This window comes from Rana temporaria (genome assembly GCF_905171775.1).
Source record: "Rana temporaria chromosome 13 unlocalized genomic scaffold, aRanTem1.1 chr13a, whole genome shotgun sequence".
Classification (NCBI taxonomy): Eukaryota; Metazoa; Chordata; class Amphibia; order Anura; family Ranidae; genus Rana; species Rana temporaria.
The window spans coordinates 72664-144483 of record NW_024404494.1 but is presented as its reverse complement, the minus strand read 5'-3'; the positions used below and the strand labels follow the sequence as shown (position 1 = coordinate 144483).

The window sequence follows — 71820 nt, the reverse complement described above, 5'->3', positions numbered from 1 at the left end:
CGACGTGAAATTTAAAAATTTGACGCAGGAACGACGGCCATACTTAACATTGGTTAAACCACCTAGAGGGCATGCTTAGTTTTACGCGACGCATCTCTACGGAAACAACGTAAATTTAGATCGACGGGCAAAGCGGACGTTCGTGAATCGGCGTAACTAGTCATTTGCATATTCTACGCCGACCGCAATGGAATCGCCACCTAGCGGCCGGCCTAGAATTGCAGCCTAAGATCCGACGGTGTAACACAGTTACACCTGTCGGATCTTAGGGAGATCTATGCGTAACCTGATTCTATGAATCAGGCGCATAGATACGACAATCGTATCTCAGAGATACGACGGCGTATCAGGAGATACGGCGTCGTATCTCTTTTGTGAATCTGGCCCAAAATAAATAACATCCCTCCAAATTAGATTGTTTATAATATTTGTCCCTATGTTAGTTTTTATTTTGTGGATTTTTAAAGTGTCGAAAAACAACGTTTTTTCCAACTTCATCATTAAAACGATGTTGTCCACACACGGTCGTTTTAAAAAAATGCTCTAGCAAAGCGCGGTGACGTACAACACCTACAACGGCACTATAAAGGGGAAGTTCCATGCGGATGACGCCCCCCTTGGGGCTGCTTTTGCTGATTTTGTGTTAGTAAAAGACGATTCACGCTTTTCTGTCTGTTACAGCGTGACGAATGTGCTTACTCCATTACTCCATACGTGTTGTACGTCACCGCGCTTTGCTAGAGCATTTTTTAAAACGATCGTGTGTGGGCAAGGTCGTTTTAATGATGAAGTTGGAAAAAACAAATAGCCAGATTCAGGTACATGTGTGTATCTTTGCGGCGGCGTAGCTTATCATATTTACGCTACGCCGCCGCAAATCAGAGAGGCAAGTACTGTATTCACAAAGCACTTGCCTCCTAAATTACAGCGGCGTAGCGTAAATGGGGCCGGCGTAAGCGCGCCTAATTCAAATGAGGATGAGGGGGCGTGTTTTATGTAAATTGTGGTGACCCGACGTGATTGACATTTTTTACGAGCGGCGCATGCGCCCTCCGTGGACATATCCCAGTGTGCATTGCTCCAAAGTACGCCGCAAGGACGTATTGGTTTCGACGTGAACGTAAATGACGTCCAGCCCCGTTCACGGACGACTTACGCAAACAACGTAAATTTTTCACATTCCGACGCGGGAACGACGCCCATACTTAACACTGACTAGGCCAGCTAGGGGGCAGCTTTATCTTTACGCCGGCGTACCTCTTACGGAAACGGCGTATCTTTACTGCGCCGGGCGCACGTACGTTGGTGAATCGGCGTATCTTGTCATTTACATAGTCTACGCCGAAATCAACGGAAGTGCCACCTAGCGGAAAAATTGCACCCTAAGATACGACGGCGTAGGAGACTTACGCCGCTCGTATCTTAGCCTAATTTAAGCATATCTGGTTTCCAGAATACGCTTAAATTTAGGACGGCGTAGATTCAGAGTTACGTCAGCGTATCTACTGAAAAGCTACCTGAATCTGGCTAAAAGTTTTTTCTAGATGCTGAAAAACGTTGTTTTTTACATGCCGAAAAATGATCGTGTGTACGCGGCATATGTTTCTATGATGTGAAGCCGACACTGATGGGTAGATTCAGGTACGGGCACACTAATTTGTGGCGGCGTAGCCTAGCATGTTTACACTACGACGCCTTAAGTAAGAGAGGCAAGTACATTATTCACAAAGTACTTGCCTCCTTACTTAGGGCGGCGTAGTGTAAATGCGGCGGGCGTAAGGGCGCCTAATTCAAATGGGATGGGGGGGGCGTGTTTAATGGTAATGAGGCTTGACCTCACGTTTTTGATGTTTTTTTGCCACTGCGCATGCGCCGGGTGCCTACATTTCCCAGTGCGCATTGCGGCTAAGTACGCCGTACGGGCCTATTGATTTTGACGTGGACGTAAACGACATAACTCCCGATTCGCGGACGACTTACGCAAACAACGTAAAAAATTCGAACCTCGCGGCGGGAACGGCGGCCATACTTTAACATTGTTATTCCACCTAATAGGTGGAATAACTTTAGGCCTGTAAAGGCCTTACGGAAACGGCGTAAATCGAATGCGGCGGCCGGGCGTACGTTCGTGAATCGGCGTACAAACTCATTTACATAATCTACGCCGGCGGCAATGGAAGCGCCACCTAGCTGCCATCCGAAAAATTGCAATCTAAGATATGACGGCGCAAGCCGTCGTATCTTAGATATGTTTAAGCGTATCTCTGTTTGAGCATACGCTTAAACATAGGTCGGCGTAGATTCTGAGTTAGGTCGGCTTATCTACTGATAAGTCGGCCTAACTCTTTGTGAATCTACCTAAGAGACTTTTAGGTAGATTCAGGTAGATTGGAATAAATTTAGGGCGGCCTAGCCTAGCCTGTTTAGGCTACACCGCCGTAAATTAGTTAGGCTAGTAGTGATTTTCAATCTACTTATCTGCTAATCTACGGCGGCGTAGCCTAAAACAAGCGGGCGTAAGGGTGCCTAATTCAAATTACTTGGAGGGGGGCGTGTAGTATGGAAATGAGGCTTGACCTCACGTTTTTTGACGTTTTTCCTACTGCGCATGCGCCGGGCGCCTACATTTCCCAGGGCGCATTGCGGCTAAGTACGCCGTACGGGCCTATTGATTTTGATGCGGACGTAAACTACGTAAATCCCGATTCGCGGACGACTTACGCAAACGACGTAAAAATTTCGAATTTTGCGGCGGGAACGGCGGCCATACTTAACATTACTAGTCCACCAGAGCATAGCTCTAACTTTAGGCGGCCTATCCCTTACGGAAACGACGTAATTAGACTGCGTCGGCCTGGCGTACGTTCGTGAATCGGCGTATCCCCTCATTTACATAATCTACGCCGGCCGCAATGGAAGCGCCATCTAGCGGCCACCAGAAACATTGCAAGCTAAGATAGGACGGCGCAAGCCGTCCTATCTTAGCTTTGTTTAAGCGTATCTCTGTTTGAGCATACGCTTAAACATAGGGCGGCGTAGATTCAGAGTTAGGTCGGCTTATCTGTAGATAAGCCGGCCTAACTCTTCCTGAATCTACCTAATAGTATTCTTTGGAACATCAGCCAAAAACCTTCTTGGTAAAAGTCAGAAAGAGAAATCTACAATTAGTAGTAGTATGTACACTGCCAAAAAATGTGTTCGTTTTAATTTCATTCATTTTGTTTTTCAGGTCATTCATTATGATCAAAATTGGTTATTTCAAAAAAATCCATAAAATTCGAAAATTCAGAGATTTAAAAAAATTCGGAAAGATTCGAAAATCCCAAAATTCTAAAATAAAAGTAAAAATCCAAAATTTTGAAAGAAGGAAATTTGAAAAGCCAAAATTCTGAAAATTCGAAAGCCCTAAAATACGAAAATTTTAAAATACTAAATAATAACTAACTAACCGTTGTACGGTCTCAGCGGACAATCCTCGCTCTACCTCATTGATCTTGCTCGGCTCGGCCATGGCGATAATCATGGATTCGTCATCATTGTATGGAAGCTCCGCCACGGTACAAGGGAGATCCGTGGCATGGTAAGTGTTGAAGAGACCCGTGAGATTCATCATTGGAACATCCACCGTTGTCTTCTCATCATCAAAGAACTTACCAAATTTTGCATTATCTGTATGAAAAGTCACCCGCCATTTCCCTAATACAAAAACAAAACATGTATACATTAGTGATACAAAAAAAATGATTCTCTGGGTAATGAGGAAATAAACTCTGAATGCCCCGTACACACCATCGCATTTTTCGTCGGAAAAACCTTAGATGGTTTTTCCAACGGAATTCCTCTCAAGCTTGTGTTGCATACACACGGTCACACAAAAGTTCTCTGAACTTTCAACCGTCAAGAACGCAACACTACGACAAGGCGAGAAAATGAAGTTCAATGCTTCCAAACATGCGTCAAATTGTTTCTGAGCATACGTCAGAATTTTGGGCGTCGGAATTGCCACAGACGACCATTTTTTTTTTTCCGTTGGAAAATTTGAGAACCTGCTCTTTTGTGTTGGTCTCTCACATAAAATCCCAATAAAATACATTTGTAGTCAGAATCTTCACCCGTAATACGTAGTGACCCCAACCACCAAGGCCTGTGGCGTGCCTTGGCCTAGCTGGACGGTACGCCTAAAAGAGGGCATACCCTGAATATGAGAAATGAATAACTAAGCCTATACCTGAAAAAGGGGACCGGGAGGGTGGGTAACAGGAACGGAGGCCGACGCTGGACCCGGCAGAGAAGGGAGGATAAGTACTCCCCCAGACTCCGCCTACAAACACAGGCCGGCCTCCGTCCAGCCTTCCAACTTGTAGTCAGAATCTTCACCCGTAATACGTAGTGACCCCAACCACCAAGGCCTGTGGCGTGCCTTGGCCTAGCTGGACGGTACGCCTAAAAGAGGGCAAAAGACACAAGATAGGTAATGAAGCTTTTATTGAAAACAGAGTACATTAATCCAACAGGGTGGCAAACGCCCTACGCACCTCCAAGTGAGGTTCAGGGATATATCTACTATAGCAGGAGGAACTCCAGCGACCCATGTGCTTGATGATGTATGACGGGACCCCTTGCTTGGATGCTGCGGACGCTGCCCCAATTCTAAAGGAATGTCCGGAAAAGCGCCCTGGATTCAGATGCAGTTTGGCAAGAAGAATCCTGACGTGCCCAATGAATTGTTTGGCGGTGATAGGATGCGCAGGAAAGGGGAGCAACGGACTATCCCGGGGTGAGTTTGAGAATACCCTGCAGAGAGAGTCGAGCACCTCAACCGGGCACCAGCGATTGTGAGTCTGATAGTACTTTACCACAAACCCCTGACCAATCTGCCTGGTCTTGTTGTTTGGGAGCTGTAGCTCGTAATGCTCGGGAAACCTGGTCAGACTCCCTCTGAGCAAAACTGGAGCATGGCAGCTGGCTCTGGCCACCTCCCCGGGACGGAGGAACCCAAAGAAGCTGAGGTGGATGGCAGCTTTAAGGACCAAGCTGGGTCCCATACCAAAAGGGGAAGAGGACAGAATATCCGACAGGTCGCGGAAAATCTGCCCGGTAATGGGTTGCCGGGATAACCGTGAGGACCCCTGAGTTCTCTGGATACCCCTCAGCACGGCTTTTAGAGGGTGAGCAGCAAAAATGGACGGCCTGTCCGGCACTTGTAGGGACCTGAAATGCTGAACCCCTGCCAAATATGTCTTGATGGTTCTGGCCGATAAGGTTAGCTCACTATGGCAATAAGCAGAAAACGACATGAAGTATGAAGAATCTGTGGGACCCTCACACGGAAATAGAGACATGAATCTGAGAAAAACCCTCCAACCCGTGGTATATGCCTTCAGCGTGTTCCTGGACAACGACCTGTTGGCCAGCTCGACCGCCTGCGACCGGAAAAAACTTAATCCATGACCAACAGTGCAAAGGGGGGAATTGGCTGGCCCGTCCGATCTGCTGCCGGATGCTGAAAGAAAAATTGTGGCATGTTGAGCCGAGATAAGGCATCTGCTGCACCGTTCTGATCTCCCCTAATAAACTCCCCCTGGAAATGAAATTTATACGACAAGCCCAGCCAAGTCAGCTTGCGCATAAATGACATGATCAAAAGGGATCCTGACCTGCCTTTATTGATAATTCTGGCTGTAGCCAAATTATCCGTAAAGAATATGACTGACTTACCTGCCCAGCCAGGGCCCCAAGTGACTGCCGCCGCCAGGATTGGGTAAATCTCAAACAATGCAGAAGTGAGAGCAAATTTTGGCAGATGGGACACCTCTGGGGGCCAGCGACTAGCTAACCATTGCTGACCAAAGATGGCGGAAAACCCGACCGAAGCGGCAGCATCAGAAAAAACTCGAGGGGAATTCTCTGAAGGCTGCGGAATGAACATGGAGATACCATTCCAGCGACAGAGGAACTGATCCCACATGATCAAATCGGCTTGGGCATCCCTTGGCAACCTGACCGGGGAGTCCGAATCCTGACCCTGGGGAAGCACAGCCAGTAACCTGGACACAAACGCCCTACCCTGAGGAATGATCCTCATGGCATGGTTGAGCATCCCCAAAAGAGACTGCAAGTCCCTTTTTGAACATACCGGGGAACGGACAAACTGATGGATGACCTGACGAATCCTGGCCAGCTTCTCCAAGGGCAGGCTAGCGACCATAAGCTCAGAGTCCAGCGTGATCCCCAAGAAGGTGATGACCTTGGCTGGGCCCTCCATTTTATGAGCTGCTAGCGGGACGTCTAACCCTGAAAATAAACCCGTAAGCACCTGCAGATCCCTGGGTGGGCGCCCAGGGTCTTCCAACAACAGGAAGTCGTCAAGGTAGTGAATGACCCTTTGACAACTACCGTAGTCCTCCAGGATCCAATGCAATGCCCGGGCAAAGGTGTCAAACAAAAACGGACTGCTTTTTGAACCAAACGTTAATTTGGTAGCGAAAAAATACTGCCCTCGCCATTTGATACCATGCCACTGCCAGAGGGCCGGACTAATGGGAAGTAGTTTAAAGGCGTCAGTGATATCCGCTTTGGAAAGCCAAGCACCCCTACCCAACTGTAGGATGTGTTGGATAGCCAAGTCAACAGATGCATATTTTAGTGAAAATTCCTCGGAGGGGATGAGTGAGTTGAGGCTAGGAATATGAGAGGAATGAGGCGCAGACAAATCGTAAATTAAACGGAATTTATTAGAAAATTTGCCGGAGACCACCCCGATGGGGCTCACCCTCCACATGGAAAAGGGGGACGATGAAAAGGGGCCGATGAGGAACCCCTTGGCCAGCTCTGCTAGAAGCAACTCGTCGACCATCACTGGGTTGTTCTCTGCAGACCTTAAATTATTACACTCGAAAGTTTCTGTTGGCAGGGTGATGAGGCCAGTATGAAACCCTGCCGAAAACCCTTCCAGCAAAAACTGCCTGACTGCTGGTGCTGGGTGGTCCTCAAGGAGATCCCCAAGCAAAGAAACGTTGACTCGGCTTAGTCAGGCTGTGCTAATTGGCTTGATCAAGCAGGCGGACTTGGGGTGGGCCCTGAAGCAGTTAGCGCAGACATGCAACAATCTACACTGGTTGAAATTGCAACCTGCATAATTGTAGTTGTTACACAGCTGCGCTTTCCCAAGGTATCGTATGGGTCTACCCAATTTGTCCACCTGCCCCAGGGTTCCAGCAGACCCCCCTGCCACTTGCCTGGAGGGCCCTACCTGACTGGAGGCTTCCACATTGGAGCACCAGGCCGTGGTATGAGCCGAGGACTGGCAGCTGGTACATACCGGGGATTTTTGACCAGCAAAGTGTCTGCAAAATAGCTCCATGTCAACGGCCCCCCACCATGACACCACCTGGAACTGAGCCCAGGTAGCTGCCACCTTAGCCGCAAAGGATCGGTGGTAATCATAAAAAATTGTGCCACCGTATTTATGGGCCAGATCCACAACCTTGTGAAGATAAAGGTCCAACTCCTCCCTTCTACCTGGGCTAACAGCGCAGATGATATCCCTAAAAATACCAAAAGCCAGCACAAATTCCGGTACACTGAGTTTCCGACTCAGCCTGGGGTCTTTGGTCTTTAGAACTACAGATACCTCCCCACAAGAAAAAGATTTGTTCTCCGACACATCCTGAGCCGCTATGAGCAGGGAGGCCAAGTTAACATCTTTCCCCTCCAAGATGTCCTTTTTGATGTTGGCCGGGATGAAATGGGCTGGAGATACCACAGGTGGGGCAGCCGACGGAGATGGTACCGCTGAAGGGAAAGTAGCGACATTACCTGCGGCTGGGCTTGGGAGCGCTAACGCTGGGGATGCTGCATCCACCACGGTAGAGGCTGGTATTACTGTACTAGCCACGGCCCGGGCCTCCATCACCTCCATCCTTTCCTGCAACTGGACCATGGAGGTAGCCATTGTGTTTAGCAGCGCATGGACCTGTACCAATGCGTTATGCACCGTCGCATGCTCAGCGCTGGTGGCGGGAGATGATTGTGACAGGGGTGGGAAGCATAGCCTAAACAGTTCTGCTTTCCTAGCCGAAGAGGGGAAAGGAATGCCTTTGCGGCGGAGTTCAGCCATGAGTCTGGGTACGGTCCAACTTCTCAAGGACGGTGAACTTCCGAGCTCCGAACCCCCGCGAGGCGGTGTAGGCGGGACGAACGAGAAGTCCTCGCTATCAGCCACTTGAGACATACCGAAATCTAAAGAGACAAACTTCAAAGAATAACATGAAAGCCCTCGCCCCTCAGCCAGCCCAAATGCGTGACAGCCTAGGTGGCCGGAAATAGCGCGTGATCTACCAAGCGGGACCCCGACCCTGAAATGATGAAACGAAATGAGCGAAATGAGTGAGCCCGAGCGACCTGCAGCGCGACAACAGGTAATTAAAACGAACACTCAGGGCTACGATACCCACAGGAGCGTGGTGGGTATGTATGAATGAGAAATGATGGTGCCATACCAGACATGAGATGTACGGCGAGAAGATTGTGGTCCAACAATCAATTAATGACCCTCAGCCTGTACGGAACTGTAGACGTGACAGAACCAGAAAGCAATATGGACCTGGAAAAACTAACTATACCCCTAAAAGCGAGCAAATACGTACCAGCTGACACCGGGAAGACACTGTAATCCGACCTGAAAGAGTTAATACCATGTACCGATGGAGAAATGAGCGCAAGAAATGTATAACCAGACAACAGAAATGAATGAGGTAACGATGTGAAATTGCCGCCCTAAGCGACCGCATCCCCCACCCGAAATGCCCAGTGAGGTGGCAACTGCCCTCTTTGTAAGATTGAAGCAAACGCATGACCGATTGATCAATGAAAAAACCGCACGTCCGACACACTGAAGATGACCGACCTATCAGTGAAGTCGCATGACAATTTACCATTGACAGATCGCATGAGATTACCCAAACCTAACTTATGACACGTACTGACGATATGTCGCCTGACAATCCCTGAAGACTAAAGTATGACGATCTGCCAAGCCAAAACGCAAGACCGTCCTGACCAGACAAATCGCATGGTAGTTAGTTCATGGCAACCGTGCAGTTACCCCCCCCTTCGCATGACCGTTTGTCAGATAAATCGCATGACCATTTCATCAGACAAATCGCCTGACCGTTTCAACAGACAAAATCGCATGACCGTTTCAACAGACAAAATCACATGACGTTTCATCAGACAAAATCGCATGACTGTTACCTCAGACAAAATCGCATGACTGTTACATCAGACAAAATCGCATGACTGTTACATCAAACAAAATCGCATGACTGTTACATCAGACAAAATCGCATGACTGTTACATCAGCATGACTGACCAATCGCATGATCGATACATCGGACAAATCGCATGACCGTTTCGTCAGACAGATCACATGACCGTTTTCCGACAAATCGCATGACTGTTTACCAAGAAAACATGACTGTTTTAACAAGACAAACGCATGACCATTTATAAGGAAAATCGCATGGCTGTAGTAAGATGAATCGCCTGGTCGTGCCAGATGCCCATGATGAATTCCCCCCACAACTGATGTGACAGATTTTTACCCCCCCCCCCCCCTCCCAAGACTGGCAAATCTGCATGGAAAATAACATGACACAGGGTAGTCAGTTTACCAATGATACCAATGATAAGCCAGATGAACATGACACCAGCATGCAGGCAGATACCAGGAAGCCCCCCCCCCCGACCTCTAGCCCCTCCAGCCAGATCTGGCGACATGCCTGACACCCCCCCCCTTTGAGTTTATCCCCCTGCGAGGCTCCCGAGGGTTTCCCCTGTGGATGCTGAAATGAGCGCCCGGCCCCCCCCCCCCCCCCGCTGCCACGAGGCGCACCTGCGGGCGAATGTAAGCGGCGGACGCAAGTCCCCAATGCTGGACGCGGCCCCCCCCCACGATACCTGACAGCCCTCGAGGCCTGGAGACACACTGGAGCCGCGATCTCAGCTCCCTCCACGCTAGTCGGCGCACAGCAATGACGTCGGCGGTCGCGGCGGAAGTGACGCACATCAACAGGAACGGAGGCCGACGCTGGACCCGGTGATGTGAAATTTCCTCAAACCTGTGAAAAAATCGGACCCGCGTCACTGCCGGTGCTCGTACGTCAGAGCACAGCTGATCGCGGGTCCACGGCGCATGCGCAGCGCATGCGCAGATGGGTTTTTTTGACTCTGAAAATATCCTTGACTGGGGTAGGCGGGCAGAGGCGGATCAAGCTCAATTCAGAGACTCGGGTGGGCGGGGCGGAGGCGGTGCAAGAGTTTTAATGACATTATCGGCAGCACCGCCTCCAGCCCCGTCCCTAAGCAGAGTTTCTTGAGGTCCGTGAAAAATATAGATTTGGGTGGGCGGGCGGAGGCGGAGCAACATTCTCAATTACATTGCAGCCAGCACCGCCTCCAGCCCCGTCCCTTTACACACAGTAGCCTGCTTCTTCCCATACTATTTTGGTCCGAGAATTTCACAGACTCGGGTAGGCGGGACGGAGGCGGAGCAACAGTTTAATGCGCAATATTAAAGACTGTCAAGAAAATGTCTATTTAGGTGGAGAGCTTCTGAATACCCGACCAACAAACACATTTCCATTTTATTCCTCATTTCAATGGGAAAGTTTAAAGTGCCAAAAAATAAAGTTCCGCTCTTCTGTATTTTTTTAGGCTCCATGTACACGGGATCATCCTCACCCCCCCCCACCACCGCCATCCTCCCGGCTGTACGAATCACCCCCCCCCCCCCACCGCCATCCTCCCGGCTGTACGAATCACCCCCCCCCCACCGCCATCCTCCCGGCTGTACGAATCACCCCCCCCCCCACCGCCATCCTCCCGGCTGCAGGAATCACCCCCCCCCACCGCCATCCTCCCGGCTGCAGGAATCACCCCCCCCCCCCCACCGCCATCCTCCCGGCTGTACGAATCACCCCCCCCCCCACCGCCATCCTCCCGGCTGTACGAATCACCCCCCCCACCGCCATCCTCCCGGCTGCAGGAATCACCCCCCCCCCCACCGCCATCCTCCCGGCTGCAGGGATCACCCCCCCCCCCCACTGCCATCCTCCCGGCTGCAGGGATCACCCCCCCCCCACCACCATCCTCCCGGCTGCAGGAATCACCCCCCCCCCCCACCGCCATCCTCCCGGCTGCAGGAATCACCCCCCCCCCACCGCCATCCTCCCGGCTGCAGGGATCACCCCCCCCCCCCACTGCCATCCTCCCGGCTGCAGGGATCACCCCCCCCCCCCCACCACCATCCTCCCGGCTGCAGGAATCCCCCCCCCCCCACCGCCATCCTCCCGGCTGCAGGGATCACCCCCCACTGCCATCCTCCCGGCTGCATGGATCACCCCCCCCCCACCGCCATCCTCCCGGCTGCAGGGTTCACCCCCCCCACCGCCATCCTCCCGGCTGCAGGGATCAACCCCCCCACCGCCATCCTCCCAGCTGTACGAATCACCCCCCCCCCCCCCCCCCCTCCTCCCGGCTGCAGGGATCAACCCCCCCCCCCCCAACATCCTCCCGGCTGTACGAATCACCCCCCCCCCCACCGCCATCCTCCCAGCTGCAGGGATCAACCCCGCCCCCCAACATCCTCCCAGCTGTACGAATCACCCCCCCCCCCCCACCGCCATCCTCCCAGCTGCAGGAATCACCCCCCCCCCCACCACCATCCTCCCGGCTGCAGGAATCACCCCCCCCCCCCCGCCATCCTCCCGGCTGCAGGGATCACCCCCCCCCCCACTGCCATCCTCCCGGCTGCAGGGATCACCCCCCCCCCCACCGCCATCCTCCCGGCTGCAGGAACCACCCCCCCCACCGCCATCCTCCCGGCTGCAGGGATCAACCCCGCCCCCCAACATCCTCCCAGCTGTACGAATCACCCCCCCCCCCCCCACCGCCATCCTCCCAGCTGCAGGAATCACCCCCCCCCCACCACCATCCTCCCGGCTGCAGGAATCACCCCCCCCCACCGCCATCCTCCCGGCTGCAGGGATCACCCCCCCCACTGCCATCCTCCCGGCTGCAGGGATCACCCCCCCCCCCCCACCGCCATCCTCCCGGCTGCAGGAATCACCCCCCCCACCGCCATCCTCCCGGCTGCAGGGATCAACCCCCCCCCCAACATCCTCCCAGCTGTACGAATCACCCCCCCCCCACCGCCATCCTCCCAGCTGCAGGGATCAACCCCCCCCCAACATCCTCCCAGCTGTACGAATCACACCCCCCCCACCGCCATCCTCCCAGCTGCAGGGATCAACCCCGCCCCCCAACATCCTCCCAGCTGTACGAATCACCCCCCACCGCCATCCTCCCAGCTGCAGGGATCAACCCCGCCCCCCAACATCCTCCCAGCTGTACGAATCACCCCCCCCCCCACCGCCATCCTCCCAGCTGCAGGAATCACCCCCCCCCCCCCCACCATCCTCCCGGCTGCAGGAATCACCCCCCCCCACCGCCATCCTCCCGGCTGCAGGGATCACCCCCCCCCCCCCACTGCCATCCTCCCGGCTGCAGGGATCACCCCCCCCCCACCGCCATCCTCCCGGCTGCAGGAATCACCCCCCCCACCGCCATCCTCCCGGCTGCAGGGATCAACCCCCCCCCCAACATCCTCCCAGCTGTACGAATCACCCCCCCCCCCACCGCCATCCTCCCAGCTGCAGGGATCAACCCCCCCCCCCCAACATCCTCCCAGCTGTACGAATCACCCCCCCCCCCCCCCGCCATCCTCCCAGCTGTACGAATCATGCCCCCCCCCCCCACCACCATCCTCGGACCTGTGAAAAAATCGGACCGCGTCACTTCCGGTGCTCGTACGTCAGGAGCACAGCTGATCGCTGGTCCAAGGCGCATGTGCAGATGCTTTTTTTTGGTCCGTGAATATCCTACACTGGGGTAGGTCACTTGTGCCCATCATACGCAGCCAGTGTGCCCACTATTTGCAGCCACTTGTGCCCGTCATACGCAGCAGTTGTGCCCTCCATATGCAGTCACTTGTACCCGTCATACGCGGCACTTCCTTCATATTCTGTAGTGGCGGCTGTGGCTCCTGTGTCCGCTTGGCTCCTCAGGCTTCCTCCGTCATGTCTCCTTTTCCGCCAAAGCATTAGGCATCTGATAGGATCGCCTAAAGCTTTGGCCAATCGGGAGACAGGTTTTACTGACCTGCCTGCTGATTGGCAAGGAGGAACTTTGGTGTGAAAATAGCTTCTGGCTCTTATCACGTGCTTAAAGATACACACCCCTCCTATTCCCGCCATAGTATTTCATGCGTCCGGCATCCTGAAAGGGGCCACGCACATTAATAGGGAGGGCGGCAGAGGTGACGGGGGCGGTGCCCATGCGGGGACACCATTCTCTCCCCCAGAGGACGGGGACACCATTCTCTCCCCCGGAGGACGGGGACACCATTCTCTCCCCCGGAGGACGGGGACACCATTCTCTCCCCTGGAGGACGAGGACACCATTCTCTCCCCTGGAGGACGGGGACACCATTCTCTCCCCCAGAGGACGGGGACACCATTCTCTCCTCCGGAGGACGAGGACACCATTCTCTCCCCCGAGGACGAGTACACCCTTCTCTCCCCAGAGGTAGGGAACACCATTCTCTCCCCCGGAGGACGAGGACACCATTCTCTCCCCCGGAGGACGAGGACACCCTTCTCTCCCCCGGAGGACGGGAACACCCTTCTCTCCCCTGGAGGACGAGGACACCATTCTCTCCCCCCGGAGGACACCATTCTCTCCCCCGAGGACGAGGACACCCTTCTCTCCCCAGAGGTAGGGGACACCCTTCTCTCCCCCGGAGGACGGGGACACCATTCTCTCCCCCGGAGGACGGGGACACCATTCTCTCCCCCGGAGGACGGGGACACCCTTCTCTCCCCCGGAGGACGGGGACACCCTTCTCTCCCCCGGAGGACAGGGACACCAGGGCTGGACTGGGACAAAAATATTGCCCTGGACTTCATACACTTTGACAAGTCTCTCCCATGGCGGCCGGCCCCCATGCGCCTCTGTCCCCCTCTCTGCTCCTCTGGTTCTCCCCCTGCTTCTCTGTTCCCCCACATGCTTCTCTATCCCCCCCCATGCTCCTCTTACCCTCATGCTTCTCTGGTCCCCCCTGTGCTCCACTGATACCCCCCCTGCTTCTCTGTTCCTACACATGCTTCTCTGTTCCTCTCCTATTTCTCTATACCCCCCCCCCCCCCATGATGCTCTGGTCCCCCATGTGCCTCTATCCCCTGTCCCTCATGATGCTCTGGTTCCCCACAGCGCTCACCTCCTCTCCCTGTCCAGCCCTGGTGTCCTCGTCCTCCGGGGGAGAGAATGGTGTCCTCGTCCTCCAGGGGAGAGAATGGTGTCCTCGTCCTCCAGGGGAGAGAATGGTGTCCCCTACATCTGGGGAGAGAAGGGTGTCCTCGTCCTCCGGGGAGAGAATGGTGTCCCAGTCCTCTGGGGGAGAGAATGGTGTCCCCGTCCTCTGGGGGAGAGAATGGTGTCCTCCTCCTCCGGGGAGAGAATGGTGTCCTCGGGGGAGAGAATGGTGTCCCAGTCCTCTGGGGGAGAGAATGGTGTCCCCGTCCTCTGGGGGAGAGAATGGTGTCCCCGTCCTCCGAGGGAGAGAATGGTGTCCTCATCCTCCGGGGGAGAGAATGGTGTCCCCTACCTCTGGGGAGAGAAGGGTGTCCCCGTCCTCGGGGGAGAGAATGGTGTCTTCATCATCCAGGGGAGAGAATGGTGTCCCCTACCTCTCGGGAGAGAAGGATGTCTGTCCCCGTCCTAAGGGGAGAAGGGTGGCACCCTCTCCTCCTCCAACCACCCAAGGATCAGCTCTTCCAATTTGGCCCACACTGTGGCCCATCTCCTTCTCCTTCAAACAGCCAGGGGCCCACTCCTTCTCTGCCAACCACCCAGGCTCTCTCTCCTTCTCCCCCGGCCACCCAGGGGCCCTCTTCTTCACTAAATGGCCACCAAGGGGCCCTCTCCTCCTCCAAACACCCAGGTGCCCTCTCCTTCTCCCACGGATACCCAGGGGCCCTCTCCTCCTCCAAACACCCAGGTGCCATCTCCTTCTCCCTAAGCCACCAGTGACCCCAAAGCGGGACACACATGCGCTCTGCCTTCCCGTGACCTGATACCCACCGTCCTGGGATGCCATGATGATGGTGTGCAAGTCTCCAGTGTGAGGGCTATAGGTAAACTCGCACTCAGCTTCTTTGGCCCGATTGGAGGAAAAGCAGCGGCGGTGATCCAGACCCCAGCACTTGACAGAGATCAAAGACCAGTGGTGGCCCCTGCATGGTGGGCCCACAATGCATGGGCACCGCCCCCGTCACCTCTGCCGCCCTCCCTATTCATGTGCGTGGCCCCTTTCAGGATGCCGGACGCATGAAATACTATGGCGGGAATAGGAGGGGTGTGTATTTTGAAGCACGTGATAAGAGCCAGAAGCTATTTTCACACTAAAGTTCCTCCTTGCCAATCAGCAGGCAGGTCAGTAAAACCTGTCTCCCGATTGGCCAAAGCTTTAGGCGATACTATTGGATGCCTAACGCTTTGGCGGAAAAGGAGACATGACGGAGGAAGCCTGAGGAGCCAAGCGGACACAGGAGCCACAGCCGCCGCTACAGAAGAAGAAGGAAGTGCCGCGTATGATGGGTACAAGTGACTGCATATGGAGGGCACAACTGCTGCGTATGACGGGCACAAGTGGCTGCAAATAGTGGGCACACTGGCTGCATATGACGGGCACAAGTGACCTACCCCAGTCTAGGATAATCACGGACCAAAAAAAAAGCATCTGCGCATGCGCCTTGGACCCGCGATCAGCTGTGCTCCTGACGTACGAGCACCGGAAGTGACGCGGTCCGATTTTTTCACAGGTCCGAGGATGGCGGTGGGGGGGGGGGTGATTCGTACAGCTGGGAGGATGGCGGTGGGGGGGGGGTGATTCATACAGCTGGGAGGATGTTGGGGGGGGGGGTTGATCCCTGCAGCTGGGAGGATGTTAGGGGGGGGGTTGATCCCTGCAGCTGGGAGGATGGCGGTGGGGGGGGGGGTTGATCCCTGCAGCTGGGAGGATAGCGGTGGGGGGGGGGTTGATCCCTGCAGCTGGGAGGATGGCGGTGGGGGGGGGGTTTGATCCCTGCAGCTGGGAGGATGGCGGTGGGGGGGGGGGGTGATTCATACAGCTGGGAGGATGTTGGGGGGGGGGGTTGATCCCTGCAGCTGGGAGGATGTTGGGGGGGGGGGTTGATCCCTGCAGCTGGGAGGATGGCGGTGGGGGGGGGGGTTGATCCCTGCAGCTGGGAGGATAGCGGTGGGGGGGGGGGGGTTGATCCCTGCAGCTGGGAGGATAGCGGTGGGGGGGGGGTTGATCCCTGCAGCTGGGAGGATGGCGGTGGGGGGGGGTTGATCCCTGCAGCCGGGAGGATGGTGGTGGGGGGGTTGATCCCTGCAGCCGGTGGGGAGGATGGCGGTGGGGGGGGGGTGATTCGTACAGCTGGGAGGATGGCGGTGGGGGGGGGGTGATTCATACAGCTGGGAGGATGTTGGGGGGGGGTTGATCCCTGCAGCCGGTGGGGAGGATGGCGGTGGGGGGGGGTGATTCGTACAGCTGGGAGGATGGCGGTGGGGGGGGGGGTGATTCATACAGCTGGGAGGATGTTGGGGGGGGGGGTTGATCCCTGCAGCTGGGAGGATGTTGGGGGGGGGGTTGATCCCTGCAGCTGGGAGGATAGCGGTGGGGGGGGGGGGTTGATCCCTGCAGCTGGGAGGATGGCGGTGGGGGGGGGTTGATCCCTGCAGCCGGGAGGATGGTGGTGGGGGGGGGGTTGATCCCTGCAGCTGGGAGGATGGTGGTGGGGGGGGGGGTGATTCGTACAGCTGGGAGGATGGCGGTGGGGGGGGGGTGATTCGTACAGCTGGGAGGATGGCGGTGGGGGGGGGGTGATTCGTACAGCTGGGAGGATGGCGGTGGGGGGGGGTGATTCATACAGCCGGGAGGATGGCGGTGGGGGGGGGGTGATTCATACAGCCGGGAGGATGGCGGTGGGGGGGGTGATTCGTACAGCCGGGAGGATGGCGGTGGGGGGGGGGGGTGATCCCTGCAGCCGGGAGGATGGCGGTGGGGGGGGGGTGATTCCTGCAGCCGGGAGGATGGCGGTGGGGGGGGGGGGGGTGATTCCTGCAGCCGGGAGGATGGTGGTGGGGGGGGGGGTGATCCCTGCAGCCGGGAGGATGGCAGTGGGGGGGGGGGGGGTGATCCCTGCAGCCGGGAGGATGGCGGTGGGGGGGGGTGATTCCTGCAGCTGGGAGGATGGCGGTGGGGGGAGGGTGATTCGTACAGCCGGGAGGATGGCGGTGGGGGGGGGGTGATTCGTACAGCCGGGAGGATGGCGGTGGGGGGGGGGGGGTGATTCGTACAGCCGGGAGGATGGCGGTGGGGGGGGGGGGTGATTCGTACAGCCGGGAGGATGGCGGTGGGGGGGGGGGTTGATCCCTGCAGCTGGGAGGATGTTGGGGGGGGGGGGTTGATCCCTGCAGCCGGGAGGATGGCGGTGGGGGGGGGGGGTTGATCCCTGCAGCTGGGAGGATGGTGGGGGGGGGGGTGAGGATGATCCCGTGTACATGGAGCCTAAAAAAATACAGAAGAGCGGAACTTTAATTTTTGGCACTTTAAACTGTCCCATTAAAATGAGGAATAAAATGGAAATGTGTTTGTTGGTCATGTATTCAGAAGCTCTCCACCTAAATAGACATTTTCTTGACAGTCTTTAATATTGCGCATTAAACTGTTGCTCCGCCTCCGTCCCGCCTACCCGAGTCTGTGAAATTCTCGGACCAAAATAGTATGGGAAGAAGCAGGCTACTGTGTGTAAAGGGACGGGGCTGGAGGCGGTGCTGGCGGCAATGTAATTGAGAATGTTGCTCCGCCTCCGCCCGCCCACCCAAATCTATATTTTTCACGGACCTCAAGAAACTCTGCTTAGGGGCGGGGCTGGAGGCGGTGCTGCCGATAATGTCATTAAAACTCTTGCACCGCCTCCGCCCCGCCCACCCGAGTCTCTGAATTGAGCTTGATCCGCCTCTGCCCGCCTACCCCAGTCAAGGATATTTTCAGAGTCAAAAAAACCCATCTGCGCATGCGCTGCGCATGCGCCGTGGACCCGCGATCAGCTGTGCTCTGACGTACGAGCACCGGAAGTGACGCGGGTCCGATTTTTTCACAGGTTTGAGGAAATTTCACATCACCGGCAGAGAAGGGAGGATAAGTACTCCCCCAGACTCCGCCTACAAACACAGGCCGGCCTCCGTCCAGCCTTCCAACTTATGTTTTTGGTTGTAACATGACAAATACACTGTAGAAATGATGCATTAAAAACAAAAAACAAAACAACATATCATCTAGTATATGATCATCTGCTCTAGCTGCTTCTGCTCTCTTCTTACCCTTTATTAGAGAATAGTTGATCAGAACCATCTTTGTGTCTTTGGAAAGATCTTTGACAACATCCCCAGTTTTGCCTTCAGTCTTACTCTTCACATAATCATTTATTTCTTTTTCGGCCTCTTTTGGGTGACGGAAGTCGACCTCCAAAATTTTGGCATTGCCGTTATTTTGTACATCATCTTGAAAGTTCTTCGGCAAGGTCAGCGAGTTGTCTAGAAAGATGACATTACCATTTGGGGGATGAAGGTCGCCATTTGGTTCATTCCACCCCGGGAGAAGAATGCAAAACAGCCGGTGGGCCTCCTTGTTCTTGGCCTCTGCGTTGGTTGGGCTCAAACCTTCCTGAATGTCCGTATTTCCTATTATTGCTGCACTTAGGACTTGGTCTTTCTTAGTTATGACCGGGATGAGCAAAAGCAAGATTAGGAGGAACTTCATGTCTTCTCAGTATAGACAATCTGCACCTGCAAAATAGCTAAAAAAAAAAATGACTTAAGCCCCGGACCTGTTTTTCAGACTTTGGGCAGGATTCTCTTGTCTCTCCCCCTCTATTCATCTCTTCTCTCCCCTCTCCCTTTTCTCTCTCTCTACCCCTCCATCTCTCTCTTCTCTCCCTCTCCCCCCTCTCTCTCTCTTCTCTCCCCCTCTCATTTTTCTCTCACTACCCCTCCATCTCTCTCTTCTCTCCCTCTCCCCTCTCTCCCTCTCCCTTTCTCTCTCTACCCCTCCATCTCTCTCTTCTCTCCCTCTACCTTCTCTCTCTCTTCTCTCCCCTCTCCCTTTTCTCTCTCTACCCCTCCATCTCTCTCTTCTCTCCCTCTCCCCCCTCTCTCTCTCTTCTCTCCCCCTCTCATTTTTCTCTCACTACCCCTCCATCTCTCTCTTCTCTCCCTCTCCCCTCTCTCCCTCTCCCTTTCTCTTACTACCCCTCCATCTCTCTCTTCTATCCCTCTCCCTTCTCTCTCTTCTCCCCCCTCTCCCTTTTCTCACTCTACCGCTCCATCTCTCTCTTCTCTCCCTCTCCCCTCTCTTCTCTCCCCCTCTAATTTTTCTCTCTCTACCCCTCCATCTCTCTCTCTCTCTCTTCTCTCCCTCTCCCCTCTCTCTCCCTCTTCTCTCCCCCTCTCCCTTCCCCTCCATCTCTCTCTTCTCTCCCTCTCCCCTCTCTCTTCTCTCCCCTCTCCCTTTTCTCTCTCTACCCCTCCATCTCTCTCTCTTCTCTCCCCCTCTCCCTTTCTCTCACTTCCCCTCCATCTCTCTCTTCTCTCCCTCTCCCCTCTCTCTTGTCTCTCCCCCTCTCCCTTTTCTTGCTCTGCCCCTCCATCTCTCTCTTCTCTCCCCTCTCTCTTCTCTCCCCCTTTCTTTTTTCTCTCTCTTCTCTCCCCCTCTCTTTTTTCTCTCTCTATCCCTCCATCTCTCTCTTCTATCCCTCTCCCCTCTCTCTTCCCACCCTCTCCATTTTCTCTCTCTATCTCTCCATCTCTCTCTTCTATCCCTCTCCCCTCTGTCTCTTCTCTCCCCCTCTCCTTTTTCTCTCTCTACCCCTCCATCTCTCTCTTTTCTCCCTCTCTCTCTCTTCTCTCCCCCTCTCCCTTTTCTCTCTCTATTCTCTCCCTCTCCCCTCTCTGTGATTGGCCAAGCATGCGGGTCATAGTGCATGCTTGGCCAATCATCAGCCAGCAATGCAATGCGATGCCGCAGTGAATTATGGGCCGTGAAACGCAACTCAAATTTGTCACGAATGGCCCAAAACGTTCGTAATTCGACGAACGATCAAACATACGATGTTCGAGTCGAGCATGAGTTAGACTCAAATACGAAGCTCATCCCTAGTGATCAGTATACCCTTCCAAAAGCCTACAATGCAGGGAAATCTCTCTCTCTCTCTTCTATGCATCTCTTCTTTCTCTTCTCTCCCCTCTCCCTTTTCTCTCTCTACCCCTCCATCTCTCTCTTCTCTCCCTCTCTCTCTTCTGTCCCCCTCTCCCTTTTCTCTCTCTTCTCTCCCCCTCTCCCTTTTCTCTCTCTTCTCTCCCTCTCCCCTCTCTCTTGTCTCTCCCCCTCTCCCTTTTCTTGCTCTACCCCTCCATCTCTCTCTTCTCTCTCTCTCTCTTCTCTCCCCCTCTCCCTTTTCTCTCTCTTCTCACCCCCTCTCCTTTTTCTCTCTCTATCCCTCCATCTCTCTCTTCTATCCCTCTCCCCTCTCTCTTCTCCCCCCTCTCCATTTTCTCTCTCTATCTCTCCATCTCTCTCTTCTATCCCTCTCCCCTCTCTCTCTTCTCTCCCCCTCTCCGTTTTCTCTCTCTACCCCTCCATCTCTCTCGTCTCTCCCTCTCCCCTCTCCCCCTCTCCCTTTTCTCACTCTACCCCTCCATCCCTCTCTTCTCTCCCTCTCCCCTCTCTCTCTCTCTTCTCTCCCCCTCTCATTTTTCTCTGTCTACCCCTCCATCTCTCTCTTCTCTCCCTCTCCCTCTCCCCTCTCTCTCTCTTCTCTCCCCCCTCTCCTTTTCTCTCACTTCCCCTCCATCTCTCTCTTCTCCCCCTCTCCCCTCTCTCTTGTCACTCCCCCTCTCCCTTTTTTTGCTCTACCCCTCCATCTCTCTCTTCTCTCCCTCTCTCCCTTTTCTCTCTCTTCTCTCCCCCTCTTTTTTTTCTCTCTCTATCCCTCCATCTCTCTCTTCTATCCCTCTCCCCTCTCTCTCTTCTCTCCCATCTCCTTTTTCTCCCTCCCCCTCCATCTCTCTCTTTTCTCCCTCTTCCCTCTCTCTCTTCTCTCCCCCTCTCCCTTTTCTCTCTCTACCCCTCCATCTCTCTCTTCTCTCCCTCTCCCCTCTCTCTCTTCTATCCCCCTCCCCCTTTTCTCACTCTACCCCTCCATCTCTCTCTTCTCTCCCTCTCCCCACTCTCTCTCTTCTCTCCCCCTCTCATTTTTCTCTCCCTACCCCTCCATCTCTCTCTTCTCTCCCTTCTCCTTTTTTCTATCTACCCCTCCATCTCTCTCTCTCTTTTCTCTCCCTCTCCCTCTCCCCTCTCTCTCTCTCTTCTCTCCCCCTCTCCTTTTCTCTCACTTCCCCTCCATCTCTCTCTTCTCTCCCTCTCCCCTCTCTCTTGTCTCTCCCCCTCTCCCTTTTCTTGCTCTACCCCTCCATCTCTTTCTTCTCTCCCTCTCCCCTCTCTCTCTTCTCTCCCCCTCTCCCTTTTCTCTCTCTTCTCTCCCCCTCTCTTTTTTCTCTCTCTATCCCTCCACCTCTTTCTTCTATCCCTCTCCCTTCTCCCCCTCTCCATTTTCTCTCTCTATCTCTCCATCTCTCTCTTCTCTCCCCCTCTCCCTTTTCTCCCCCCCCTCCATCTCTCTCTTTTCTCCCTCCCCCCTCCATCTCTCTCTTTTCTCCCTCTCCCCTCTCTCTCTTCTCTCCCCCTCTCCATTTTCTCTCTCTGCCCCCCCCCTCTCTCTCTTCTCTCCCCCTCTCCTTTTTCTCTCTTCTCTCCTTCTCCTCTGTCTTCCTCTCTCCCTCTCTCTCTAAGAAAATGACCCCCCATTGAAAACAATTCTAAACATGATTTACCGCGTTTACACGCTGATACAAGCATTTGACGTTTCAAGTGCCAATAAACAACAGTTCTGAATGCATTTTTTTGTTCAGTAATGTACACCTCATGCGCACAAATGCGCGCACATGCCCATTTACATATTGTGCAGAACAAGAACGTGAGAATTCGATTGTGCACATTTGAGCAATAATGTGACAATTCACGCGAAAATGCACGTAAATATATGCGCAAATACATACAAAACAAAACGTCTGAAAAAGCAGACGCTCAAACAGGCGTATCGCGTGCAAGAGACCTCAGACAAGCGGCAGATACAGATTTACTAAAGTCTGATCATCTCACTCCTTGCAATATTCATCCATTCAATTATATGGAATTAATTACTTGGTGAATGTCCTAAAACAGTTAGACCGTCACCCCCCCCCCCCCCCCCCCGACTGGTACCAACCTCTCCGCAGGGATAGATCCTTCTCTTCTGTACAGCCAGTGTCAGAAATCATTCCTTTTATTATTCAACAGAAGGCGTTCCCGAAGTTTCGCCGCCCCCATGACTTTTCATAATGTTTGCACAAAGGCAGATATTTACATTTCCAAAATCATTTCCAAGTAATAAAATAGCAATTAATATTACATCTGGCACAACATGCATTACCTTGAATGTCCTGTGTGTGGAGCGATCCTATTATTATACAACAGAAGGGGCTAGATTCACATACAGGGAGTGCAGAATTATTAGGCAAGTTGTATTTTTGAGGATTAATTTTATTATTGAACAACAACCATGTTCTCAATGAACCCAAAAAACTCATTAATATCAAAGCTGAATATTTTTGGAAGTAGTTTTTAGTTTGTTTTTAGTTTTAGCTATTTTAGGGGGATATCTGTGTGTGCAGGTGACTATTACTGTGCAGAATTATTAGGCAACTTAACAAAAAACAAATATATACCCATTTCAATTATTTATTTTTACCAGTGAAACCAATATAACATCTCAACATTCACAAATATACATTTCTGACATTCAAAAACAAAACAAAAACAAATCAGTGACCAATATAGCCACCTTTCTTTGCAAGGACACTCAAAAGCCTGACATCCATGGATTCTGTCAGTGTTTTGATCTGTTCACCATCAACATTGCGTGCAGCAGCAACCACAGCCTCCCAGACACTGTTCAGAGAGGTGTACTGTTTTCCCTCCTTGTAAATCTCACATTTGATGATGGACCACAGGTTCTCAATGGGGTTCAGATCAGGTGAACAAGGAGGCCATGTCATTAGTTTTTCTTCTTTTATACCCTTTCTTGCCAGCCACGCTGTGGAGTACTTGGACGCGTGTGATGGAGCATTGTCCTGCATGAAAATCATGTTTTTCTTGAAGGATGCAGACTTCTTCCTGTACCACTGCTTGAAGAAGGTGTCTTCCAGAAACTGGCAGTAGGACTGGGAGTTGAGCTTGACTCCATCCTCAACCCGAAAACGGCCCACAAGCTCATCTTTGATGATACCAGCCCAAACCAGTACTCCACCTTGCTGGCGTCTGAGTCGGACTGGAGCTCTCTGCCCTTTACCAATCCAGCCACGGGCCCATCCATCTGGCCCATCAAGACTCACTCTCATTTCATCAGTCCATAAAACCTTCAATCAGTCTTGAGATATTTCTTGGCCCAGTCTTGACGTTTCAGCTTGTGTGTCTTGTTCAGTGGTGGTCGTCTTTCAGCCTTTCTTACCTTGGCCATGTCTCTGAGTATTGCACACCTTGTGCTTTTGGGCACTCCAGTGATGTTGCAGCTCTGAAATATGGCCAAACTGGTGGCAAGTGGCATCTTGGCAGCTGCACGCTTGACTTTTCTCAGTTCATGGGCAGTTATTTTGCGCCTTGGTTTTTCCACACGCTTCTTGCGACCCTGTTGACTATTTTGAATGAAACGCTTGATTGTTCGATGATCATGCTTCAAAAGCTTTGCAATTTTAAGAGTGCTGCATCCCTCTGCAAGATATCTCACTATTTTTGACTTTTCTGAGCCTGTCAAGTCCTTCTTTTGACCCATTTTGCCAAAGGAAAGGAAGTTGCCTAATAATTATGCACACCTAATATAGGGTGTTGATGTCATTAGACCACACCCCTTCTCATTACAGAGATGCACATCACCTAATATGCTTAATTGGTAGTAGGCTTTCGAGCCTATACAGCTTGGAGTAAGACAACATACATAAAGAGGATGATGTGGTCAAAATACTCATTTGCCTAATAATTCTGCACTCCCTGTAGATCAGCGGATCTTTAGATCCGCGTAATCTATCTGATTTACGATCCGCCGGCGCAAATTTGAGAGGCTAGTGCAGTATTCACAAAGCACTTACCTCGAAACTTGCGCCGGCGGATCGTAACTCCCCCGGACGGAATTCAAATTCTGCGGCTAGGGGGATTGTATTATTTAAATCAGGCGCGTCCCCGCGCCGATCGTACTGCGCCTGCGCCGGCCGCGATTTTTCCCGGTGCGCATGCTCCAAATGACGTCGCTAGAACGTCATTGTTTTCGGCGTGAACGTAAATTACGTCCATCCGTAATTCCCGACCGACTTACGCAAACGACGTAAAAAATCAAAACTCGGCGCGGGAACGGCGGCCATACTTAACATTGGATACGCCGCATATAGCAGGGGTAAGTATACGCCGGAAAAAGCCGAACGCAAACGACGTTAAAAAAAAAAGCGGCCGGCGTTCGTTTCTGAATCGGCGGAAATCGGAAATTGGATATTCGTCGCGTAAAAAACCGAAGCGTCACCTAGCGGCCGGCGGGAGATTGCAGCCTAAGATCCGACGGTGTAAGTCACTAACACCAGTCGATCTTAGGGAGATCTATGCGGAACTGATTCTTATGAATCAGTCGCATAGATCCGACCGTCGGATCTCAGAGATACGACGGCGTATCAGGAGATACGCCGTTGTATCTCTTTCTGAATCTCCCCCAAGGTGTTCCGGGAGTCTCGGAATATGTTGCCCCGTCACTTAAATTGAAGGTTTCTTCCAGGTGAAAAATAAGTACATGGCACTATTGTGAAAATAACCTCTGATTATATTTCTTACTCTCCTGCCCAATACCTCCTACACCATGGGTGCCCAACCGCTGGCCTGCGGGCCACATGTGGCCCATGGCGCCCTCCCAAGTCTCCCGCCATGTCTTGCTCTGAGATGGCGGGTCCAGATCGCAGGCTCCCGACCCGCCATCTCCGAGCATTAGTGAATGGGGTAGGGTGACCACATGTCCCGGATTGCCCAGGACAGTCCCACATTTTGCAGCTCTGTCCCGGGTCCCGGGTCCCGGGCACCTCTATTCCGGGACAATACAGTGTCCCGGAATGAAACCGACACAGCCATTCTGCACCCTGATTGGGTAAAGCTTTGCCCAATCAGGGCACAGTAAAATCTGGTTGTTAGGGAGCAGGGCCGGCCACGGCATCATTAACAACCGATGAGTCATCAGCTGTCAATGGGCTTCCCCCCCGTTGACAGCTGAATCCTTGCTGGGATGAGGGTCTGGTGTTAATTTTTAGGGGGGACCCCCACACAGTTTTTTTTTCTTTTTTAGCCGGGTACCAGCAATTGCAACCACAAATCCATTTAAATGTGATTTGACTAGTTTTTTTTTTCTTTTCAGTTTTAACGCTTTTTGGATTTTGCAGATTTACACTACAGAACGTGTTCCATAGTTAAATGGACAGCAGTGCAAATTTGCAAAATGCAAAAAGCACTAAAACTGCACAGGTGTAAATCCAGCCTAAGGGTACCCCGTCATGTACATATTTTTTTATGAAGGGGGGGGTGTCCCTAAATGGCAGTTTGGAAATGTGGTCACCCTAGAATGGGGTCATGTGCGGGGGCTGCGGCAGGGCTGGCCTATCTGTGATCGCGGCTTCACAGCTTCCTCACAAGGGAACGATGCTTGGGATCTTCTTAATGATAGGGACTCAGTCGATTACTGGGGCCCAGCCACAGCTAAAATGTTCCGGACCAACATGGTCCCAGAACCAGGAACACCACGTGGCACGTGCACCCTGGCCCGAAAGACCATTTTGCCGGGGCGCTGTGATGCAGTCACCCTGAAGGTGGGTGCCGCACTCAAAGAAGAAGACCCAGACCAATGGCATCTGTCCCATAAATACCCTCCCCCAGCATGCACAGCGAGGAAACACCCTCCTGATTGGCTGCTGGGAAAGAGCACCCAAACCTTGACTCCACTGCTGCCACCTATCGTCCTGGGGTGGGAACAGCACCCCAGAAGCAATAGAATGGGCCCACAGCACAGCCAAGCTGAGACAGAGACCCAAATTTTAACAGATTAACTGGATCAGAGCCAATTAAAGGGGTTGTAAAGGAAAAAATGTTTTTTCTTTAAAATAACAAACATGTTATACTTACCTCCACTGTGCAGTTCATTTTGCACAGAGTGGCCCCGATCCACGTCTTCTGGGGTCCCTCGGCGGCTGTCTCTGTCCTCCCCGCAATTACTCACCACAGTCATGCGAGAGAGCTCGCATGGTGGTCAGTAATTGCGGGCGCGCTCCTGTGATACAGTGAGCGGCCATAGCCGCTCACTGTATCACTCGGCCCCGCCCCTCGGTGCGCTGTGTTACTGGATGTGATTGACAGCAGCGCCAGCCAATGGCTGCGCTGCTCTCAATCCATCTGCTCTAGCCAATCAGCGGCCAGGCTGAGCGGCGAAGAGGATCTCGGGACTGCGCAGGACTTTTGACGGGTCAGGTAAGTATAACGGGGCTCGGGGGGGGGGGGCAGCAACACCGGATGTTTTTTCACCTTTACAACTCCTTTAACTCTCTGACCCCCCTCTAAATTTAAACTAGCACCGGTACTTTGAAGTAACCAGGCGCTACACTAGTAAAAAATTAATTTATAATAAAAATGCCATAAATATATCACCTATTTGGTAGACGCTATAACTTTTGCACAAACCAATCAATATACATGTAGCGCTACCCCCAGAGGAGCCGCTGGTTAGATTTGGGATCTACTCTCTTTAACCGCTTCCCAACCGCCACATGTACAATTACGTCGGCAGAATGGCACGTACAGGCACATTGGCGTACCTGTACGTCCCTGCCTAGATGTGGGTCGGGGGTCCGATCGGGACCCCCCCCCCGCTACATGCGGCGGTCGGATACCCTCGGGGAGCGATCCGGGACGACGGCGTGGCTATTCGTTTATAGCCGCCCCCTCGCGATCGCTCCCCGGAGCTGAAGAACGGGGAGAGCCGTATGTAAACACGGCTTCCCCATGCTTCACTGTGGCGGCGTATCGATCGAGTGATCCCTTTTATAGGGAGACTCGATCGATGACGTCAGTCCTACAGCCACACCCCCCTACAGTAGTAAACACACACTAAGTGAACCCTAACTCCTACAGCGCCCCCTGTGGTTAACTCCCAAACTGCAACTGTCATTTTCACAATAAACAATGCAATTCAAATGCATTTTTTGCTGTGAAAATGACAATGGTCCCAAAAATGTGTCAAAATTGTCCGAAGTCGCCGCCATTAGTAGTAAAAAAAAAAAAAAATAATAAAACTATCCCCTATTTTGTAAGCGCTATAAATTTTGCGCAAACCAATCGATAAACGCTTATTGCGATTTTTTTTACCAAAAATAGGTAGAAGAATACGTATCGGCCTAAACTGAGGAAATTTTTTTATATATGTTTTTGGGGGATATTTATTATAGCAAAAAGTAAAAAATATTGCATTTCTTCGAAATTGTCGCTCTATTTTTGTTTATAGCGCAAAAAATAAAAACCGCAGAGGTGATCAAATACCACCAAAAGAAAGCTCAATTTGTGGGGAAAAAAAGGACGCCAATTTTGTTTGGCAGCCACGTCGCACGACCGCGCAATTGTCTGTTAAAGCGACGCAGTGCCGAATTGTAAAAACCCCTTGGGTCATTTAGCAGCATATTGGTCCGGTCCTTAAGTGGTTAACTGTTTTGCCCCCTTTAACTGTCTCGAACCCTCCCTTGGCACACCAGATGAATACAATGGTATTGTGGCCCCTACTTGGCTGAGGCCGCAATAGCATTACATAAAACATACAATAGTAATGCAATAATTGTATAACCTTTCCTTTTGTATCGTTGGCTCCCAGAGTAAACACACGTCACACAATTAATGTATTCAAACCAAAATAATAACTTTACTTTGCTTGTGGTAAAGAAGGAGAGGGTTTGAATAGCATAATAATTAATCACAAATATTATATACAATGACTCTGCAAAGGGCCCTTTGCGAGAGTTAGCAAACACAAGAGAAATGGTTAACCAGAATAAACTACATACTGCCCCCTAGTGGGCAGTTTTGCAGAACAGCCAATATTGAACTCTTTGCCAGGCCTGGCTTAAACAGCTCCCAAATGTCTCCAAGGGACAAATCTTCGTTGCGGCCGTTGGTGCACTTTTAGATTTGTAATCCAAAGGAGGTAAGTGAGGGAATAAACTCAGTCAACATGGTGTAGCGAATGCCAATACTAAATGAACTGATCGCTTGTCAGCATCAGTCAGTTCTGCAAGTATAACTCCCAACTTACTAGGCCCTTCTGCTTCAGTCAGGGTTCAAACACGTGGCCCCAGCTTACAGGGTGACTCTAAGTTATCAACAAAAAGGGGTTTTCGAGGTTTTGAGTATGTGCCCTCTCACCCAACAGGCCCGATCCGCCTGAATTCTTCTCAAAGGCGCGCTGGTCAATCACTGCTCCGCAGCACGAGATCTCCGGTATCAGGTTCCCACTGTTTCAGTCGTCAGCTGGGCAGCTTCACCGGTCTCTTGGCAGACGAGCTGGACACTCTTGGCCTTGTTTCCCTCCGGATGCTTAGTCTTCCGGTGGATCCAGACCCAGGCTTCATGCCTAGCAGCACGGCTGTGCTGTTCTCCACAGCTCCGCAGAGGAGAAGATGCAGGTCCCGAGAGGAAGAAATCAGCCCCTCCCTGTCTTTAAAGAATCTCCCCAATGAGTCTGTGCAGAGGTGTCACATGTCCCAATAAGGCAGGGCATTGTGGGAAGTGTAGTCTGTTTCTACTAAGAGTCAATGGAGTCCATATCTCCCAGTACTTCCAATCCCACAATGCATGGCTTCTAAAAAGGTGTGAACATCAGGGGTCAAGTCCTGGGGAAAAAAGTGTGGGAACTCCCACCCAAGATCCACTCCCCCACCAAAAATAAATAAATTATACGCTCATATGCATAATTACTAAACCGCAAGTTCTTTCTAAATCCCACGATAACTCGCGGCAGACCTCCGCAATGTCTCCTGGGAACAATGACAAAAGCTCCCAGGAGACATTGTGGCATTGAGGAAGTGATGGAATACCCGCACACTACCCGATGACTCCAAATACAGGAAGCGGCCAGTAACATAAAGGATTACTAAGGTTCGCCTGCCCATGACAGTGACTCCAGCTGGGCATCGCCGATTAGTGAAGGATTGGCTCAGGCGGCTCGGCTGCTCTAGTCCTGCAAAGGGAACGGCGTTCCTGCTGTGAAAAAAGTGCAGGAACTCCGTTCCCACGCATTCCCGCAGGACTTGAGCCCTGGTGAACATGTATATACAAACATAGCTAGAGTTCAGTGGGGATTCACACTATATAGTTCATGATAGTGTGACCCCGCTACATACACTTTTTTGAAAGGTGTTTATTTTAGGTATACAACAAAAAATACACATGAGATGGACTTACAATAGGGGCCCGTAAGGCACTTATGGATATACCCAGTCCGGTATTCAGTAATGTACAAATAAACAGGTAGTCCGTGTAGAGAACAAAGAAAAAAACCCTACGACATTCACACATTCAAACCCGCACCACGTATGACCCCGTTACATTTTTCCCAGGTCCCCCTATGTTAGGGTGACCAGACATCCCCAGTTTCAGGGGACAATCCCCTGATTGAGGACACTGTCCCCAGTTTTGTCCCCAGGTTGGATTTAATAGGGGGCAGGGGCAATTTCAAAGACAGTCAGTGCAGAATTAAAATATTTTTTTTTTAATTAAACACCCCCCGCTCCGCCGTGCCTACTAGCATATCATTATCTGTGCCCCTTTCTGATGATCATGTGCTGGTCGGAGCGGAGGGAATATTTCTTCAGTTTCGGGCTCATGCCCATTCAGCTCCGCTCGCATGTTCTTCTGCCTTGGCTCAAGTCCCGGCCAGCCGCCTGCCTATCTCCTTGCCTTCCCTGGCGGAGTGATCTTCCTCCGCTCCCCATCCAGTAGTATCCGGGGCCCGGAGAGTAAAACTTTACAGGCTGGGAGGCGGGCGGCGACGGGCAGAGAGTCGCTGATTGCCGCCATTACTAGTAAAAAAAAAATATGTCCCCGGATTTTATTTAAAAAATCTGGTCACCTTACCCTATGTGGGAAAAAGTCCCACACAGAAAACCCCCGGCCAATGTGTAGTTAACCTTCAAATCCCTGTTCCAGACTAGAATGGCGGAAAGAGACTCACTGAGTGATTTGTGATGACAAGACTTCCCCGCAGAAATCCCAGAAGTACATTTAAAAACAGTGGGCCATATTCTCTAATAATTTACGCCGGCGTATCAGAGATACTCCGACGTAAGTCCGATTCTAAGGCCGTCCTATGTTTAAGTGTATTCTCAAACTGAGATACACTTAAACATGCCTAAGATACGACGGCCTGCGCCGTTGTATCTTAGGCTGCAATATCTACGCTGACCGCTAGGTGGCGTTTCCTTTGCGGTCAGCGTAGAATATGCAAATGAATAGTCACGCCGATTCTCTAACGTACGCTTGCCCGTCGTAGCGATTTTACGTCGTTTCCGTAAGCGATACGCGGCGTAAAGATAAAGATGCCCCCTAGGTGGCGTAGTCAATGTTAAGTATGGCCGTCGTTCCCGCGTCGAAATTTGAAAATTTTACGTCGTTTGCATAAGTCGTCCGTGAATGGCGATGGACGCCATTTACGTTACCGTCAAAACAAATGACGTCCGTGAGACGTCATTTAGCGCAATGCACGTCGGGTAATTTACCCGACGGAGCATGCGCATTACGATCGGCGCGGGAGCGCACCTAATTTAAACGATCCACGCCCCCTACCAGGATCATTTGAATTAGGAGTGCTTGCGCGGGTGGACTTTACGCTACGCCGCCGCAAGTTTACAGGTAAGTGGTTTGGGAATCAGGCACTTGCCAGTTAAACTTGCGGCGGAGTAACGTAAAGGACATGCGTTACGCCGCCGGAGATCTCTAAGAATATGGCCCAGTACACCAGGAATGGCCTGCAGTCAGATATAGGCTTGGCTAAACTAGAATGCAGTGGATATATATATGTAGGAGGCTGTATATATATATATATTTAATGCACTGCAGCTCACTGAGCCACCTGCCTGCCTGAAGTACACCAGGAACAGCCTGCAATCAGATATAGCTACAGATCTCGCAGTGCATTATGGGGCGTTCCACGCCACTTGAATTTGGCGCGAACACCCCATATTGTTCGTATTTCGACGAACGGGTGAACAACCAATGTTCGAGTCAAACTCATGTTCGACCCGAACATAAATCTCATCCCTACTCAGCACAAACCCTTGCTTCCATCTCCCCCTCCCAACATTAATCCCCACTTTCGGCACAAATCCTCCCCGCATCTCCTCCTCTCAGCACAAATCCTCTCCCCTATACCCCCCTTCCAGTATAAATCCCTCCAATCTCCTCCTTCTTACCCAAATTCTCTTACCCCTTAAATCCCAGCACAAATCCTACCCCCCCCCCCCCCCAATAAAAATGCTCTCACCTCCAAGGCTCAGCTGGCTGAGAGAGATTCTGGCTGCTGCAATGTCGGTGATCACTGCACTGGAGTCTCAGGGACACCCGGCAGCAGATGCGGACACGTGCTCTGCGCTAATGATCACTGACACTATAGCAACCCATTGGCACCCTCCTTTTACTTCCATGGTCCTCCTCTCACAGCCCTGCCAGCTCCCCCTCTTCTCCTCCCCCCTGCCGGATGATGAGGGTGATAGTTTCAGGATGGAGAGTGGGTACAGGGGACAGTAAATATGTAATTTACTGGCCCCATCATATTCTGAATGAACACAGTGAGCGATCAGTACTGATCGCCTATTGTATTCATTCATAATGAAGCATAATATACTGTGCATACTGCTTCAGTTTGTGAATAGACAGGGAGACTGTGCAGAGCTACTCCCGTCCATTCATTCTGTGCAGCTGATGCTGGAGCAATAGAGATCGAGGACTGCGTCCCCATCTCCTTTCTATCTCGAGACATCAAGACGCCGGACGCTTCTGCCGCTAGAGGGGAGAATTCCCATTGCTGTCTATGGAGATGGTTCACATCTCATAGACGCCGAACACCTGTCGCCTGAAAAAAAGTCCTGGACCTTTTTTTCCAGGCGACATTGGCGTTCACCCATTGACAGCAATGGGAAGAATCTGAAAAAAAAAAAATACGCCGCGTACGCCGTACGCCGCTGTCGCATAGATGTGAATGCAGCCTTAGACTCCTGATATTTCACCCCCCGGGGCTGGTGAAAAATTGTAAAATATAATTTAAAAAAATGAAATAAAAAAATTAATTGTCAAAAATATATATATATTTTTTTTTAAATTTCCCTACTGACACCGTCCACTGATCTACTGACACCAACCTCTCGCTGACCTGATGACACGTTCACTGCTTTACTGAAATCATCCACTGCCCTATAGACATCATCAAACAGGAAAGAACAGGTCCTTCTGGTTTCTTCTTCTCAAAGAATTTACAATGGCAATTAAAGAGAAATGTTCTTCTTTACTGATGGATATCTATTCTAACTGTTTACACAGCGTTGGCACCAAACGTTCTACAATGTGGTGTCCCAATCAGAGGCAAAGAAACAAGGACCAGTTTGAATGAAGGCCAATTAACCCATCAGACAATGAAGAAAACGGGATGGGGGGCATACATACTCCATGCAGACAATGTCCTGTTGCGGCCAATCACAATCAGGACTAGAGGCGGGCCGAACGACTCCCTGTTTGGTTTGTGGCAGAACTTTTGAACATCACAAATGTTCAGAACCGAAATAGGATCCCCATTGAAGTCTTTGGCACCCAAACTGGAAAAATCAAGTGTCCATTTTGAAGGCCTCACTACAAGTGATTGGTTATGGGGATCCGGGTACTGCCCTGGGGGACATGTATCAATGAAAAAAAAGCTAGCAAAAATACTTAACATTTTTAAATAAGCAGTGATTTACTGATGTTTAAAGGTGAAACCGTCAAAATTTGAAATAACAATAAAAATGAAAAATTATTTTAAATATAATGTCTGGGGGGTCCCCTTAGTCTACCTGTAAAGTGGCACATCTCACACTTTCTTGTATCTGAGCACACAGTCCGGCTTGCATGGGAAGATGTTTTCACACACAATGGGGTGGATTCCTTTAACCGCTTCTGGACCGCCACACCCACATATACTGCGGCAGGGGCGGCCCTCCTGCGCAAAAATCATGTACCTGTGTGTGATTTTGTGCACAGGGTCTGGGGTGCACATGCTCCGCCAATTACCAGAATATAGGGCCAGATTCACGTAGAATCCCGGCGGCGTAACGTATTGCATTTACGTTACACCGCCGCAAGTTTTATGGGCAAGTGCTTGATTCACAAAGCACTTGCCTGTAAACTTGCGGCGGCGTAGCGTAAATCCGTCCGGCGCAAGCCCGCCTAATTCAAATGGGGCGTGTATCATTTAAATTAGGCAAGGACGTCATTGGTTTCGACGTTAACGTAAAGGGCGTCCAGCGCCATTCACGGACGACTTACGCAAACGACGTTAAATTTCAAATTTCGACACGGGAACGACGGCCATACTTAACATTGGCTAGACCACCTAGGGGCTAGCTTTATCTTTACGCCACGTATCTGTACGGAAACGGCGTACATTTACAGTGACAGGCAAAACGTATGTTCGTGAATCGGCGTAACGACTCATTTGCATATTCTACGCCGACCGCAATGGAATCGCCACCTAGCGGCCGGCCTAGAATTGCAGCCTAAGATCCGACGGTGTAAGTCACTTACACTTGTCGGATCTTAGGGATATCTATGCGTAACCTGATTCTATGAATCAGGCGCATAGATACGACCGGCCGGATTCAAAGATACGACGGCGTATCAGGAGATACGCAGTCGTATTTTCTTTATGAATCTGGCCCATAGAGTCTAAGGCCCCTTTCACACTTATATGTCTTGTCCCACGATTTTGGACTGCAAAATCGAATGACAAGTCATTCTCCATGATTTTCAATGACTACTTCAAAGTAGTTCCTGCACCACTTTTTTTCTGAAGTCGGATCATAGTCGGATCCCGTATTAACAGATCCGACTTTGGCATGCGACTTGTGCATGAAAGGGAGCTCAATTAAAAAACAAAACAAAAAAAAAACGGCATGGGTTCCCCCTTTATGAGCATACTGGGCCCTTTGGTCTGGTATGGATTTTAAGGGCAAACCCAACTTAAAAAAAACGATGTGGGGGTCCCCCCAAAATAAATACCAGACCCTTATCTGAGACTGCAGCTTGGCAGGTAAGGAAAGGGGGGTGGGGATGAGCGAGCACCCCCCCTCCTGAATAATACCAGGCCGCATGCCCTCAACATGGGGGGGTGCTTTGGGGTGGGGGAGCCCCCACCCCAAAGCACCTCCCCCATGTTGATGAGGACAAGGGCCCCTTCCCAACAATCCTGGCCGTTGGTTGTCGGGGTCTGCAGGTGGGGGGCTTATCGGAAATGGGGAGCCCCCTTTAATAAGGGGGCCCCCAGATCCCGGCCCTCCACCCTATGTGAATGAGTATGGGATACATCGTACCCCTACCCATTCACCTGGGGAAACAAAGTGTCAAAAATAAAGCAAACTACACATGTTTTTAAAGTAATTTATTGGACAGCTCCGGGGCTCTCTTCTGACCCGGGGGGGTCTCTTCCTTGTTCTATGTGCTCTCCGCCTCTTCTCTGGTTCGCCTCCTGCTGTCCGGTGCCTTCTGCCGGGTTTTTCTGCTCTTTTGCCCACACTTTTGCTAGCTTTTGCCCGATCGTCTCCGTATACTTCTTCCCTCTTCTCTTCCGTCGTTGACACAACGCTCTCTCCCACTGTAATGCCGTGCTGTGTAATACCTGGTGACCCAACCCCTTATGAAGTCACCGTACCATCATGCCCCGGACAGTGATGTCATAAAGGGGCAGGGTCACTGGATGACATTGTGATAGTTCTGTTAACCGCAAAGTTAATATGGATTCTACTGCTGTTCCAAATTAAAAGTTCAGATCACCATGCATGGCTAGGAATAACTCACTGACACGACCGTCTCAGTTGAACTACACCGTTATATCTGCGTTATTGCAGACAATACAAACTTCTACATACAGCATGATACGCCACTATTATGTTAATGTGAACTAGAAAGCACATCTAATTGGCCGAGATACAAGAAGAATACAAGAAAAGGTGTCGATCTTAGCCGGCCCTCTGATGTGTCTTCACCTCCGCATTCCTAAAGCTGTGTGGGAGAGGGGGGGTATCCGCCATCTTTGGTCTTCTCCAGTGTTTCTCGATGGGAGGGGTATTATTAGAAGCTGATTTGAGTAAGGAAGGATTACAGCAGTGGTATACATGAAAAAGCAATATAGACTTTATAGTATAATAAAGATGCATAGAGAATAGACATTTTATAATTTATCATTATGCTCATTGCATTCCTTCACAACATCACCCCGTGATCCCGCCCCATGCCTATATAAATCGTTGCGCACCGTGCATACGGCATTACAGCAGGGGAGAGCGTTGTGTCAACATCGGAAGAAGAGAAGAGGGAAGAAGACGACAGGGAAGACCAGCAACCGCTAGCAAAAGAGCGGGCAAAAGAAAAGAAGAACCTGGCAGAAGATGACCGGATAGCGGGAGGAGAACCGGAGAGCACAGAGAAGAAGGCGGAAGAGACCCCCGAAGTCGGAAGGGACCCCTGAGCTGCCTAATAAATTACTTTAAAAACCTATGTAGTGTGTTTTTTTGTATACAATGTACCCCCATACTCATTCACATAGGGTGGGGGGCCAGGATCTGGGGGCCCCCTTATTAAAGGGGGCTCCCAGATTCTGATAAACCCCCACCCACAGACCCCGACAACCAACGGCCAGGGTTGTCGGGAAGAGGTCCTTGCCCTCATCAACATGGGGGAGGTGCTTTGGGGTGGGGGGCTCCCCCACCCCACCCCCCAATGTTGAGAGCAGCTGATGCTGGAGCAATAGAGATCGAGGACTGCGTCCCCATCTCCTTTCTATCTCGAGACATCAAGGGTATGTTTAGACTCCTGATATTTCACCCCCCGGGGCTGGTGATTTTTTTTTAAATATATTTAAAAAATGAAATCGGAAAAAATTTAATCGGAAAAAATAATACAAAATAAGATCATAAAAAAATTAATTGTCAAAAATATATATATATATATATATATTTTTTAAATTTCCCTACTGACACCGTCCACTGATCTACTGACACCAACCTCTCGCTGACCTGATGACACTTCCACTGCTTTACTGAAATCATCCACTGCCCTATAGACATCATCAAACAGGAAAGAACAGGTCCTTCTGGTTTCTTCTTCTCAAAGATTTTACAATGGCAATTAAAGAGAAATGTTCTTCTTTACTGATGGATATCTATTCTAACTGTTTACACAGCGTTGGCACCAAACGTTTTACAATGCGGTGTCCCAATCAGAGGCAAAGAAACAAGGACCAGTTTGAATGAAGGCCAATTAACCCATCAGACAATGAAGAAAACGGGATGGGGGGCATACATACTCCATGCAGACAATGTCCTGTTGTGGGCAATCACAATCAGGACTAGAGGCGGGCCGAACGACTCCCTGTTTGGTTTGTGGCAGAACTTTTGAACATCACAAATGTTCAGAACCGAAATAGGATCCCCATTGAAGTCTTTGGCACCCAAACTGGAAAAATCAAGTGTCCATTTTGAAGGCCTCAATACAAGTGATTGGTTATGGGGATCCGGGTACTGCCCTGGGGGACATGTATCAATGAAAAAAAAGCTAGCAAAAATACTTAACATTTTTAAGTAAGCAGTGATTTACTGATGTTTAAAGGTGAAACCGTCAAAATTTGAAATAACAATAAAAATGAAAAATTATTTTAAATTTAATGTCTGGGGAGTCCCCTTAGTCTACCTGTAAAGTGGCACATCTCCCACTTTCTTGTATCTAAGCACACAGTCCGGCTTGCATGGGAAGATGTTTTCACACACAATGGGGTGGATTCATTTAACCACTTCTGGACCGCCACACCCACATATACTGCGGCAGGGGCGGCCCTCCTGCGCAAAAATCATGTACCTGTGTGTGATTTTGTGCACAGGGTCTGGGGTGCGCATGCTCCGCTAATGACCTGAATATAGAGTCTAAGGCCCCTTTCACACTTATACGACTTGTTCCACGATTTTGGACTGCAAGATTGAATGACAAGTCATTCTCCATGATTCTCAATGACTACTTCAAAGTAGTTCCTGCACCACTTTTTTTCTGAAGTCGGATCATAGTCGGATCCCGTATTAACGGATCCGACTTTGGCATGCGACTTGTGCATGGCATGCGACTTTGGTCTGGTATGGATTTTAAGGGCAAACCCAACTTAAAAAAAGCGGTGTGGGGGTCCCCCCAAAATACATACCAGACCCTTATCTGAGCATGCAGATTGGCAGGTCAGGAAAGGGGGGTGGGGATGAGCGAGCACCCCCCCTCCTGAATCATACCAGGCCGCATGCCCTCAACATGGAGGGGTGCTTTGGGGTGGGGGAGCCCCACGGGTGGGGGAGCCCCCACCCCAAAGCACCTCCCCCATGTTGATGAGGACAAGGGCCCCTTCACAACAATCCTGGTCGTTGATTGTCGGGGTCTGCAGGTGGGGGGCTTATCCACCCTATGTGAATGAGTATGAGATACATCGTACCCCTACCCATTCACCTGGGGAAACAAAGTGTCAAAAATAAAGCAAACTACACATGTTTTTAAAGTTATTTATTGGACAGCTCCGGGGCTCTCTTCTGACTCCAGGGGTCTCTTCCTTGTTCTATGTGCTCTCCGCCTCTTCTCTGGTTCGCCTCCTGCTGTCTTCTGCCGAGTTTTTCTGCTCTTTTGCCCACACTTTTGCTAGCTCTTGCCCGATCTTCTCCGTAATCTTCCCTCTTCTCTTCCGACGTTGACACAACGCTCTCTCCCACTGTAATGCCGTGCTGTGTAATACCTGGTGACCCAACCCCTTATGAAGTCACCGTACCATCATGCCCCGGACAGTGATGTCATAAAGGGGCAGGGTCACTGGATGACATTGTAATAGTTCTGTTAACCGCAAAGGGTTTAATATGGATTCTACTGCTGTTCCAAATTAAAAGTTCAGATCACCATGCATGGCTAGGAATAACTCACTGACACGACCGTCTCAGTTGAACTACACCGTTATATCTGCTTTATTGCAGACAATACAAACTTCTACATACAGCATGATACGTCACTATTATGTTAATGTGAACTAGAAAGCGCATCTAATTGGCCGAGATACAAGAAGAATACAAGATAAGGTGTCGATCTTAGCCGGCCCTCTGATGTGTCTTCACCTCTGCATTCCTAAAGCTGTGTGGGAGAGGGGGGTATCCGCCATCTTTGGTCTTCTCCAGTGTTTCTCGATGGGAGGGGTATTATTAGAAGCGGATTTGAGTAAGGAAGGATTACAGCAGTGGCATACATGAAAAAGCAATATAGACATTATAGTATAATAAAGATGCATAGAGAATAGACATTTTATAATTTATCATTATGATCATTGCATTCCTTCACAACATCACCCCGTGATCCCGCCCCATGCCTATATAAATCGTTGCGCACCGTGCATACGGCATTACAGCAGGGGAGAGCGTTGTGTCAACATCGGAAGAAGAGAAGAGGGAAGAAGACGACAGGGAAGACCAGCAACCGCTAGCAAAAGAGCGGGCAAAAGAAAAGAAGAACCTGGCAGAAGATGACCGGATAGCGGGAGGAGAACCGGAGAGCACAGAGAAGAAGTCGGAAGGGACCCCTGAGCTGCCTAATAAATTACTTAAAAACCTATGTTGTGTGTTTTTTTGTATACAATGTACCCCCATACTCATTCACATAGGGTGGGGGCCAGGATCTGGGGGCCCCCTTATTAAAGGGGGCTCCCAGATTCCGATAAGCCCCCACCCGCAGACCCCGACAACCAACGACCAGGGTTGTCGGGAAGCAGTCCTTGCCCTCATCAACATGGGGGGAGCATGTGGCCTGGTATGGTTCAGGAGGGGGGCGCTCGCTTATCCCCACCCCCTTTACTGACCAGCCGGGCTGCATGCTCAGATAAGGGTCTGGTATGGATTTTGGGGGGACCCACACACCATTTTTTCAGCGTAGGGGGTTCCCCTTAAAATCCATACCAGACCAAAAGGCCTGGTATGCTCTTAAGAGGGGGAACCCAAGCCGTTTTTTTATTTAAAATTTGGCGTGGAGTTCCCCCTCAATATTCATACCAAACACAGTGCCAGGTATTGTCAGGGATCAAAGTCGGGTCCCTGTTTATTAAAGTCAGACGCATGCCGGACTTCAAGTAGCAGGGCAAATTTGGATCCAAAGTAGTATGACTGTCATGTCGTACCAGTGTGAACCCGGCCTAAGGCTGTGAATACATAAGTATCACAGCCTCCTCCCATGTCCATAAGTATCACAGACTCCTCCCATGTACATAAGTATCACAGCCTCCTCCCATGTCCATAAGTATCACAGACTCCTCCCATGTACATAAGTATCACAGACTCCTCCCACGTACATAAGTATCACAGACTCCTCCCACGTACATAAGTATCACAGTCTTTGCCATGACACTCAGAATTGAGCTCAGGTGCCTCCTGTTTCCACTGATCATTCTTGAGAAGTTTCTACAACTTGATTGGAGTCCACCTGTGTTAAACTCAGTTGATTGAACATGATTTGAAAAGGCACATGCCTGTCTATATAAGGTCCCACAGGTAACAGTGCATGTCAGAGCACAAACCAAGCCATGAAGTCCAAGAAATTGTTTGTAGACCTCGGAGACCGGATCGTATGGAGGCACAGATCGGGGGAAGGGTACAGAAACATTTCTGCAGCATTAAAGGTTCCAATGAGCACAGTGGCCTCCATACAAACCCTTCCCTATATCTCCCCATTCCCAGCACAAATGCCCCCTCAGCACAAACCCTTCCCTCCATCTCCCCCCCAGCACAAATCCTCCCTCCCAGCAAAAATCATCCCATATCCCCCTTCCAGCACAAATCTTGCCCCAAACCCTCCTTGCACAAATTCTCTTACCTCCCCAAAGCCCCCTCTCAGCACAAACCTCCTCAATCAGCTCAGACCCTCCCCTCCATCTTCCCCTTCCCAGCACAAATCCCCCCTCTTAGCTCTAATCCCCCCTCAGCACAAACCCTTCCCTCCATCTCCCCCTTCCCAGCACAAATGCCCTCTCAGCACAAACCCTTCCCTACTTCTTCCCCTTCCCAGCACACATCTCCCCTCTTTCAGCACAAACCCTTCCCCCCACCCCCCATCAGCTCAGAACCTCCCATTTATGACATGAGTTCGAACATTGGCCGTTCGCCGAATAGCGAACAATTTGGGGTAATCGCGGCAAATTCGAAAGCCGCGGAACACCCTCTAAGGCCCAGTACACACGAGAGGATTTATCCGCGGAAACGGTCCGGAGGACCGTTTCCGCGGATAAATCCTCTGGCGTATTTTGATCTGATGGTTGTACTAACCATCAGATCAAAATCCGCGCGGAATTCCCTCCGCGGTGACGTGTCGCGCCGTCGCCGCGATGATGACGCGGCGACGTGCGCGACGCTGTAATATAAGGACTTCCATGCATGCGTCGAATCATTACGACGCATGCGAGGGAGGGAATCGGACGGATTGATCCGGTGAGTCTGTACAGACCATCGGATCAATCCGCTGGACTGGATTCCAGCGGATCGATTTCTTAGCATGCTAAGAAATTTTTATCCGCTGGAAATCCATCGGCCCGAAAAATATCCGCGGATAAATATCCGCTGGGTTGTACACACCAGTGGATCTATCCGCTGAAAGTGATCCGCGGATAAATTCCAGCGGATAGATCCTCTCGTGTGTACTGGGCCTAAAAGTCTATGGGAGAAATCTAAAGTGCTAATTTTAAAGATTAATATGCAAGTTATTGTCATAAAAAGTGTTTGAGGACCCGGGTCCTGCCCCAGGGGACATGTATCAATGCAAAAAAAGTTTTAAAAACTGATTTTTTTTCGGGAGCAGTGATTTTAATAATGCTTAAAGTGAAACAATAAAAGTGAAATATTCCTTTAAATTTCTTACCTTGGGGGTGTCTAGAGTATGCCTGTAAAGTGGCGCATGTTTTTCCTGTGTTTATAAAAGTCATTTAAAACTACTTGCGGCTATAATGAATTGTTGAGTCCCGGCAATACAGACAAAGTATTATTAAAATCACTGCTCCCGAAATAACGGCCTTTATAAAAACTTTTTTTTTGCATTGATACATGTCCCCTGGGGCAGGACCCGGGTCCCCAAACACTTTTTATGACAATAACTTGCATATTAGCCTTTAAAATGAACACTTTATATTTTTCACATTCGTGTCCCATAGGCTTTAACGTGTTTGCGTGTTCGAATGAATTTTTTGCCTGTTTGCATGTTCTGCTGTGAACCGAACTGGGGGGGGGGGGGGTAGTTCGGCTCATCCCTACTTGTAATAGAAAAAAGCATGACAGGAGCTCTTAAAAATTAGCTCTGGGGTCAAAAAGGGGTCAAAAATATCACATATTTACACAAACATGCAATAACAAAAAAAAGTAGTTTAAAAAAATATCGGGGGCCCCCTCCCGCCCCCCGATAAAAGTGATCTTGCAGCGATTTCCTCCCGCTAAAGAAGAGGATACCGGGGTTATGCTGCCATAACAACGACGATACTCCTCTTGTACCACCGTATAATGACAGCGGGTGCTCCGTAAATGGTTAAGCAGGATCCTTCATTTCATCATCTCATTGAACATTTGTGTTTTTATTGAGGACTTTATGAACTTTTGGGATTTTGTAGTTATTTATATATATATATTTTTTTATATCATTCACTTAATCGAGGGGTGATAATTTGTGATATGTGTTTTTGTTTAGCGTCTTACTTTAATTTTTTGATTTATAAACTCTTGAAATATGTTAAATTATCAGCGTATCAATTTAATCAAAACTTTTTCAATAAAAATATTGGCTAACACAAAGATTATTGTCCATGGATTTATGAGTGTGAATTGTTCCAGCTGCTTAGAAGAAGAAAGCAGGTTCTAGACCGATATTAGGGGATTAAATGACAGCAAATTGCACCATTATCAAAGTTTCAAAGTGTTCTTCAGCCATCCACAATCCGGACTGGGATAATCCAGCAGAACAGATCCTTGTATTCAGCATCTTTCAGATTCCATAGAATATCCAGCACCACCTGTGTGTAACATAATGACAGCTTAAAGTGACAATAAAGTCTTTTTACTTGTACCTACAGGTGAGCCTATAATAAGTTAAGATGATTATGATAAAATAAGATGATTTGATAAAGGACCATGCCTGAAACTCATTATCAGGACCACAGCCTGCTGACAGCTTTCCATCTGCTCTACAACTGCACCTTTGTTCCATCCCAAGCCTTGTTGTGGTGAGTCGGTCCAACATCGCGCTGTGTTGGTGACGTCACATTCAGTGTACCACCCAACCACACCAGCTGAAGCACCTGGCAGTTTGGAGTCCGGTCCATTGGGAGCTTCTCCACATCACTGATCCTTAAGGGTTCTACCAGTGGTCTGTCATCCCTTCCATTGGGTGGATGCCCATACGACATCTTGCACCTACACACCTTTTGGTCGCCCCAATGCTGTATCCTGGTGTAGGCAAACAAAGCCCAGGCCTAGGGCAGCATGGAAAGAGTCCCCGCCGGCTTGCGCTACACTGTTAGTGTAATGCAAGCTGCTTCTAATTTTGACTGTCCTATCATCCTGGACCACAAACCTTCCTCACTGTGCTCTGTGTTTTCTGCTGCACCATTGGCATGGTTATATCTTCTTAGTTCTCTCCATAAAATTATCAGAAATTTGTGCTTAAAGTAGAACTATAGGCAACACTTTTTTATTTTATTTCGGATAGAATAAGGGAGGGTTATAGCCCCTGTCAGTTTATTTTTTACCATCCCTGTCCCGTTGCAGAGATTTCCCTTCACTTCCTGCCCCATAGCCAAACAGGAAGTGAGAGGAAATCTATACACCACTAAAGCACAAAATCTAAATACACCACTGGGTCGCCCCCAGCACCGGCCTTGTTATGCCGGAGTCAGCCTGCCATGGTTTGGGTGGGATTGAAGTTCAATGCCTACCGTTCCATGTGACACTCCGGCTGCTAGGCTGGTGAGAGAGGCCTATCCAGGTGCACTATACCAACTCTGGCTAGAGTGGCTATGAAAGTTTATCGCTAGAAGCAGGATTGTTTCCAAACCAAGTTATACGCCTGAACCTATTTATTATCTCTTCTACCTCTTCAGCTACTACTATTTTAACTATTTTACCCAGTTGGGTAAACAAGCACAGAAAAATACATCTAAAGTGTGGACATTGCAGTTCTTCTCAGCTCTCATCGTGTACCCTAGACGGCGGAGAAATAGAGGTAACATGCCACCCAAAACAAACCAGCAGCTCCTTCGGAGGAAGTGCTAGATATATGCAGAGAAGATATCCACCAACAGTGACCATTCAGTGCCCTGTACTTATTGCCAGGACCACCTTCCAATTCTTTTATATGGCACAATTAGAGCCCCCTCCATGTACCCAGAGATGTGTACCATCCCATGTACTGTCTGCATTTCATGGGGTGCCACCACTTAAGAAGCTTAATAAAGGGAACCTGTCATATCAGAAATTTGGGCACTACCATTGTTTGCTTCTTCTAGACCTCGCTTGTTACCCAGCCATCACCTTCATGCTCCAGCTTCTTAAACTTAAGGGTCAATCACTTAGTCCTTGTACACACGATCAGTCCAAACTGATGAAAACGGACTGAAGGACCATTTCATCAGTCCAAACTGACCGTGTGTGGGCCCCATCAGTCCGTTATCCTTCAGTCCAGAAATGTAGAACTTGCTTTAACCACTTTAGCCCCGGGCCTGTTTTTCAGAGTCGGTGTTTACGAGACAAAACCATTTTTTTTTGCTAGAAAATTACTTAAAACCCCCAAACATTATATATTTTTTTTTTTCTAACACCCTAGAGAATAAAATGGAAGTCATTGCAATACTTTTTGTCACACCGTATTTGCGCAGCGGTCTTACAAGCGCACTTTTTTTTGAAAAAAATCACTTTTTTAAATGAAAAAATAAGACAACAATAAATTTGGCCCAATTTTTTTATATATTGTGAAAGATAATGTTACGCCGAGTAAAATGATACCCAACATGTCACGCTTAAAAATTTCGCCCGCTCGTGGCATGGCGTCAAACTTTTACCCTTAAAAATCTTGATAGGCGACGTTTAAAAAATTCTACAGGTTGCATTTTTTGAGTTACAGAGTAGGCCTAGGGCTAAAATTAATGCTCTCGCTCTAACGATCGCGGCGATACCTCACTTGTGTGGTTTGAATACCGTTTTCATATGTCGGCGCTACTCGCGTATACGTTCGCTTCTACGCGCGAGCTCGTCGGGACGGGGCGCTTTAAAACATTTTTTTTTTTGCTTTTCGCATTTATTTTTATTTATTTTACAATTTTTAACACTGAAAAAAAAAAAAAAAAAAAAATTATCACTTTTATTCCTATTACAAGGAATGTAAACATCCCTTGTAATAGAAAAAAGCATGACAGGTCCTCTTAAATATGAGATCTGGGGTCAAAAAGACCTCAGATCTCATATTTAGGCTTAAATGCAAAAAAAAAAAAAAAAATTTGGAAATGTCATTTTTTCAAATGACAAAAAAAAAAATGTTTCTTTAAGACGCTGGGCGGGACTGACGTTTTGACGTCACTTCCGCCCAGCGGAGCTATGGGGACGGGCGAAGGAGATTTTTCCTTCAGTCTCGTCCCCGCTCACCATCCGGATGGTCGCGATCTCCTCCGCCGCTACCGACGGCTCCGGTAAGCGGCGGAGGGCGCGGAACAGCGGCGGGAGGGGGGGGGGGCCCCTCTCCCGCCACCGATAACGGCGATCTCGCGGCGGATTCGCCGCGGAGACCGCCATTATCGTTAACACGGCCGCCCACAGAAGAGATGAATATCTCGATTGTGGCAGCAGCTGCTACCGTTACCGAGATATTCATCTCTAAAGTGATGACGTATAACGACGGTGGGCGGTCGGCAAGTAGTTAAAATTGAACTAATGGACTGGTAACTGATAGGTCAAAACTGATGGTTAGTACGCAAAAGCATCGGTTCCAAACCCGTGCATGCTCAGAATCAAGTCGACGCATGCTTGGAAGCATTGAACTTCGTTTTTTTCAGCACGTCGTTGTGTTTTACGTCACCGCGTTGGACTCGATCGGTTTTTGAACTGATGGTGTGTAGGCACATCAGACCATCAGCCTTCGGACCGTTCTCATCGGATGGACTGATCGTGTGTACAGGGCCTTAGAAGATGATGCCCAGATAAAGAGTGAAGTAGTGATTCTGTACAGCCAGCATCATCAGGGGCAGGCATGTATGCCCACCCTCATCTCTACAAATACTGTAGTCTGTATGGTGGGTCAGTGCAGGTTCACAGATATAGTCTCTTGGTGCCCATGTTGGGACAATCTAAACCAATGCAAATAATGGCTTTCTAATGTGGGCATTTTATAGCAAGTTTGGAATCTACAGCGGGATTTTGAAGCAGTTTGCAGGAATACTCCTCAGTGCCAAATTCACAGCATCACTTTTTCCAAATCCCAGGTGGGGTATGGACAGAATCCATCCATTAATGTAGCACAAACACAATTCTACTTACTTTGGGGTACTCAGCCTTGATGGGCAACTCAGAGAGGTAGTTGTAGGTTGCACCTTCCTTCAGGGGGCAGACCACTCCACTCTTACACCCGTCTGCTTCTGGCAGAGGGATAGGTAAACCAATGCCTAGCACCAAACCGTAAGCTGAAGCCTTGCAGTATGGAGTTACCTCACCTGGCAGATGAGACAGACATGGTCACTAAGTTGTGGAAACAACACCTCTACACACATCATATCCCTAGAGAACCTTTACACACAACACTCATACAGTGGATGTTCGCACAAACACACACCCCTGCATCACCTCTACACACACCATGACCCATACAGTGTCTGCATCCCCCCCAAAAAATGCAGTAACACCAACCTTTTTTTTTTTATCAAATATTTTTACTCAGAACAAAAATAAAATAAGTATTACAAGAGAGTGCAAGGTTTAGGAGTGCATTTTGCAAAGAACGCAGGTTTCATCAGTGCAATACACTCAGAATGCAGTGTTAAGGTGTGTGTTGTGCTCAGAATGCAGGGTTAAGGTGTGTGTTGTGCTCAGAATGCAGGGTTAAGGTGTGTGTTGTGCTCAGAATGCAGGGTTAAGGTGTGTGTTGTGCTCAGAATGCAGGGTTAAGGTGTGTGTTGTGCTCAGAATGCAGGGTTAAAAGTCTGGGTTTTTTCTTTTTTGCTAATCATAAAGTCAGGTCCATAAATATTGGCACATCGACGCAATTCTAGTCTTTTACACCACCTGGATTTGAAATGAAAGGAACAAGATGTGCTTTACCTGCAGACTTTCAGCTTTAATTTGAGGGAATTTACATCCAAATCAGGTGAACGGTGTAGGAATCACAACAGTTTGTAGATGTGCCTCTCACTTTTTAAGGGACCAAAAGTAATGGGACAGATTAACAATCATAAATCAAACATCCACTTTTTTAATACTTGGTTGCAAATCCTTTGCAGTCAATTACAGCCTGAAGTGTGGAACGCGATGAAGTCACTAGACGCTGGGTTTTATCCCTGGTGATGCTCTTCCAGGCCTCTACTGCAACTGTCTTCAGTCCCTGCTTGTTCTTGGGGCATTTTCCCTTCAGTTTTGTCTTCAGCAAGTGAAATGCTCAATCGGATTCAGGTCATGTGATTGATTTGGCCATTGCATAACATTCTACTTCTTTCCCTTAAAAAACTCTTTGGTTGCTTTCGCAGTATGCTTCAGGACATTGTCCATCTGCACTGTGAAGCACCGTCCAATAAGTTCTGAAGCATTTGGCTGAATATGAGCCGATAATAATATTCCCAAATTCATCCTGCTGCTTTTGTCAGCAGTCACATCATCAATAAATACAAGAGAAGCAGTTCCATTGGCAGCCATACATGCCCACGTCATGACACTACCACCACCATGCTTCACAGATGAGGTGGTATGCTTTGGATCATGAGCAGTTCCTTTCCTTCTCCATACTCTTCTCTTCCCATCACTCTGGTACAAGTTGATCTTTTGGTCTCATCTGTCCATAGGATGTTCTTCCAGAACTGTGAAGGCTTTTTTAGATGTTGTTTGGCAAACTCTAATCTGGCCTTCCTGTTTTTGAGGCTCACCAATGGTTTCCATCTTGTGGTGACCCCTCTGCATTCACTCTGGTGAAGTCTTCTCTTGATTGGTGACTTTGACACACATACACCTCCCTCCTGGAGAGTGTTCTTCATCTGGCCAACTGTTGTGAAGGGTATTTTCTTCACCAGGAAAAGAATTCTTCGGTCATCCACCACAGTTGTTTTCCGTGGTCTTCCGGGTCTTTTGGTGTTGCTGAGCTCACCGGTGTGTTCTTTCTTTTTAAGGATGTTTCAAACAGTTGATTTGGCCACACCTAAAGTTTTTGCTATGTCTCTGATGGGTTTGTTTTGTTTTTTCAGCCTAATGATGGCTTGCTTCACTGATAGTGACAGCTCTTTGGATCTCATATTGAGAGTTGACAGCAACAGATTCCAAATGCAAATAGCACACTTGAAATTTACTCTGGACCTTGTATCTGCTCCGTGTAAATGGGATAATGAGGGAATAACACACACCTGGCCATGGAACAGCTGAGCAGCCAATTGTCACATTATTTTTGGTCCCTAAAAAAGTGGGAGGCACATATACAAACTGTTGTAATTCCTACACCGGTCACCTGATTTGGATGTAATTTCCCTCAAATTAAAGCTGAAAGTCTGCAGTTAAAGCAAATCTTGTTTGTTTTATTTCAAATCCATTGTGGTGGTGCATAGAGCCAAAAAGATTAGGATTGTGTAGATGTCCCAATATTTATGGACCTGACTGTACTTACCTCGGTGGATGGAGCATCAGACTGATGCTGCATCTATCCCCCGGCATCTCTGCACTGAGAACCGAGCCACCAAACATCACCGATGGCTCGGTTCTCACTCCAACCCGAGCAGAGCAATGCTGACTGTCTGTCAGCATCGCTTCTGCTCTACTTCTCAGCTCTCATCGGAGCGCTGAGCAGTGGAGGGGTGGGGAACGGCCGCCTCAGTGGCTTGCTGAGACTGCAATCAATCAGGGCAGATGGCGGATCCAGACTTGGAAGTCGGGATGACATGCTGCCCCGACTGATGGCAGTGGCGTCAGTGGAGAGACCGCTCTCCGCTGAAACCAGGTCACAGGAGTGCAAAACTAATTGAAAGCTTAGGCTGGACTTCTCCTTTAAGGAGTGTATTAGGAGTGCGTTGCGCTCAGAATGCAGGGTGAAAAGAGAAGTCTTTTTTTTCCTTTTTTGCGAATCATACTTACCTCAGTGGATGGAGCATCAGACTGATGCTGCATCTGTCCCCCTGGTGTCTCTGCACTGAGAACCGAGCCACCAAACACTGCCGATGGCTCGGTTCTCACTCCTCTCCGAGCAGAGCGATGCTGACTGTTAGTCAGCATCGCTTCTGCTCTACTTCTCAGCTCTCATTGGAGCGCTGAGCAGTGGAGGGGTGAGGAGCTGTCGTCTCAGTGGCTTGCTGAGACGTTGAGACTGCCATCAATCAGGGCAGCAGGCGGATCCAGACTTGGAAGTTGGGATGACGCGCTGCCCCGACTGATGGCATTGACCTCAGCGGAGAACGGACTTCAGACCATTTTCCACTGAAAAGGGGTCACAGGAGTGCAAAACAAATTGTACTCCTTTGACCCAGAGGAGTAGCCCAGCCTAAAAAGCTCAGGCTGGACTTCTCCTTTAAGGAGTGCATTACGCTCAGAATGCAGGGCTAAGGAGTGTAAATTTTTGTATTAGCAAGCTGGTGATTGGCTGCTTAGGACCACCCTGTGTCCTAGCAACCATTCACCAGGGGTTTAACATAAAAAGTTCATTTGGACAGCTCCTGTCACAGCTGAATTTCTCCCCCCTCTCTCTCCTTCCCATGCTACGGTAGGCTAGCGACGCTCGCATGGACACTGCCTGCTCTGTTCTCACCCCTGCTTCCTCATTGACGGGGGGAGAGTACCAATTTTCAAAAGGACAGCCATAGCAAAGCATCTTGGGACATGTAGTCCCAAAAACATTCGTCCCTATGTTAATCTCCTGGGGAAAGACTACAAACCCCAGCAGGCCGAGGGACAAGGAAATGAGAGACACCACAAGGCTGCCTGGGAGAAGGGGGGAGACCTCGAGGCAAGGGCAAAGACCAGACGCAAGTCTAGGGTGCTGCTGCTTCACTGTCAACGTGACCGCTTCCTTCGTCAACAACTCCATGGTCGAACGCAGGGATTGAAGACATTGGTGCCATAGGGATCATACTTTCACCCAGGACTTTATTTACTAAATAAGCGGGTCAATTTGACTTAAAGGTTCAATTATTGAACTGAACTAAATACAGTGTTTGTATGGTTCTTTGGGACTGTGGTGTCAGGGAATAAAAGGACGTCATCTGACATGAATCTGGTCATTCCTCTGCCCTCCTCCTGCCTGAACCCATAGAGCTCAATCCAAGCAGAGTTTGTTGGTTTAATACAGTGCCTTGAAAAAGTATTCATACCCTAGGAATGTTCCAAACGTAAATATATATTATTGGGATTTTATGTGATCGATCAACACAATAATTGTGAGGAGAAAGGAAAATGATAAATGGATTTCAAAATGTTTTACAAATAAATCTGTGAAAAGTGTGTGGGGTACATTTGTATGGCGCCCCCCGGAGTCAATACTTTGTAGAACCCCCTTTCTCTACAAGTCTTTTTGGGGATGTCTCTACCAGCTTTGCACATCTAGAGAGGGACATTTCTGCCCATTCTTCTTTGAAAAATATTGTAACGGTCAGGGGTTAACGCCGTTACGATATTCCATTCCACTAACCCAAGACAGCATCCGACACTCCACAATCCAGCAGACAGGACCCATTGGATTTCCCCCCCAGAAGAACGAGACACACACAGCTCTGTTCTCTGGTTCCAAACAGAATGACCTTTAATGGTAAACTCAGGTTTCTTATATACAGTTAGAAAGCATGCTGCAGGAATCAAAGGGACAATGACACACTCCACCCACAACATCACACAATGGGTGCCAACGAGCCCCCCTCAATCCACATCTTAGACAGACTTTCTGACTCCGCGATAAGCTATTCTTACCTGCTACACAATCCACATTACTTTAGTGAACATAAGTCAGACGTCTGACCTTTAGAGTGTGTTAACTCACAACACATATTATCATCAATAGAACTTTCACACAATACAGGGTTAGTTAGCATAGCACCATGAAATATCTTAGAAGCCAGGCTTAATTAACACAATAGACAATAGAATGCAATCTCAGCAAGCTTTTATCACTACAGCCAGGTAGCTGGAGGTGATTAACATCAATTAACATCTCAACAGTCTATGACCTGTTAACATCTCAACACTCTATTGACCTGTTGGGGTCAGAATGAACAACTTGTAATATTTCAAGATATCCTGCAATACATGAAGTATCATTACTGTCCCATCTCATGCAATCCATGATATCAGTTCTCAGTCATCCTATGCCCCTAGTGGACATAGGATGACCCTAGACCCAAGAGTCATGGGTGAAGCTGACTCAGGAGTACCCATAGGCGTGCGCAGCCTATTGCATTAGGGTGTGCACCCCAAAGCTCAAACACACGTGTGTGTGTATATATATATATATACACACACACATATACATATACATACATATACACACACACACACACACAACCTTATAAATAAATGTGAACAAACATTTTTAAAATGCATTAAAGCATTTTTATCAATGTTATCTTTATCAATGTTAAAAAATAAAAATAAAACACTTTATTTATTTTTTACTTATAAAACATTTAATTGTTTACACTAGTGGTTGAGGGGCAGGAAAACTCTGCAGCTGAGCCATTCTTTTACCACCCCTCAACCGCTACCACCTTTTAGCTGTAGAGGCAAATGCAGCAGCTGCAATTATACCCCTTATTGAATTCAGCAGGTGTAGCGTCCGTTGACTTTGACCCAGTCAAGTGAATGACAGCACTTTGCAAGCTCCCCGCAACTGTGTGCAGTGTGAAGTTCAAGGGGTTAAAGCAGGTGGTGTGGAGGCGATACAACACCTCCTTGCCACCTCTAAAATGCTCTATGAAGAGCGATTTGTTTGCGTATCGCTCTTCAGAAATCAAAGCATTTGTGAATGTGCCCCTACATATGTCACAGTTCCCCCCTCAAATCTGAGTCCTCCATTACATCAGAGTCCACAGCATTCCTCCTTACACCAGAATCAATAGTGTTACATCTTATCTCACAGTTTCCCCTTTTACATCAGAGTCCCCAGAGTTCCCCTTTAAAATGGGAAACCTGATGTAAAGAATGCTGTGGACTGTGGTGTAAAGGGGAACTGTCATATAAGGTGGTCTCAGGTCACTAGAGTCCCCAGCATTTCCTCTTATATCAGGATTTCCCCACTTTCATCAAATTCCCTCTTTATATACACTGTAAGGGGGGGCTCTGACACAAAAGGGAGCTCTTCAGACTGTGATGTAAAGGGGGGGGCGGCTCTGATGTGAGGGGGTCTCTGGTTACCACAGAGTCCACTGAGATCCCACTTACATCAGAGTTCCCTTTTTCCCCAGAGTCTGCAGAGTTCCCCTTTAAACCAGACAATAAGTATTTCTAGAAGGGGGAAGTGACGGCTGGTGCTCAAAATTTTTGGGGGGCGCGAACAAACTGAAAAGAAAACCCATCAAATTGAAGCCACTGTGCCCATCAAACGCAGCTACTGTGCCCATCAATTGCCGTCACAGTGACATCAAATGCAGCCACTGTGCCCATCAAACACAGCTACTGTGCCCATCAATTGCCGTCACGGTGCCATCAAGCGCAGCCACTGTGCCCATCAAACGCAGTCACTGTGCCATCAATTGCCGCCACTGTGCCCATCAAACACAGCCACTGTACCCATAAATTGTCGCTACTGTGCCCATCAAATGCTGCCAGTCTGCATCCCCCACCCAGCACTTACCTTGTCTCGTGTGGCAGAGGTGTCCTCCACGCTCCTCGATGTCTTCTCCCGTCCTCTGCTATTATTGGATGCCTGATAGGCCAGTACAACTGGCCCTGTTGTACCGGGCCCGGCCAGCAGAGGGGGCCCGGGCAACCTGAAGAGATGGCTAATTAATGTAAAAATTAAAAAAAATCCACCAGCCATGACCAAACATCGTCCGTCTGATGCCCACCAGGGACAGTGTCACCCATGCTGACAATGGCATAATGCCATTGGCAGCATGGGTGGCACTGTCTCTGCAGGCAGTACATGCGTTATGGCATTAGCGTCATGGGTGGTACTGTCTGCAGCACTTTACAGCATTGGCGGCATGGGTGAGAAAAATAAATATCACTTTTGGACAAACCTGCACTTTGTTTCAAGGCGGGGTCTGGGACGGGGCCATGGGTGGGGCTGAAGGAGGGGGCAGGACCAGGGGTGGAGCTGAAGGGGGGGCCCCATCAGGTAGGCTGTACGGGGCCCCATGATTTCTATCAGTGGCCCTGGTGGGAGTGGGCAGGACTTGCTTAGCTTAGAAAGATCAGGTGACATGACAAAATCAGGGGGTTAATCCAGCGCTGATGCTACTTCTACAGTTTCAGCTACAACATCCCTGACAGCAGGCATATTCAGCTATCAGGGATGCTGTAGCCGGAACTATAGAAGTAGCATCGGAAAATGCGGCCACCGGCCTGCTCAATCTGCGATCAGTGGCTGCACTCACAAGAGTTACACAGCCAATGAAATGATTGTCCCAATTGCAGAGTAGCAGCTCAGCCATTGTTATTAACCAGAGGTGCCGAAATAGAGAATCTGCTGGCAAAAAAGTCCTGGGGTGTGATGGATGTGCCTGGGCATTAGGGTGTGCCCCGGCACACCCCGTGCGCACGCCTATGACAGACACTGAGTTATTTCCCTGTCCACAGCTCTCAGTGCCTGTGATTGGCAGCGGTGATTGGCTGCGGCACTGCGCGCTGTCAGCGTCCAACGGGCTCGCCCGAGGTCACCCTTGCAGTGAAAGGCACGCGAGGATTTCTCATGGGATAAGATAAGTTTACAAATGTAACAGATATAAAGCGAATATTTAACTATATATAAAAAATAAAACTAGCTCATCCTTGCCCTGATCGGAGCTCAGGCGCCACAGAAGAGACAAGGGCAAAATACAAGTGGGGGCCAGAGAGAATGTAAAGAAAAAAAAATTGCTCATCCTTGCTCTGAGTGGAGATTGGGGGCCACAGAAGGCCAGATTTCTCAGGGGATAAAAAGAGAAAGGGCCAGATTCACAAAGAGTTACGCCGGCGTATAGGTAGATACGCCGACGTAACTCCGAATCTAAGCCCGTCGTATGTTTAAGTGTATTCTCAAACTGAGATACACTTAAACATGCCTAAGATACGACAGCCTGCGCCGTCGTATCTTAGGGTGCAATATTTACGCTGGCCGCTAGGTGGCAGTTCCATTGCGGTCGGCATTGAATATGCAAATGAGTCGTTACGCCGATTCACGAACGTACGCTTGCCCGTCGCAGTAAATTTACACCGTTTCCGTAAGAGATACGCGGAGTAAAGATAAACATGCCCCCTAGGTGGCGTATCCAATGTTAAGTATGGCCGTCGTTCCCGCGTCGCAATTTGAAAAGTCGTCCGTGAATGGGGCTGGACGCCATTTACGTTCACGTCAAAACCAATGACGTCCTTGCGACGTCATTTACCGCAATGCACGTCTGGAAATTTTAGGGACGGCGCATGCGCAGTACGTTCGGCGCGGGAACGTGCCTAATTTAAATGATCCACGCCCCCTACCCGGATCATTTGAATTAGGCGGGCTTGCGCCGGGGGATTTACGCTACACCGCCGCAACTTTACAGGCAAGTGCTGTGTGAATCAAGCACTTGCCCGTAAAACTTGCGGTGGCCTAACGTAAATGCGATACTTACGCCGCCGCAGATCTATGTGAATCTGGCCCAAAATTTATATTTTTTACAACCTGAGCTCATCCTTGCCCTGAGTGGAGATTGGGGGCCACAGAAGGCCAGATTTCTCAGGGGATAAAAAGAGAAAATATATATTTTTTACAACCTGAGCTCATCCTTACCCTGAGCGGAGCTCTGGGATTTGTTGGGGGCCAAAGAGGAGATATATATATATTCACCACACACAGCTGCAAAGGTAGGAGAATTATTTTTGGGCAATGTAATAATGCTCAGACGAACACACTTAAACCAAATTTTAATGATTCAAGGAATGTCGGGCAAAATGGTCGGCCCTTGCGCACGTTGACTTCATCAAATCTGGCCCTCTTTCAAAAAAGTTTGCACACCCCTGTTGTACTGTGCCTGTGTGCACTGCAGACCATGCACCATACAGCTCCTCTACACCCAGGGATGGACTGGGACAGAAATTTGGCCCTGGAATTCATCCAGACTGGCCCACTTTGACAGGTCTCTCCCATGGCGGCCGGACAACTCCCGCACCCATCCCCCCCCCCCCCCCACGGCCACCCAAGCCTCCTCTCCCCCTTCACTAGCCGTTCTACTTTATTAGAGTAGAACGGCTGGTACTGGTACTCTTATAGGCAGTACCAGCGGGGAAGCTAGACATTATTTCACCCGGGGCAAATAATCAGTTCGATGCTCCCCCTTATGGGACAAGATTAGGCAGAAGTGAGAAACTCCCAGGCCATAGCTGTTGAGTCAGCTGTCTGTCCCCTCCCCCATGCTCCTCTGTCGTCATCCCTGCTCCTCTGGTCCTCCCCCTGCTTCTTTGTTCCCCCCAGGTGAGCGCTGCAGGGAGGGAGAGACAGAGGAGCGGAGGGGGGCGGTGGTCCGCTTTCACTGAAGCCGGCCCACTGAGCCATCGGCCCACCGGGAAACTCCCTGTAGTCCCAATGGCCAGTCCATCCCTGTCTACACCCAACACACTCACCACTGGTGAAGGTGACATTGACGGTGAAGGTTCTGCCTCTTACTAGACGACATGGTTTCTTGGGACATGGAGACATGTCCACCGTCAGCAGCCTCCCCTTCTCTCTGCCTGCAATGATAAAACAGACAGTCAAAGGCCAGAAAAGCACTGAGATTATTATCTTGCATTAGTTGACACACATCCCATGCTCCATCCTCAATTCAGTCCGGCCGAGAGGAGGAGAAGACAATTTGCTGATACCATTTTATGACATCCATACCGACTCACCACAGTCATGGAAATCCAGCAGCTCCCCAACAGCGACAGCGAAGATGGTCAGTGCCGGCAGCAGTGCGATGTGACCCAGCGACATGGTGACAGCTGAGGAGAGACAATGTACAGTGAGGACAACAAGTTCTCTGCTTCTCCCCTATTCACAGCCTCTACTGCTTTCCCACCCAAGTGTGAGCTGTGAATGGAGTGAAGATATAAATTCCATCCTTACAGGAATTCATATTTCTCCCTTGGCATGTCCATCATCCCAATTAAACGGAGCATGGAGGAACCAAAGCAAACAGCCAATCACAATTCTCCAAGTTCCTTGCGGGGAATTCTGATTGTCTGCTGTAATTTGCTGTCAGAGGCGTAGCTTCAAGTTTGTGGGCCCTGATGCAGAAGTTGTCCTGGGGCCCCTTCCACTGCGCACCGAAATACTCCCACTGCACGCCAAGATACTCCCATTACGTCCCAAGATATTCCAACTGGCTAAAGCAGGGGTCTCAAAGTACCGGCCCGCGGGCCATTTGCGGCCCGCGGAACGGTTATAAATGGCCCGCAGGCAGGGCGGGGGGTGCCACGGAAGTGGGGGAGTAGATTTTATTCACATGCAGAGTAGCATGTGCCCCATGTACCCTGATTGTGCCGTCATGTGCCCCATGTACCCTGATTGTGCCCTCATGTTCCCCATGTACCCTGATGTGCCCCATGTACCCTGAGTGTGCCCTCATGTTCCCCATGTACCCTGATGTGCCCCATGTACCCTGATGTGCCCCATGTGCCCTGATTGTGCTACATGTGCCCTGATTGTGCCACATGTGCCCAATGTACCCTGATGTGCCCAATGTACCCTGATGTGCCCAATGTACCCTGATTGTGCCCTCATGTGCCTTAATGTGCCCCATGTGCTCTGATGTGCCCTAATTGTGCCCCATGTACCCTGATGTGGCCCATGTGCTCTGATGTGCCCCATGTACCCTGATGTGCCCCATGTACCCTGATGTGCTGGGCTCTGTACCCTGATGTGCTGGGCTCTGTACCCTGATGTGTGCTGTGCCCTGTACCCTGATGTGCGCTGTGCCCTGTACCCTGATGTGCTGTGCCCTGATGGTGAGTGGTCAGTGTGTAGTGTAGTGGTCAGTGCGGTGTGTAGTGGTCAGTGTGCAGTGTAGTGGTCATTGTGCAGTGTAGTGGTCAGTGGTCATCATGTAGTGTAGTGGTCAGTGTGTAGTGGTCATCATGTAGTGTAGTGGTCAGTGTGTAGTGGTCATCATGTAGTGTAGTGGTCAGTGTGTAGTGTGCCGTGTAGTGGTCAGTGTAGTGTGCAGTGTAGTGGTCAGTGTGTAGTGGTCATCATGTAGTGTAGTTGTCAGTGTGTAGTGTGCCGTGTAGTGGTCAGTGTAGTGTGCAGTGTAGTGGTCAGTGTGTAGTGTAGTGGTCAGTGTGTAGTGGTCAGTGTGCAGTGTAGTGGTCGGTGTGCAGTGTAGTGGTCAGGGTTAATAATGCGTTCACTGACACCAATACTGTTGTTTTTGAAGTTTGAAAGTTTGCATGCGGCCCCCCTTGGGATATACAATGTACAGTGAGGACAACAAGTTCTCTGCTTCTCCCCTATTCACAGCCTCTACTGCTTTCCCACCCAAGTGTGAGCTGTGAATGGAGTGAAGATATAAATTCCATCCTTACAGGAATTCATATTTCTCCCTTGGCATGTCCATCATCCCAATTAAACGGAGCATGGAGGAACCAAAGCAAACAGCCAATCACAATTCTCCAAGTTCCTTGCGGGGAATTCTGATTGTCTGCTGTAATTTGCTGTCAGAGGCGTAGCTTCAAGTTTGTGGGCCCTGATGCAGAAGTTGTCCTGGGGCCCCTTCCACTGCGCACCGAAATACTCCCACTGCACGCCAAGATACTCCCATTACGTCCCAAGATATTCCAACTGGCTAAAGCAGGGGTCTCAAAGTACCGGCCCGCGGGCCATTTGCGGCCCGCGGAACGGTTATAAATGGCCCGCAGGCAGGGCGGGGGGTGCCACGGAAGTGGGGGAGTAGATTTTATTCACATGCAGAGTAGCGCAGGAAGCGTCTGTAATAAGTTTACTTTTCTGTCATGTCACGCTGCGGCTGCTCCCCGCCCCCCCCGGCGGCCCCCCCTCTCTTCTCGTCCATCCCTATTTGCTTGTTATATCACCTGGGATGGACGAGAAGAGAGGGGGGGGGGCGCCGGGGGGGGGGGGGGGGGGGAGCAGCCGCAGGGTGACATGAGAGAGAAGTGAACTTATTACAGACGCTTCCTGCTTTACTTTGCATGTGAAGAAAACCACAAGTAAATGCTGACCTGTGCCCCATGTACTCTGATTGTGCCCTCATGTACCCCTCATGTGCCCCATGTACCCTCATGTGCCCCATGTACCCTGAGTGTGCCCTCATGTTCCCCATGTACCCTGAGTGTGCCCTCATGTTCCCCATGTACCCTGAGTGTGCCCTCATGTGCCCCATGTACCCTGATGTGCCCCATGTACCCCGATTGTGCCCTCGTGTGCCCCATGTACCCTGATTGTGCCCTAATGTACCCCTCATGTGCCCCATGTACCCTCATGTGCCCTGATTGTGCCCTCATGTGCCCTGATTGTGTCCTCATGTGCCCCATGTACCCTGAGTGTGCCATCATGTTCCCCATGTACCCCGAGTGTGCCCTCATGTTTCCCATGTACCCTGAGTGTGCCCTCATGTTCCCCATGTACCCTGAGTGTGCCCTCATGTTCCCCATGTACCCTGAGTGTGCCCTCATGTTCCCCATGTACCCTGAGTGTGCCCTCATGTTCCCCATGTACTCTGATGTGCCCCATGTACCCTGATGTGCCCCATGTACCCCGATTCTGCCCTCATGTTCCCCATGTACCCTGATGTGGCCCATGTGCTCTGATGCGCCCCATGTACCCTGATTGTGCCGTCATGTGCCCCATGTACCCTGATTGTGCCGTCATGTGCCCCATGTACCCTGATTGTGCCCTCATGTTCCCCATGTACCCTGATGTGCCCCATGTACCCTGAGTGTGCCCTCATGTTCCCCATGTACCCTGATGTGCCCCATGTACCCTGATGTGCCCCATGTGCCCTGATTGTGCTACATGTGCCCTGATTGTGCCACATGTGCCCAATGTACCCTGATGTGCCCAATGTACCCTGATGTGCCCAATGTACCCTGATTGTGCCCTCATGTGCCTTAATGTGCCCCATGTGCTCTGATGTGCCCTAATTGTGCCCCATGTACCCTGATGTGGCCCATGTGCTCTGATGTGCCCCATGTACCCTGATGTGCCCCATGTACCCTGATGTGCTGGGCTCTGTACCCTGATGTGCTGGGCTCTGTACCCTGATGTGTGCTGTGCCCTGTACCCTGATGTGCGCTGTGCCCTGTACCCTGATGTGCTGTGCCCTGATGGTGAGTGGTCAGTGTGTAGTGTAGTGGTCAGTGCGGTGTGTAGTGGTCAGTGTGCAGTGTAGTGGTCATTGTGCAGTGTAGTGGTCAGTGGTCATCATGTAGTGTAGTGGTCAGTGTGTAGTGGTCATCATGTAGTGTAGTGGTCAGTGTGTAGTGGTCATCATGTAGTGTAGTGGTCAGTGTGTAGTGTGCCGTGTAGTGGTCAGTGTAGTGTGCAGTGTAGTGGTCAGTGTGTAGTGGTCATCATGTAGTGTAGTTGTCAGTGTGTAGTGTGCCGTGTAGTGGTCAGTGTAGTGTGCAGTGTAGTGGTCAGTGTGTAGTGTAGTGGTCAGTGTGTAGTGGTCAGTGTGCAGTGTAGTGGTCGGTGTGCAGTGTAGTGGTCAGGGTTAATAATGCGTTCACTGACACCAATACTGTTGTTTTTGAAGTTTGAAAGTTTGCATGCGGCCCCCCTTGGGATATGAAAACTCGTCTTGTGGCCCTCAGGTAATTTGAGTTTGAGACCCCTGGGCTAAAGAGTTATTTATGTACATATTGAGAGGGTAATTCAAAATATTTTGTAGAAATGTAATCACATGACCTTGTCCTCTTCCCCCCCCAAAGGGTCTGTAGGTAGTGTGGGACAGAGTGGTCAGTCTCCGGTCATCCAGTGCCGCTACTCAGCGACCAAGTAACTCCCAAGTCCCTCCAGATAGCGAGGAACTTATATAGGGCAGGGGGCGGGGATTATCCAAAGGCGTGCAGGGATGCCAAATATGATCTCCATATGGAGAGGAGACCAGAAAGGCACCAAACCGCTGCAGACAACGCGGTGCACATGTGCCAGCCGCGTCATAGGCAGGGAACCGTGCCACACAGACACATCGTCACAGCGTGGGCTGCCAATCAAAAACCTATGGAGGTGCAATATCTCCCAATAACCCCTGCCAATCCCGCGCCAGCAACAGTGAACCGTGTCATGGACCAAGCCCACCCCCTTCACGGTGTATCAACGTGGCTGATGGACAATTCCACCAGCCAACCAAACTGAAGCCAGGGCCATCAATAGACTCCCTCGTTGATCCCTTAGGCCGTTTCCTTTTCCTCAAATTGAAAACAAACTCCTCTATTCTTACAGTGGCTAATGTGTATGGACCTAACCAAGACCAGGGGAGCTTCCTGTCCATGGTTCTGAACAAATTATTCTCATTCTAGGTGGAGACCTCAATGTGACCCTATCCCCGACCGTGGACACTTCTTCTGGTAAGTCTTCCAACCCCCACTCCACTCTCACACACATCAAATGGCTCATGCATTCTGCTCAACTGGTGGATGTCTGGCGAGTGCAGCGCCCATTTGAGAGAGATTACAGCTGTTACATCCAACTCTTATAGTCACATTGACTACTTCCTTGTCTCCCAATCCTTGTTAGATATTCCACTTAAAGCATCTCTTGGTAATATACTGTGGTCTGACCAGGGCGGGCGCTAGCGCAAGGCAACATGGGCACTTGCCTTATGGCGGCACCGCCGGCCCTGGGGGGGGGACGCCAAAAAAAAGCTCCCTGCTCGGGAAAAATTAAAACCCGTCCTTCGCCGCCTCCCGCACTATAGCCCCGGCGGCGCTGCGGCAGCACGGCACTTCACTAGGGCTCCTGGTGGTCTGTCTCCCGGCCTCTCTACTTGGCGCCGCCGTGCTGTAAACACAGCATCATTTCCCATACGGCCAATCACCACAGAGGCACAGCGCCTCCCACTCCGCCGCCTGCCAATCGCGCACAATCGAGCCTAGAAAAAAAACCGGTGGGAAAACATATTTTTTTCTAGGCTCGTTTGTGCGCGATTGGCGGGCGGCGGAGTGGGAGGCGCTGTGCCTCTGTGGTGATTGGCCGTATGGGAAATGATGATGTGTTTACAGCACGGCGGCGCCAAATTTGGTTTTCTACATCTGAAGCATCCAGCAGCAGGGTAAGCAGGGGAGAGAGAGAGACAGTGAGCAGTGCTGAGTAGAGAGCTCTTAGCTGCTGAAGCTAACGTAAGTAAACCAGCAGGTGATTGTCCTCTGTTCAGCGCTGCTCACTGTCTCTCCATATGCATGATTAATGTAGGAAGGGACAGAGCTGGGGGGGTGTCTGTGTAAATCTAAAGGGGTCTAGAGGTGCAGAGTGTTGCTGTGTAATGTAAAAGGGTCCAGAGGTGTGGTTCTGTGTAATGTAAAGGGGTCCAGAGGTGCAGTGTTATGTAATGTAAAGGGGTCCAGAGGTGCAAGGTGCTGTGTAATGTAAAGTGGTCCAGAGGTGCGGGGCTGTGTAATGTAAAGGGGCCCAGAGGTGCGGTGCTGTGTAATGTAAAGGGACCCAGAGGTGCGGTGCTGTGTAATGTAAAGGGGTCCAGAGGTGCGGTGCTGTGTAATGTAAAGGGGTCCAGAGGTGCGGTGCTGTGTAATGTAAAGGGGTCCAGGGGTGCAGGGTGCTGTGTAATGTAAAGGGGTCCAGAGGTGCAGGGTGCTGTGTAATGTAAAGGGTCCAGTGGTGCAGGGTGCTGTGTAATGTAAAGGGGCCCAGAGGTGCGGTGCTGTGTAATGTAAAGGGGTCCAGAGGTGCAGGGTGCTGTGTAATGTAAAGGGGTCCAGAGGTGCAGGGTGCTGTGTAATGTAAAGGGTCCAGTGGTGCAGGGTGCTGTGTAATGTAAAGGGGTCCAGTGATGCAGGGTGCTGTGTAATGTAAAGGGGTCCAGAGGTTCAGGGTGCTGTGTAATGTAAAGGGGTCCAGAGGTGCAGGGTGCTGTGTAATGTAAAGGGGTCCAGAGGTGCAGGGTGCTGTGTAATGTAAAGGGGTCCAGAGTGCTGTGTAATGTAAAGGGGTTTAGAGGTGCAGGGTGCTGTGTAATGTAAAGGGGTCCAGAGGTGCAGGGTGCTGTGTAATGTAAAGGGGTCCAGAGGTGCGGTGCTAGGTAATGTAAAGGGGTCCAGAGGTGCAGGGTGCTGTATAATGTAAAATGAGGTGAGGTTTCTGTGGAGGACAAGACAGAGAGGAGACTTGCAATTAGGGGAACTCCAAAGCCAGGCAGCGCAGCAGCACACTGCGGCATTGCGTGGTCGGCAGTAAAGCACCGCTATTTTAGTGGCACTTTACTGACGTTATTGCGGCGCTTTGCGTGCGTGCTTGGGGGGGGGGCGGCAAAATGCACCTTCGCCTGAGTTGGAAAAAATCCTTTCACCGGCCCTGGGTCTGACCATAACCCCGTACACTTAAGCCTGACAAAAAAGTAAAAAGTGCTTCCGCGCCACCACACAAATATAAAAGCTGAAGGTAAGAAAAACAAAATGATGCTTAACCACTTCCCGCCCGGCCTATGGCCGATTTACGTCTGGGAAGTGGTTACACAATCCTGACAGGACGTCCATGGACGTCCTGCAGGATTTCATGCCGCGCGCGCCCGTGGGGGCACGCAGCACGGCGATCGGTGGTGCGGTGTGTCAGTCTGACACCCTGCATCTCCGATCTCAGTAAAGAGCCTCCGGCGGAGGCTCTTTACCACGTGATCAGTCATGTCCAATCACGGCTGATCACGATGTAAACAGGAAGAGCCGTTGATGGCTCTTCCTCACTCGCGTCTGAGAGACGCGAGTAAAGGAGAGCCGATCGGCGGCTCTCCTGACAGGGGGGGTTCGCACTGATTGTTTATCAGTGCACCCCCCCCTCGGATCGCAACATGGACCACCAGGGAAGGGCAAATAAAAAAAAAAAGGCTGAAAAAAAAGATGCCAATCAGTGCCCACAAATGGGCACTGACTGGCAACATGGGAATCAGTGCTGCCCCACAGTGTCCATCAGTACCACCCCAGTGTCCATCAGTGCCACCCACAGTGTCCATCAGTGCCACCCCACAGTGCCCATCCATGCCCAGTGCCCACCTATCAGTGCCCATCTGTGCCACCCATAAGTATCCATCAGTGCCACCCATAAGTGCCGCCCATGAGTGCCCATCTGTGCCACGTATGAGTGCCCAGTGCCGCCCATGAGTGCCCATCAGTGCCGCCTATGTGTGCCCATCAGTGCCACCTATGTGTGCCCATCAGTGCCGCCTATGTGTGCCCATCAGTGCTGCATACCAGCGCCGCCAATCAGTGCCACCTCATCTGTGCCCGTCAGTGCCATCTCATCGGTGTCATCGGTGCCATATCAGTGCCCGTAATTGAAAGAGAAAACGTACTTATTTACAAAAAAATCACAGAAAAAAATAAAAAAAATGGACGCCAATTTTGTTTGGGTACAGTGTAGCATGACCGCGCAATTGCCATTCAAAGTGCGACAGGGCTGAAAGCTGAAAATTGGCTTGGGCGGGAAGGTGCGTAAGTGCCTGGTATGGAAGGGGTTAATCTGAATAAGTAAATAAATGATTATATACCTCAAAGTGGATGTGATAAAAATTGATCAGCGCATAAATTAAATAGATCTATAGTGGATGAATAAATTATACTAAAAGTCATGTATAAACTAGTGGTCAAATGCCAAAAAATAACAAAAATTAATTATGGCAAAAAATATAGGCAAGAAATATATATATATATATAAACATAATTGTGTAAAGTGTAGCAATGTGCAAAAAAAAAACGCATGGGATGAATGGTAAGACAAAAAAGTCCCAAACAGTGGATAATGAATGTCCTTGTGTAGACAAGTATCAAACAAACAAATATGTCTTCACAGTCTTCTTGTGTGGCTCTTCTATAAGTTGTGCTCACAGAGCGCTTACCTTATGGCAGGTATGTAACGGCTTGTATGGATGAAAATATATCCAGGGATGGTTCCACTGCGTTAGTCCCCAGCTGCTGTCTGTCACTGTGGATGGTTTCACAGGATCTCTCCTCGGTGTGTGCCAAAGTATAAAGCAAAAAGACATCCCATCGTGAAGTAAATCATTAACCACTTCCAGACCTGCGCACGACGATGTACGTCCTTTTTTTAAAGATTGATATCTCGGTAACGGCAGCAGCTGCTGCCACAACCGAGGTATCGATCTTTAGTGTGCGCGGTCTGGTACACGATAACGGCGGTCTCCGCCGCGAGATCGCCGTTATCGGTGGAGGGAGAGGGGGCCCCCCCTCCCGCCGCTCTCCCGCGCCCTCCGCCGCTTACCGGAGCCGTCGGTAGCGGCGGAGGAGATCGGGACTGTTCGGCAGCTGAGATTGAAGGAAAAATCTCCTTCGCCCGTCCCCATAGCTCTGCTGGGCGGAAGTGACGTCAAAACGTCAGTCCCGCCCAGCCTCTTAGGCCCTGTACTCACGACCGAACATGTCTGCTGAAAATGGTCCGCGGACCAGTTTCAGCAGACATGTTTGGCCGTGTGTAGGCCCGAGCGGACCATTTTCGGGCGGACCGGACAGGTTTCCAGCGAACAACTGTTTCCTGGACATGCTTTAAAACAGTCCGCTGGAAACCTGTCCGCCCGGACATGTACGGTCATCTGTACAGACCTACCGTACATGTCCGGCCGCCCGCCATCCCTCGCATGCGTCGAATGACTTCGACGCATGCGTGGAAGCCTTTTAAAGGCAGGCCCGCCCACGTCGCCGCGTCATCGCCGCGGCGACCGCGCGTACACGCCCCGCGTATTGTTTACGCACGGACTTCTGTTCGATGGTGTGTACAGCCATCGAACAGAAGTCCCCGGGCAGTCATGTCCGATGGAAACGGTCCGCGGACCGGTTTCATCGGACATGTCTGGCCGTGAGTACAAGGCCTTAAAGAGACAATTTATTTTTTTGTCATTTGAAAAAATGACAGTTTCAAATATTTTTTTTTTTTTTTTTTTTTTTTTGCATTGTAGTCTAAATATGAGATGTGAGGTCTTTTTGACCCCAGATATTTAAGAGGACCTGTCATGCTTTTTTCTATTACAAGGGATGTTTACATTCCTTGTAATAGGAATAAAAGTGATACATTTTTTTTTTCAGTGTAAAAAGTAATAAAATAAATAAAAATAAATAAGAAAACAAAAACATTTTTTTTTAAAGCGCCCCGTCCCGACGAGCTCGCGCGCAGAAGCGAACGCATACGCGAGTAGCGCCCGCATATGAAAACGGTGTTCAAATCACACAAGTGAGGCATCGCCGCGATCGTTAGAGCGAGAGCAATAATTCTAGCCCTAGACCTCCTCTGTAGCTCAAAAAATGCAATCTCTAGAATTTTTTAAACATCGCCTATCGAGATTTTTAAGGGTAAGAGTTTGACGCCATGCCACGAGCGGGCGCAATTTTTAAGCGTGACATGTTGGGTATCATTTTACTCTGCGTAACATTATCTTTCACAATATATAAAAAAATTGGGCCAAATTTATTGTTGTCTTATTTTTTAATTAAAAAAAGTTAATTTTTTCCAAAAAAAGTGCGCTTGTAAGACCGCTGCGCAAATACGGTGTGACAAAAAGTATTGGAATGACCACTATTTTATTCTCTAGGGTGTTAGAAAAAAAATATATAATGTTTGGGGGTTTTAAGTAATTTTCTAGCAGAAAAAACTGTTTTAGTCTTGCAAACACCAAATCTGAAAAACACCTAAGGTCTGGAAGTGGTTAACTTTTAATTGATAAAAACGTAGAAATCACATGGCTTCATCAGAGGTGCCTGATTGGCCAGGAATTCTTTTATTTATAAATCCAAAAACAGGAAATGACCCGGCAGCCATCTTGCCGGAGTAAGTGTCTCCGTCTAAGGCGGCGGACATTTTGTTGGTGGGATATATGCATAGTGAAAGCTGCAATGTGTGTCAATGTAGTCTCAGCGGCCATTGTACTGGAGTACTTGACTCCACTATGTGTGACGCCATTATTTGGGTTATAAAACAACCGTTTTAAACCCTACAGCATAGTGCATTATAAGCAACTAGCTAATAAACTTACATTGCTAAAATAATTTTTTTTTTAAATCATAAATAAAGTGGATAAATCAACCTGTGATAATCTGAATAATGGCATAGATACATAAACCATAGCATAATTCATAAATTATGAGAAGGTAATTATGGAATCCAATTGTACACAATAATATGAAGAAAGAGAGTGTAATAAATAATAGATATCTCAATAATAATAACAATTGTTAAAAATTATTAAAAAAACATTATTTAAAATTATCGTCAGAGCATGATTAAATAATATCTAAAGATAGATAAAAATGAATAAAAAATTAATTGAATAACATTAATTAAAAATATTTTAAAAAACATTGAGGTCAAACTCTACATTCATTCCATCAGGAACCATTGTCTGTAAAGTGTATATCCACCTGGTTACTTTTTGGCTGATGGACCTGACCAAATGTGCCCCTCTCCAGGGTTTTTTATATTTTTTTTCTATAGCCCAAAATGTTAAATGTGAGGGGTCTTTGTACTTGGGCGAAGTGTTTACTAACGTTGTGTTTAGGGAAACCTTTTTTAATGTTCTGAATGTGTTCCCTAATTCTCACCATGAGCGGTCTTTTAGTAGTTTAGTTTGCAGTACATATACCACCCCCTCTTTATGACAGCTGATAAAATCCCTAATTGTATAGGTCTGTCCTGTTTTGGTGGAGGTAAAATCAAGCCTTTTGTTTTGTGGTCTTTTTGAGTGCCAGCATGCCTAGCAGTATTTGCACGGAACAAATCCCTTACTATTGAAGAAATTATGCCCGCTTTTGGGTGGTGGTTCTATCACATTTTTTACTACTATGTCTCTCAGGATTGGAGCCCTTTTGTAAACTATGGGGCAGATCCACAGACGGAGTACGCCGGCGTATATACTGATACGCTGGCGTACTTTCAAATTTCCCGCGTCGTATCTTTAGTTTGAATCCTCAAACCAAGATACGGTGGCTTCTGGGTTCGATCCGACATGCGTACGGCTTTGTACGCCTTCGGATCGTAAGTGCAATACTTCGGTGCCCGCTGGGTGGAGTTTGCGTCGTTTTCCGCGTCGGGTATGCAAATTAGCGATTTACGACGATCCACGAACGTACGCATGGCCGTCGCATTTTCTAACGTCGTCTGTAGTCGGCTTTTTCCGGCGTATAGTTAAAGCTGCTATTTTGCGGCGTATAGATAGACTTGCCATGTTAAGTATGACTGTCGTTCCCGCGTCGAAATTTGAATTTTTTTTTGCGTAAGTCGTCCGTGAATAGAGATGGACGCTACTCATGTCTAAGTTCAAAAAAATTATGTTGTTGCGACGTCATTTCGCGCAAAGCACGGCGGGAAATTTTGAAACGGAGCACGCGCAGTTCAATCGGTGTGGGGACGCGCTTCATTTAAATGAATCACGCCCCCTAAACGCCGATTTGAATTACGCGCCGAGAGATACACTACGCCGCCGGTGCAAAATCTTCCTGGATTCGACTTAAAGCCAGGTAAGATACGGCGGCGTAGCGTATCTCTGATACGCTGCGCCTATCCAATTCTATGTGGATCTGGCCCTATGTTTGGCTTATCTGGTAAAATATTTTTTAGGTGTCTGTCACTTTTAAGTATGTGCCAATGTTTTTTTGATTAGTTTCTCTACCTCACGGTGTTGTATGTTATAATCCAAAATCAACATTGGTGCCTCCATATTACATTGTTTTATCTTCGACCCTTGTAGCATTACTTTCCTATCCAGAATTGATACTTCTTTCATTTGTTTTTGGATAAAAGCATCTGTGTACCCCTTATATTTAAACCTATTCCTGATAAAAGTGGCTTGCTGTTTAAAATCCTCATCATGTGTGCAATTTCTTTTGATTCTTGTCAGTTGTCCTTTTGGTATATTGAATAACCAGGATTTGTGGTGGCAGCTTCTCATTGATAGCTATTAGCATCTTCTTAAAGTGTGTTTTAGTGGTCAATGCATTATCCACCACTGTGATGTCTAAATCCAGGAAGTTGACACAAAGGTCACTAATATTCCATGTGAGTGATATGTTTTTATCATTCACGTTCAATTTATGTAAGAATTTTTCTAATGCTTCCCGGCTGCCATTCCAGACGATGAGTATATCGTCTATGTACCTTTTATATAGCGTAAGTTCCATTGGGATGTCTGCATAGACAGAGTCTTCTTCCCATTGGGCCATAAATGCACTGGCCACACTAGGGGCAAATTTAGCTCCCATGGCTATTCCTTGTACACTTGATCGTGCCAAAAATAGTTGTACTTTAGGCAGAATTCAATGCACTTTGAAGATGGATATCTCTGTAATGGCAGCAGCTGCTGCCACAACCGAGTTATTCATCTCTTCAGTGGGCGGTCCTGTCAGCGATAACGGCGGTCTCCGCCCTCCGCCGCTTACCGTAGCCGTCGGTAGCGGCGGAGGAGATCGGGACCGTTCGGCAGCTGTGTGGGGTTGCGAGTGAAGGAAAAATCTCCTTCACCCGTCCCCATAGCTCTGCTGGGCGGAAGTGACGTCAAAACGTCAGTCACGCCCAGCCTCTTAAAGCAACATTTTTTTTTTTTGTCATTTGAAAAAATGACATTTTCAATTTTTTGAATTTTTTTTGCATTTAAGCCTAAATATGAGATCTGAGGTCTTTTTGACCCCAGATTTTTAAGGGTAAAAGTTTGACGCCATGCCACGAGCGTGACATGTTGGGTATCATTTTACTCGGCGTAACATTATCTTTCACAATATAAAAAAAAAATTGGGCCAAATTTATTGTTGTCTTATTTTTTAATTTAAAAAAGTTAATTTTTTCCAAAAAAAGTGCGCTTGTAAGACCGCTGTGCAAATACAGTGTGACAAAAAGTATTGCAATGACTGCCATTTTATTCTCTAGGGTGTTAGAAAAAATATATATATAATGTTTGGGGGATTTAAGTAATTTTCTAGCAAAAAAAAAATGTTTTAGTCTCGTAAACACCGAATCTGAAAAACAGGCCCGGGGCTTAAGTGGTTAATAAGGAATTTTCTCTGTTTACACATCAAAGTGCTGTATTCTCTTAATAGCCACTTGGTGGCACTACAGGCCTGGTGATGCTTCACTGTAGTGTATAAGGATGATATGTCTGCTGTGGCTAATAGAGTTCTTCCTTTTAATATCGGTGTGTCCTCTAGTAATTGCAACACATGTTTAGTGTCCTTCAGATACGCTTTTGTTTGTTGTACCCAGGGCCGGCGCTAGTGCAAGGCAACATGTGCACTTGCCTTACGGCGCCAACGCCGCCCAGGGCAGAAAATTGACCATGACAGTCGCCCTCCTTTTAAGCCCCAGCACAGAGTGGGACACGGACAGCAGGGGGATCGGAGCGGCAGGGGGGGGAAGCAATTACAGAGCAATCGGCAGGGGGAGAGAGGTGACAGGCAGCTGCTGGTGCCGACGTTTTTAATAAAAAAAATGTTTAAATACAACCCACTCACTCTTGTTAGAGCTGTAGTAGGCATGTCAGTCTGTGAAGTCGGCTGTCCCATTCTCCCCTCCGATCCACGCTGCTGTTATCACTGAATCACTGGAGGAAGCCAAGTATACAGAGCCACGGAGAAACTGCAATGTGCTGTCAGCCTGGGATTGCGGTAAGTACGGCTTCGATTTTAAAAAAACTACCCGATTCCCCTAGACAAAATGAGCATCAATCTAAGGTTAAAAAAATATTTTCGGGTAAACTCCCGCTTTTAGTTCGGTAATGAGTTTGGTGCAGTTAGGGCGGTTAGATGACTTTGTTTGATGACTTTGTTCGGAATGACTGAATGTGGCTTAGTTTGGATGACTGAATGTGGCTTAGTTCGGTGGAACTACAGGTGAACACACAACTAGATCAGTATTCAGTTGTGATCACACTATTTACAATAAGAAAATATATATACCTTGTGTAACGTACCTATTTAGACCCTTGCTTCCATAAAACTGAACTCTGTATGTCTGCTCTGCTCTATTTCTCCATGTGGAATGAATGCAGCACATGTACAGTATTAGGAACCTCCCAGACAGAATGGATGCAAAGGTGTCTGTGATAGGTCAAGACTCTGCTCAATGTGAGATTAGCTGTGATTGGCCAAGGCTACTGATGAGTCACAAGAGCTTAACTCTATGCTTTCTGGTATGAAATATACTGTGTAATTTGAGCTTACCTTCACTGTCATATAAATAAACGACTCTTAAAGGCATATTTTTCCTTTTGCCTCTGTGAACACAACATAGAACTATTATATGACATTCAAGCATAAAATCACAGTGAATAACTTTGCTTTGTCTCTCACATATAAACATGTGCACTACATTTAGGTTCTTAGCAGGTTTAGCTGTATATACATGTAGGTTATATTAGCTACCTAGGACAGGTTCTAGCTGGCCAGCTACACTGACCTCTCTTTCCAAAGTGGAGTATGTGGATAAGGGTTGAGGTTTTTCAATCTTCGTTTGCCATTTAAAGACTTGATCTGATTTGTAGTCCGCAATGTCTCGTTGGTGCTTTTTCATTTTCCTTTGTTGTGTTTCTAGATCTTTGGTTAACAAATCCTTATTGAGTTTGGAAGCCAGTGTGTTAAACTCAGAGGACTCTTTGTAGGGTTCCAGTTTGGTTTTTGTGTCTTCAATTATTTTGTCTACTATTCTCATTTTCTTTTGTTTGAGTTTCAGGAGGAAATGCAGTACCTCCAAACTTTTGCCATTGAAGAATTGGAACCATTCATCCATAGAGTCCTTGGGCCATATTCTGAGTAAATCTCCGCCTGCTTCGCTTAGGGCACTTACACTCCGCTGTCCCAACTTACTGGAGCAGGTGTTGTATTCCCCAACCACTTGCTCCATAAGTTGGGACAGCGGAGTGTAAGTGTCCCGGCGTAGCCTGGCGGATCTCCAAGGGGGCGGCTTCTATTCAAATGAAGCGCGCCCCCAAAACAAAAGAACTGGGCATGCGCCGGGCTGCAAAAAGCCCAGTGCGCATGCTCCAGTTCTCGGCGGAAAACGTCAATGACGCCGACGTGTGCGTCATTGACGTAAAGTCGTATTCAAGAACGACTTACGTAAACGACGTATCCGACGAAAAAACACGACGGGGACCCGACGCCATCCGTAACATGGCCTACGCGAGACTTGCGGAAACTTACCCCTCATATAGCAGGGGTAAGTTTCCGCTTACGCAAACGACGTTAGCGACGGTTACGCGACGCGAACTCGTTCGTGAATCGGCGTAGAAGGATCATTTGCATGCGCAAATGACTCCTTCACTTAAATGCCATCTAGCGGCGGCCGGCGTCATTGCATTTAAGATCCGCCAGTGTAAGTGACTTACAGATGGCGGATCTTAAGTGTATCTATGCAAAAATGATTCTGAGAATCAGGAGCATAGATACACGGGTCAAAAAAGGGAGTTACGATGGAGTATCCTGAGTTACTCCATCGTAACTTTACTCAGAATATGGCCCCTTGTCAGTTAGTCCATCATTAGGTGGGACATCCCATCTGAGCCTTCTGGGAACAATTTGTTCCCTAATGTGTCTGTCCAATGTATTGATGTGCCATCAAAGGTTGACTTTCCTTTCTAAATTGTGGCCCAACTTTCTGA

At 49.3% G+C, this 71820-nt stretch overlaps 2 protein-coding genes across 4 annotated transcripts in view; both read right to left on the bottom strand.

Annotated features, from left to right (window-relative positions):
• The window catches only part of LOC120921989 (alpha-1-antiproteinase-like), a 37462-nt gene extending 14868 nt beyond the window's left edge, over nt 1-22594 (bottom strand). Inside the window, exons 1-3 of the mRNA XM_040334514.1 lie at nt 22513-22594; nt 18512-18987; nt 3450-3696 (exon numbers count right to left, since the gene is read on the bottom strand). Coding sequence (XP_040190448.1) covers nt 3450-3696; nt 18512-18950 — 686 coding nt within the window. The 5' untranslated portion in view covers nt 18951-18987; nt 22513-22594. The remainder of the gene's footprint in view (nt 1-3449; nt 3697-18511; nt 18988-22512) is intronic.
• Nucleotides 22595-42403: 19809 nt separating this feature from the next.
• LOC120921993 (NPC intracellular cholesterol transporter 2-like) lies at nt 42404-64188 on the bottom strand. 3 transcript variants are annotated; one of them, XM_040334522.1, is made up of 5 exons: nt 64069-64188; nt 55898-55990; nt 55631-55738; nt 46199-46371; nt 42404-42687 (listed from the first exon to the last, which is right to left on the bottom strand). In XM_040334522.1, the coding sequence occupies exons 2-5, from the start codon at nt 55980-55982 to the stop codon at nt 42598-42600; spliced, it is 456 nt and encodes a 151-aa protein (XP_040190456.1). In that variant the 5' UTR covers nt 55983-55990; nt 64069-64188; the 3' UTR covers nt 42404-42597. The 3 variants fall into 3 exon arrangements, with proteins under 3 accessions (XP_040190456.1, XP_040190457.1, XP_040190455.1); XM_040334523.1 differs by lacking the exon at nt 64069-64188 and adding an exon at nt 57989-58017; XM_040334521.1 differs by lacking the exon at nt 64069-64188 and adding an exon at nt 56115-56491.
• Nucleotides 64189-71820: the final 7632 nt, after the last annotated feature.

What these genes read in the sequence shown, in the direction of transcription:
- LOC120921993 (XM_040334521.1), bottom strand. An exon ending in CAATGTCACCTTCACCAGTG is followed by an intron (nt 46,372 to 55,630) that starts GTGAGTGTGTTG and finishes CTCATCTGCCAG; the next exon opens with GTGAGGTAACTCCATACTGC. An exon ending in TCAAGGCTGAGTACCCCAAA is followed by an intron (nt 42,688 to 46,198) that starts GTAAGTAGAATT and finishes TGTTACACACAG; the next exon opens with GTGGTGCTGGATATTCTATG.